This window comes from Notamacropus eugenii, chromosome 6 (assembly GCF_028372415.1).
Source record: "Notamacropus eugenii isolate mMacEug1 chromosome 6, mMacEug1.pri_v2, whole genome shotgun sequence".
Lineage (NCBI taxonomy): Eukaryota > Metazoa > Chordata > Mammalia > Diprotodontia > Macropodidae > Notamacropus > Notamacropus eugenii.
In genome coordinates, this window is record NC_092877.1 from 129,645,343 (window position 1) to 129,717,431 (window position 72,089).

A 72,089-nucleotide genomic window follows, 5' to 3' on the forward strand; every position below is an offset into this window, starting at 1 on the left:
AAGGAATCTCAGAGGTATATTGTACATACTCAAAAAATTGTCCAAGTAGCAAAACCTCACAATCACATTAAGAAAAGCTGAAATATTGAATACTTGTCACTATATCACCTAGGAAGGAGAAATGTGACCTCTGGCTAGGGAGAAAGGGAACCTTGTTGTGAACATGCTTATGAGACATGCTCATCAGGACCTTTAGAAATCAGATTGGCAATTTGTTTCTAGAGGCATTCATGTTTATGTTGTGGAAAAGATATGTGCATGCTCTAGATTAATAAAGTTTGGTTTCGTGTATTGATGAAAAAAAAAAGAAAAGCTGAAATATTCAACACTTCCTCTACAAATCATGATGCAAGAAAAATTACATGCTATAAGAGGCCATGGTAACACAGGCTAAAATCTAATTGGAATCCAAATAATTTAGTCCTAAAGAATGAGTTGTCAAACAGAAAATAATAGAAGCAATAATTGCATTAAAAAGAATAACATTAATGATATAACATGTCAAAATTTATGGGATGCAGTCAAACCGGTGCTTAAGAAAAAAATATACTTTTATATACTTACATAAATAAAAGAGAAAGAGATAAATGTGTTGGATATATAATCAAAAAAAATCCAAAAAGAACAAATTAAAAATCCCCAATTACATTCCAAATTAGGAATTCTGAATATCAAAGGAGAGAGAAAAGTTGAAAACAACAACAAAAAAAAACTAGTGAAGTGATAAATAAAACTAAGATCCAGTTTTGTAAGAAAATTGTTAAACCTTTGATTATTTTGATTTAAAAAAAGAAAATCAAATTACTAGTATCAAAAATGAAAAGGTTGCATTTAACAGCAATGAAGAGGAAATCAAAGTAGGATTAACAGCTATTTTGCCCAACTCTGTGCCCATAAATCTGATAATATAAGTGAATTGGTTAATATTTAGAAAAATACATATTGCCTATATTCAAAGAATATTTAACCCCATTATAGGGCGGGAAGAAATTGAACACATCATTACTGAATTCCCTAAGAAAAACTCTCCATGACCATATGAGTTTACAAATGAATTCTACGAAATATCTAAAGAATAATTAATTCCATTAATTTATAAGCTAGTTGTCAAAATAGTTGAAGAAAACAAATCACAATTACTATTTTGAAATATTAAGATTTAGTTTCTAGGAAACTTTGTGTCACTTTATTAACTTTGTGCTTCCAGTAGGTTACTTCCAATTCTTGGGTTTCAGTGTCCATATCTGTAATATTGGTGGGAGTGGAGGTATGTGTAGAGTTAGAAAATCAATCTATAATGTCAATTTTAGCTTTAGAGTTTATTAGCTTGCCTTACATTAACCCTATGATAGGAGTTTTGATAAGAGATATGTTAGCTATTTTTAGTACATAAACATTTAAGATTCAAAGATTTTTAATGGTTCACCTTTGGTCACATATTGGTGACATCTGAGTTCTGTAACATGTGTTCTGTCTCTAAATGCTTTGTCCTGACTATATCATGATATTTTTTTTTCCATTTGCACAACCAGTGATTTTTTATATCTTCTCTTTAAGAGACTGTGACAATTTTTTTCAGTTCCTAGTAAAGTGCTGGGTGTGTAAGTGTGTGTACACACACATATATATGTGTGCCCAATATATGTATGTATGTGTGCATGTGAGTATACATTTATGTAGGTTTGTGTTTGTATATATAATTCCTTAAGTGTTTTGGGAACTCTGGCAATTTCTCATGGTGTGGAAAAATTCATATTTCCTCTAAGACTCTTGAATTTTGTCCTAAAACTTAGCAAATTGACAGTTATTTTTATTTCCTTCAAGGAGTATAGGACCCATCATAACCTCTAAGTTTGTTTTCCAAGAAAAAAGTAATCTATGGTCTGCAAGGCTCATTTTGAGGGCAGTCATAGAATCATTATCATGTGTTCATCTTTCAATGCCGAAGAAGACTCTGCCATCAGAGAAATAATGACGACATGCATTTGACTTTATTTTTAGTGAGGGAGGGCTTCTCCTCCAGAGAAATCTGAATACAGAGACCAGATATTCATCAGGATGACCGGAGATGACCCAGGATGTACTGAGATACCTTGGATCCTTTAGACTAAGGTCTTTGCAGGTACTCACTTAGGGTAAGGTAGCACCCATTTATTGAATAAGACTGTTTAAGCAGTAACCAGGGCATGGCATGAGTCCAAGAAAAAGAAACACATCAGACTGGGAGGGAAATGGCAACAATTATTATTAATAATGACTCTAAAGCTTGGAGGGCCCAGAATGATTATCTATATTTTGACCAAAGGAATTTTCAAGGAACATAAGCCAACATGTGGATTGATTTGCATTCTACACAATTAAGTAGAGAACCTAAAAACAGAACAAAACGGGAGACTTTTGATATACTGGAAACGAAACTAAGTACAAATACTCTGAAGTACCTTTGGAATCATCCAAGGCAGATTTAATATATAAATAATATACTAAGTGGTTACCATGTTTCTTAATAAAGTTATATCTTATCTTCTAATTATTTAAGGATTATGATATGTGAAGGCTATTTAAGGTACTGAAGAAGTTTAATACAATTTAGGAAGCCTTGAATAAGTACCTGCTATATTCAAGGTGTTTGTCTAGAGACTATAGATAGAAAGTCAAAAGAGTAAATATTCTTTGCTTAAAAGGAACTTACACTATAATGGTAGGACACATCATGGCGATAGATGAATTATATACATGCTAATTTGAGCAGAAAGCAAAGAAAACTAACAACTCAAGGATAAACAATTCAATAATTTATTGAATAATTCATATAAGATATCAGAATTTGCACCATCTGGATTTTTTTTAACTAAGGAGAACTATAATTTACTTAATGGATTGCTCATTACCTAAATTAATTCATAGACTTCTTAAAGAGCATAAGAGGAATAATTTTTTAAAACCTAGATTGTCTACATTTCCTTAGGGCTGAATTGATACCTGTGTTATACAACCTGTGTTATTCAACCTCTGTTTTTCTTCAGTTTCAAACTATGCATACTTTGTTTATTCTGCTCATTTGTTTTTCATCATATCCTTTTTCATTCTTTAAGAAATTTAAAATAAAATTAGATAATCTTTGGTGAATATGACTGCATATTAAAGAGCATTTTCAATTGAAATCCTAAAGTGCTCTTTAAAAAAAAAAAAAACACAAATGAGAGTATAGCTGTACCCAAAATGAAGAATCAAGCAAATCTGTATTTTTGAATTCTATGACATATATTTTTAACACTGAGTCAGACTGAGAAAGGAATTCTGTAAGAAAAAGCACCACATCTCATGCTATGTAATAAGTAAGTTCTTCAAGCTGATCAATGGAGCACAATTTTGAGCACAAAACTATTCATTTCAGTAAATGCTGGAGAAATTTTTATAAGCCAATAGTTGCATTAGAAAAAAAAAAACTCATGAAAACTGTAAATATTACTAAAAGGCAATTTAACGTGTTTAAAAACACAGGCCTAATAAGTGTTTTTAATTTTAATGCATCTTTTCCGTTTCTAGGTAGATAATTAGTTCATCCAAAATATAAAAATGCTTCTTACAAGTGTCAAAAAGCTGAGAAACATTTTTTTTTTCTCCTTAAGGAAACAACTTTCTTTATCTGAGTTGGCAGCCATCTCAATCTCTCACCACTGAAAGAGACACAGACATTAGCAACATGTGGTAGAACAAGAGGTGAAAAAGAGAATAATAATAGTAACTTTCATTTGTAGATTAAATTGCAGTTTATGAAACATTTTCAGATCCAGTATCTCATTTGATCTTCATAGAAATCTAGGAAGTAGTCAGGGAATTATTTTTATGCCTATTTTGCAAATATATTTAACATTTTAGAGTGATCATGGGATTCTAAATTTGCACATTATTAGCTGATTAATGATGGTCAAAATTTAGAGGTAAAAGTAAGAGCATACCCAAAATTTCTCCTATCCTATTCAGATATAATTTTCTGGAAGTTCTATTAGATATATAAACAACTTTAATCTACTGATATAAACATGCATATCAGTAGATTTATATAGAAAGATAGTGTATGTGTATATATGTGCATGTGTGTGTGTATAAATTATAATGGCACAGGAAGATCTGCCATCATTGTCATCATAATCATCAGTATCACCAACATCAATGAAATCATCAATGAATATTTATTTAGCAACTTCCATGTGCCAGAGATGTTGGTAATCCCTAACAACATAAATATGAATACACTAAAAGTTTATCCTTCAATCAGGGGGGCAGAGGTTAATAATGAGATAGAATACCAAGGTGGATTTAATTTTGCACAATGATGAGTTTTCTCATTAATGAGTTCCTGGAGCATAGTGGATAAGTCATCATTAATATCACTACCACAATCTTCGTCATTATTGTCTTTTACATTTAGACAAGAAAAATAACAGAAAGTTAGAACCGGAAGGGGCATCAGAGGTCATCTTGTCTACAGCGTACCTGAACACAAATTTCTTCTATGATATCACTAAAGATAAAATTATATTACCTCAGAACCTAGTTGAGCTAGGTCTGAGCGAGAGAAGTCTGATGACTCAGAGATTGGAATGAAGATGTATGTATGTATGTATGTATGTATGTATGTATGTATGTATGTATGTGTGGATTACAAATGCATGTATATAAAAACATACTACCCTTTATCAAATGAATTGAATTTTACTTTACTCCAGTATGGGAAGGATATTTCAACAAGGATACAATACATGCTCAGGTAAATAACTCTCCCTCATGTGTACACAGAAACTCATCAAATATGAAGGGTTTATCGACTTGATAGCAATAGAATATACGTCAAGTCTAAGAGGTCCAATTCCTTATGGGCTGATCTTTTCCTGCCTTAATCAGGAATCTATACCAACATTTAGAGGCTTCTAATCTGTGATCATATTATATTCATGTATGATTTATGCATAGATAGGCACTTATATGCTTATGCATACATACATGTATATATTCGTGCATGCATGCATCCATGCATGAATATGAGCTTTTAATAATTGTATAAATTATTCTTTCTCGCATACAACAAAGCTGCTTGAGACTTTCTCAAGTACAAACAGTCAAATATATCCTTACAGGTACATGCACAATACTACCGAAATTCAAAGGCAAAATAAAGAGGATGAAGATGTGTAAGCAGCATTATTTTTGAGTCAAAGCATCTGAGTCTGAATCTTTACTTAACTCGATATTTTTGGGGACAATCACTTGTCCTATCTGAAACTTCATTCCCTCATGCATGGAAAGTTTGAGTTGTACTCTCTGATGATTTTCAAAGTTCATTTCAACATTAAATCACTGAATTTAATTTAAATATTAGAATGGAACAGATGGAAGTTAATGACTTGAAGAGAAACCAAGACATTACAAAACAAAACCAAAAGAATGAAAGCAATAGAAGACAATGTGAAATATCTTATTGGAAAAAGAACTGACCTGGAAAATAGATCCAGGAAAGGTAATTTAAAAATTTTGGAACTGCCTGGAAGCTATGATCAAAAAAAGGGCCTAAAAATCATCTTTCATTAAGTTATCCTGGACAACAGCCATGATATCCTAGAACCACAGAGTAAAATGAATATTGAAAGAATCCTCCAATTACATCCTGAAAAAGATCTGAAAAGAACAACTTCTAGAAACAATGTAGCCAAATTGCAGAGTTCCCATATCAAGGAGAAAATATTGAAAGTAACCAGAAAGAAACAATTTGAGTATTGTGGAAAAACAATCAGAATAATACATGATCTAGCAGCTTCTACACTAAGGCATTGAAAGACTAGGAGTACAATATTCCATATGTCAAAGAAACTAGGATAAAAACCTCGAATCACCTACCTAGCAAAACTGAGTATAATATTTAAAGGAAAGAAAGGTCATTTAATGAAATGGAGGACTTTCAAGCATTCTTGATGAAAAGACCAGAGCAGAATAGAAAATTTAACTTTCAAACATAAGAATCAAGAGAAACATGAAAAGGTAAGCAAGAAAGAGAAATCATAAGGGACTTACTAAAGTTGAACTGTTTGCATTTCTACAGAGAAAGGTAATATTTGTGAGGCTTGACACATTTGTCAGTATTTGAGGAGTTGTAGGGATGATACACACACATGTACATATATGTGTGTATGTATTTACATATATACATACATATATACATATATATGCATGTGTGTATACATTATAGATACATATATATGTATCTATAATGTATACACACAGAGGGCATTGGGTGAGTTGAATAGGAAGGGATAATATCTAAAAAATTAATGAGTGAAAGAAGAATATATAGGCAGGAGAAAAGGAAAAATGGAATGGGGCAAATCATCTCTCATAAAAGAGGCAATAAAAAGCTTTTCAATGAAGAAGAAAATGGGGGAGGTGAGAGGGATGAAGTGAAGTTTACTCTCACCACATTTGGCATAAGGAGGGAATAACATGCACACTCAGTTTGGCATGACAATCTATCTTACACTACAAGGAAGTAAGGGAGAAGTGCATAAGTGGGGTGGAGGAGGAAGGGAAGGAAAATAGGAGGAGACAGTAATTAGAATAAACATTTTAGAGGAGGAACAAGGTCTAAAGAGAGAATAGAATAAATCTGGGACAGAAGAGGATGGAGGGAAATATAGTTAGTCTTTTTCAACATGACTATTATGGAAGTCTTTAGCACACATATACAGTCTACATTGAGTTGCTTGTCTTCTCAGTCGGGACAAGTGGAGAGGAAGGGAAAGGAGTTGAAACTGAAAGTTTAAGGAAAGAATGCTGAGAATTTTTTTGAATGCAACTTGGAAATAAGTAATGGGGTGTAGAAATCTTTCTTGCCCTACAAGAAAAGAAAGAAGATAGGGGAAAACGGAAGGGAAGGGTGTGAGAGAAGAGAGGGCAGATTGATGGAAGGGGCAATCAGAATGCACAGTGTTTTGGGGTAGAAGAAGGGAGAGATGGGTAGAAAATCTGAAACTCAAAATCTTGTGGAAATGAGTATTGAAAATCAAAAATAAATAAATAAATTTTAAAAATTATGATTATGAATTTTTATTTTAACAATAACAAAAAAAAAAAAGGAATCCTAGGTAAGTCACTATTTGGCACATAAATGAGAAATGCTCATGCAAATCTCAGAATTGTACCATTGACTCATAGAACAACAAAATCAAAACATCTCAGAAAAGAAAGGTTGTTGTGAACGGTAAGGATAATCAGCACCTGTAGAAAAATCTTGTAAAATAGCACTAGAATTTTGTGCAAATTACTAAGAACACTGATACATGATAAAAAGGAAATGCTAAAGTTAACTGAGTGGAATTATGGTGAGTTAGGAAACACTTCCCATATAGGTCCAATTTAGTAGGGACTTAAAGGACACTAGTGAGGTCAGTAGTCAGAGCAGAGGATAGGCATAAATAGAAAGCCAGAGATAATTACCATGATTGGGAGATATTTGTGTAACACATAGAAATCCTCTATCCCTAGATGAAAGAGTTCATGTTGGGAAGTAAGTTGTAGAAAAGTATAAAGATGCTAGGTTATGAAGGGCTTTGAATGCAAAACAGAGCTATTATTTTGTCTTGAAAACTGTAGAAAGTTACTAATATTTACTGAGTAAGGGGGTGATATGAACAGACTTGTTTTGTAATAAAATCACTGTGGTGGGTGAATGAAAAAGGGATTGAAGTGTATAGAGATTTGAGCCAGTTGGATATAAAACAGAAAGCTATTGCATTGTTGAATGCATCAGGTGAAGGAAGGATTACACTAGATTGATGGAGCTGTCAGAGAAAAGAATGGTGGGATTTTGAGACAAGTTGCAAAGTTGCAATCAGCAGTCATTGGCAACCAATTGAATATGGGTGATGAAAGGTGGTGAGGAATCTAGGATGATGCCTAGGTTGTGAGACCAAGAGACTGAGAAGATGGTATGCATTGCATAGGTATAGACATGTCATAAAGTCCCTGGGCTTCAGATTCCTCATCGTAAATTGGAGTAATGATAATTGTACATCTACTTTGTTGGATTTTTGTAGACCTAAAGTAGCATACAGCACCTTCCAAACTTTTAATACAGATTAAAATTATTTAAACATAAAGCTGTTCCAAAATTTTCGGGACACTATATATATTTGTATATGTGAAGGTACGCTTTCATGAATGTATATTTGTAGGCATGGATGTATAACATGTAAGCAGCTTAATATTATGCATATATTTACACATGTACACACATATGTATATTGTATATATTTATATATTCACATGGTGCTATATAAATGTCAGATAATAAAATTATTGAAAGCATCACCACTGAGTTAGTCAGTATAAGTATCATTACTCTATTTTATAAATGAAAAAATGAGACTTAGAAATCCTAAATGAAATAAGTATATAAGGAGGTTAGATACAGATTATGAGACTACTTTAAGACTAGATGAATCTCAAAAGCCATCTAAACAGCTCCTTTCATTTTACAGATGAACAAACTGATGCCAAAGGTCATTAATTGACTTAAATGAGTTCAAGTTACTAAGTTAACAACAGAAATGTGATTTGAATCCCGCACTATTGATATCAGAGTCAGTGCTATTTATACTGCACCGCACTGAATCCAATTGTGTATATTTTGATGCATGTTTCATTATCCTGGGGTATGGTTAATGAATTATCTGGTATCTTGTGTAAAGTTATACCTAGGAGTCCTTTAAGACAGAGTAAGAAAAATTAGGAGATGCGTTATTAAAGAGGATGAGTGGATATTGTGGACTCATATAGAGTTAAGCATTACTATGGATAAAGGGTGCAGTGGGGAAGGGGATAAATACCTTGCCCCCATCCATATAAGGTAAGAAAGAATATGTTCCTAAAAGAAGGATCAATAGCTACAATAATATGACAGTGGTAGGAGAATATGACAAAAACTTATTGAGAAACATGAGAAATAAGGGATGGATATGATTGTCTGTAGAACAATTGAAGAATTGCAATTCTTAAGCACAATACTCTTGTGTAAAGTTATAGTCAACTAGGCCTATGTTGGACTGATGCTGCTCATCAACTCTAGTTCTTTTCACCTGACTGCTTTTCAAATTAATTTCCTTTGTAACCCATCTTCTCTGTCAATCAAATGGTACAGTATAAGAAGCAGCAGATTTCTGGGTAGACTTGAACAACATAAAGTTTTGAGAATGACACACAGCGAAATAAATTTGTTCTAGGAAGAGAGATTAGTGGCATCAATGTATCTTGTCTTTCATGAACTTAAGACCAATCATAAGGCTTCAGAGAAAGAAAAATTAATGACACTAAGCATTTCTTAATGAAAGTATAAACTTTTTTTCGCAAAAAAATATTTTTTAATATTTATTTACCTATTTATACTTCTTAACATTCATTTCCACAGAATTTGAGTTCCAAATTTTCTCCTCATCTCTCCCCTCCTCCCATCCTTTAACTCCTTGCATTCTTATTACCCCTTCCCTCAGTATACTCTCCCTTCTATCACATCCCTCCCTCCCCTTGTCCTCATTCTCTCTCTTTTGTTATAGGGCAAGATTGATTTTTATATCACATTAAGTGTATTTCTTATTTCCCAGTTGTATGCAAAAACAGCTCTCAACATTCTTTCTTAAAACTATGAGGTCCAACGTATCTTCCTTCCTCCATCCCCACTCATCCCCACTGAGAAGGCAAACAGCTCAATATAGGCTATATATGTGAGTTTTGAGAAAGACTTCCATAAGAGTCGTGTTGTGTAATTCTAACTATATTTCCCTCCATTCTATCCTGACCCCTCATTTATTCTATTCCCTCTTTTGACCTTGTCCCTCCCCAAAAGTGTTTACCTCTAACTACATCCTCCTCCCATTTGCTCTCCCTTCTATCACCTCCCCCCACCCCACTTGTCCCCTTCTCCTCTTCTTTGCTATAGTGTAAGATAGATTTTCATACCAAATTGAGTGAGCATGTTATTTCCTCCTTAAGTCAAATGGGAAAGGAGCAACTTCACTTTTTACCTCTCACCTTCTCCCTTTTCTCTTCCATTGAAAAATCTTTTTCTTGGGGGGCAGAGCCAAGAAGGCAGAGTAGAAAGACAAAAAAATACAGGCTCTCCCCACACTGCCCATAAAATATCTGTAGAGAGGGACTCTCAACAAATTTTGGAGCAACAAAAGTGGAGAATAACAGAGTGGAAGAGATTTCCAGCCCAGGGTGACCAGAAAGGCCCACGGGAAAGGTGCGTTGCACCAGACCCAGAGCTGAGCACGGAGCCAACCCAGCCTTGGCCACAAGGCGCACGGTCCATGAACAGTTCTCTGGGGCAGAATCTCCAGTCACAGCAGCAAGTCCTCAGACTCTTCAACCCACAGGCTCCAAAGGTCAGTGACAGAGTCTTTTCGAATGGCCAGGAAGGGAGAAGGGCCTTCTCATAGCTCCAGCCTCAGGCAGCAGGTCGCAGAAACCACATTGGGCAGGCAGGAGCAGATCTCAAGGCAGCCCCTACAGCACCCTGAGACCATTGCCGGATTGTAAAAATGCCTGGGGGTACTGAGGGAGCTGGTCTTTGTCTAGCACTGAATGGTGGCCCTGACCCCACAGCTTCAGTGAATCACACCCTCCCAATGCTAGCTTGATGGAACTGGAGGTCAGGTGCCTGTGGAGAGGAAACTCTGCTAAGATTTTGGGCAAAAAATCCTTCCCTGTGCCCAGATCAGTCCACACTTGATTGTGCCACCTTGGAAGAACTGATATCTTACAGGTCCCCAGACTACACCCTACTCTTGACAAAGGACCCAAAAGCCACGTAACTAGTTGGGAAAATGCCCAAAAAAGGGGGGGAAAGAAGATCATAGAAGGTTGCTTTTTTGGTGAACATATATCTCCTCCCATCCTTTTGGATGAGGAAGAACAATGCTTACCATCAGGGAAAGACGTAAAAGTCAAGACTTCTTGATTTTTAAACATCCAAAATAAATATTCAACGGTCTCAGACCATGGAAGAGCTGAAAAAAGGATTTTGAAAATCAAGTAAGAGAGGTGGAGGAAAAACTGGGAAGAGAAATGAGAGAGATGCAAGAAAAGCATGAAAAAGTGGGTCAACAACTTGTTAAAGCAGATCCAAAAAAATGCTGAAGAAAATAACACCTTGAAAAATAGGCTAACTCAATTGGCAAAAGAGGTTCAAAAAGCCAATGAGGAGAAGAATGCTTTACAAAGCAGAATTAGCCAAATGGAAAAGGAGGTTCAAAAGTTCACTGAAGAAAATAGTTCTTTCAAAATTAGAATGGAACAGATGGAGGCTAATGACTTTAGGAGAAACCAAGAAATCACAAAACAAAACCAAAAGAATGAAAAAATGGAAGATAATGTGAAATATCTCATGGGAAAAACAACTGACCTGGAAGATAGATCCAGGAGAGACAATTTGAAAATTATGGGACTACCTGAAAGCCATGATCAAAAAAAGAGCCTAGACATCATCTTTCATGAAATTATCAAGGAAAACTCCTCTGATATTCTAGAACCATGGGGCAAAATAAATATTGAAGGAATCCACTGATCACCTTCTGAAAGAGATCCAAAAAGAGAAACTCCTAGGGACATTGTGGCCAAATTCCAGAGTTCCCAGAACAAGGAGAAAATATTTCAAGCAGCTAGAAAGAAACAATTGAAGTACTGTGGAAATACAATCAGGATAACACAAGATCTAGCAATTTCTACATTAAGGGATCAAAGGGCATGGGACATGATATTCCAGAGTTCAAAGGAACTAAGACTAAAACCAAGAATCACCTACCAAGCAAAACTGATGATAGTACTTCAGGGGAAAAAATGGTCTTTCAATGAAATAGAGGACTTTCAAGCATTCTTCAGGAAAAGACCAGAGATGAAAAGAAAAGTTGACCTTCAAACACAAGAATCAAGAGAAGTATCAAAGGGTAAACAGCAAAGAAAAACATAAGGGATTTACTAAATAGTTCAACTATTTACATTTCTACATGGAAAGACAATTTTAGTAACTCTTGAAACTTTTTTCAGTATCTGGGTTGTTGGTGGAATTAAACACACACACACACACACACACACAGAGACAGAGAGCACAGCGTGAATTGAATAAGATGGGATCATATCTTAAAAAAATGAAATTAAGCGGTGAGAGAGAAATATATTGGGAGGAGAAAGGGAGAAATGGAATGATACAAATTATTTCTCAGAAAAGAGGCAAGTAAAAGACTTTTCAGTGGAGGGAAAAAGAGGTGAGGTGAGAGAAAAAAAACATGAAACTTACTCTCATCACATTCGACTAAAGAAAGGAATAAAATGCACACTCATTTTGGTATGAAAGCCTGTCTTACAATACAGAAAAGTGGGGGAGAAGGGGATAAGTAGGATGGGTAGGATGATGGAAGAGAGGGTAGTGGGAGGAGGGAGCAATTTGAAGTCAACACTCTTGGGGAGGGACAGGATCAAAAGAGAGAATAGAAGCAATGGGGGGCAAGATAGGATGGAGGAAATTATAGTTAGTCTTACACAACATGACTATCATGGAAGTCATTTGCAAAAATACACAGATATGGCCTATATTGAATTGCCTGCCCTCCCAAAGAGAATGGGTGGGGATTGAGGGGTGAAAAGAAGTTGGAACTCAAAGTTTTAGGAACAACTGTTGAGTATCGTTCTTGCATCTAGGAAATAGAAATACAGGTAATGGGGTATAGAAAGTTTTCTTGCCCTACAGGACAAAAGAGAAGATAGGGATAAGGGAAGGGAGGGATGTTAATAGAGAGGGAAGACTGGTGATAGGGACAATTAGAATTCTCGGCGTTTTGGAGTGGGAGGACGGCAGAAAAGGGGAGAAAACTTGCAACTCAACATTTTGTGGAAATGAGTGTTGAAAAGTGAAATAAATAAATTTAAAAAAAATTTTTTTCTTGCCTCTTTTACAAGAGATGATTTGCCCCATTCCATTTCTTCCTTACTCCTGTCAATACATTCCTCTCTCAAGCATACTTTTTTTTACATATCCCCCCTTCCTATTGAGTTCGTGCTGTGCTCTCTGTCTATACATATACATACACACAAATTCATATATATATATATATATATATATGCATGTGTGTGTATGTATGTCTGTGTATGTGTCTGTGTATGATCCCTTCAATTACCCAAATATTCAGAAAAGCCTCAATAGTTACAAATATTATCTTTCCATGTAGGAATGTAAATAGTTCCACTTTATAAAATCCCTTATGATTTCTATTTCCTGTTCACTTTTCCATGTTTCTCTTGATTCTTGTGTTTGAATGTCAAATTTTCTATTCAATTCTGGTCTTTTCATCAAAAATGCTTTAAAATCCTCTATTTTATTGAATGACCATTTTTTCCCTGAACTATTATACTCATTTTTGGACGGGTAGGTGATTCTTGATTTAAATCCTAGATCCTTTGACTTCTGGAATATCATATTTCAAGTCCTTTAATCTGTTAATGAAGAAGCTGCTAGATCTTGTGCTATCCTGATTGTATTTCCACAATATTAAAATTGTTTCTTTCTAGCTACTAGCAATATTTTCTCTTTGACCAGGGAACTCTGGAATTTGGCTACAATATTCCTATGACTTTCTGTTTCATATCTCTTTAAGGAGGTTATTGGTGGATTCTTCAGTATTTATTTTGCCCCCTGGTTCTAGGATATCAGGGCAGTTTTCCTTGACAATTTCATGAAAGATGATGTCTAGGCTCTTTTTTTTTGATCATGGCTTTCAGGTAATCCTATACTTTTAAAATTGTCTCTCCTGGATCTATTTTCCAGGTCAGTTGTTTTTTCCAATGAGATATTTCACATTATCATCTATTTTTTCGTTATTTGGTTTGTTTTTTAAGTTCCTGGTTTCTTATAAGGTCATTAGCTTTCATCTGCTCTTCTCTAATTTTTAAAGAACTATTTTCTTTTTTTTTTATTTAACTTTTAACATTTATTTTCACACAATTTGGGGTTACAAATTTTCTCCCCTTTTATCCCCTCCCCCCACCAGACCCAAGCTTTCTAATTGCCCCTGTGTCCTATCTGCTCTCTCCTCTCTCCTCCCTCCCTGCCCTTGTCTCCGTCTTCTCTTTTGTCTTGTAGGGCCAGATAGCTTTCTTGACCCCTTAACCTGTATTTCTTGTTATCCAGTGGTAAGAACATTACATTTGGTCCTAACACTTTGAGTTCCAACTTCTTTAGCTCCCTCCCTCTCCACCCCTTACCCTTGGAAGACAGGCAATTCAATATAGGCCATATCTGTTTAGTTTTGCAAATGATTTCCATACTAGTTGTGTTGTATAGGAATAACTATATTTCCCTCCATCCTATCCTGTCCCCCATTACTTCTATTTTCTTATGGTCCTTTCCCTCCCCATGAGTGTCGACCTCGTATTGTATTCTCCTCCCCATGCCCTCCCCTCCATCCTCCCCCCCACCCTGCTTGTACCCCTGTCTCCCAGTCTCTTGTATTATGAGATAGGTTTTCCTATCAAAATGAGTGTGCATTATATTCGTTCTTTTAGTGGATTGTGATGAGAGTAGACCTCATGTTTTTCTCTTGCCTCCCCTCTTTATCCAACCACTAATAAGTCTTTTGCTTGCCTCTTTTATGAGAGATAATTTGCCCCATATAATTTCTGCCTTTCTCCTCCCAATATTTCTCTCTCACTGCTTGATTTCATTTTTTTTAAGATATGATCCCATCCTCTTCAATTCACTCTGTGCACTCTGTCTCTATGTGTGCGTGCATGTGCTTGTGCATGTGTGTGTGTAATCCCACCCAGTACACAGATACTGAAATGTTTCAAGAGTTACAAATATTGTCTTTCCATGTAGGAATGTAAAGAGTTCAACTTTAGTAAGTCCCTTATGACTTCTTTTTGCTGTTCACCTTTTCATGGTTCTCTTCATTCTTGTGTTAGAAAGTCAAATTTTCTTTCCATCTCTGGTCTTTTCATCAGGAAAATTTGAAAGTCCTCTATTTCATTGAAAGACCATTTTTTCTCCTGAAGTATTATACTCAGTTTTGCTGGGTAGGTGATTCTTGGCTTCAGTCCTAGTTCCTTTGACTTCTGGAATATCCTATTCCATTCCCTTCTATCGCTCAATGTAGAGGGTGCCAGATCTTGTGCTATCCTGATTGTATTTCCACAATACTTGAATTGTTTCTTTCTAGCTGCTTGCAATATTTTCTCTTTCACCTGGGAATTCTGGAATTTGGCCACAATGCTCCTGGGAGTTTCTCTTTTTGGATCTCTTTCATGCGGTGTTCTGCGGATTCCTTGAATATTTGTTTTGCCTTCTGGTTCTAGAATCTCAGGGCAGTTTTCCTTGATAATTTCATGGAAGATGATGTCTAGGCTCTTCTTTTGATCATGGTTTTCAGGTACTCCCAGAATTTTTACATTGTCTCTCCTGATTCTATTTTGCAGGTCAGTTGTTTTTCCAATAAGATATTTCACATTATCTTCCATTTTTCGAATCTGTGCGGTATGTTATGAGATATCTGTCTTTCTCATAAAGTCCTTAGCGTCCATCTGTACCATTCCAGTTTTGAAAGATCTATTTTCTTCAGTGAGCTTTTGAATCTCCTTTTCCATTTGGTTAATTCTGCTTTTGAAAGCATTCTTCTCCTCATTGGTCCCTTGCACTTCCCTTGCCAACTGAGTTAGGCTAGTTCTCAGGGTGCCAATTTCTTCAAGATTTTTTTGGTTCTCCTTTAGCAGGGAGCTGATCTGTTTTTCATGCTTCTCCCTCATCCCTCTCATTTCCCTTCCCAGTCTTTCCTCCACCTCTCTAACTTGATTTTCAAAATTCCTCTTGAGCTCTTCCATGGCCCGAGCCCATTGGGTAGGCTGGGACACAGAATCCTCGATTTCTGTGTCTTTGCCTGATGGCAAGCATTGTTCCTCCCCATCAGAAAGGAAGGGAGGAAGTGTCTTTTCTCTGAGAAAATACCCTTCAATGGTTTTATTTCTTTTCCCTTTTCTGGGCATTCTCCCCCACCAGTGACCTGACCTCTGAATGTTCTCCTCACACCCACCTCTCCTCCTGGTCCTCCCAGCCAGCGTTTGGGGACTGAGATTCAAATGCTGCTTCCCACCTTAGGGTTTTTGGCGGGGGCAGGGCTGCTATTCAGTGCGAGAATTGAGTCCAGGTGGTCAGGGGCAGGGCCGCCTCTCTGGCTCAGTTCCGTCAGGGGGTTTATGCACAGACCATCCACAATGGATCCAGGCTCCCGCCCGTTTGGGGAGCCCCTGTCTGTAGCCACCTCTCAACTTCTATCTCCTGCAGGGGCCCGAGCCATGGGGGCACCCCACTCCCCTCTCGACCCGCCAAAGACACTCTCTCACCTATCCCCGTCAGTCACCTGTTGGTGGATGGGCTAGTGCCACCTCTGGAGATCCCGTCTCTGGAGCCTTCTCGGATCTGTACCTCTCGGAGCCGCGGCCGCCGCCGCTGCAGGTCCGGGCTTGGCTCCGCATCTGCAGCGCGACGGACCTTTTGCGAGAGGTTTGCAGGTCCCTCTGTGGGTGGGGGGACCCATGTGGCAGCTGGAGATCCCATCCCCATAGCCCTCTCGAATCTTTTCCTCACGGTGTCGTGGCCTCGGCAGGGCTGCCCTCTCTCCCCATCCTGGCGCCCAGTACACGGCGCGAAAGCCCCCCCGCGAGAGGTTTGCAGGACTCTCCGGAACAGAAATCTCCCTCTCTCCAATATTCCGTGGTCTCTGGGTGCAGAATTTGCCCTGGGTTAGTCCCCTCTAGCCGTTCTGTGGTTTGTGGGTTCGGAGCTATGTGTATGTGCATCTTTCTACTTCACCATCTTGGCTCTGCCCCCGAACTATTTTCTTCAGTGACCTTTTGAACCTCCTTTTCCATTTAGTTAATTCTGCTTTTTAATGCATTTTTTTCTCCTCATTTTCTTTTTAGAACTCTTTTGCCATTTACATTAGCCTATTTTTAAAGGTGTTATTTTCTTCAGCATTTTTTTTTGGTTCTCCTGTATCAAGCTGTTGACTCAGTTTTCAATCTCTTCCATGACCTGAAACCATTGCATATTTATTTTGGAGGTACTGGATGCAGAAGCCTTGACTTCCTCTGACAGTATGCATTTTTCTTCCTCATCAGAAATGATGGAAGAAAATGCCTTTTCATCAAGAAGGTAACCTTTTATAGTCTTATTTTTTTCCCTTTTTTGGGCATTTTCCCAGTCAGTTATTTGACTTTTGTATCCTTTTTTCAAGAGGAGAGTATATTCTGGGGACCTGAAATTTCACACCGCCTCCAAAGTGGCACAATCAAGCAACAGGAGTTTACTCCTCTCCTGGCCTGCACACTGGTCTGGGAGCATCCAAGAACATTTCTGCCTAGAATTTGTGGGTAGTAGAATTCCCTCTTCTTGCTCCTCCTTCTCACTCTAGGGCCCAGCTCATGGCTGAGATTCAGATCAGCTGATCAGTTCCTCCAAGGACTTTTTAGGCTGTGTGTTCCAACAACGGATGCTGCTACTTTAGTGGCTGCTGCTGGCAGGGACATATCTCTTTCCCTTTCCCAGATGAAACATCTTTCTCATTGGCTTTTGAAGCTTTCTTTGGTGCTTGTGGCTTGAGTGGTCTGAGAACTCTCTCTGCTGCGGAGGATTCCACCCCTGAGACCTGTTCTGCTCCTGTTCCTGCTGGTGCCAAGCAGCCAAGGGTGGGCTGGGCTCCATGGCCTGTACTCTTCTCTGTTCCACATATGATAGACCTTTCCTTTTGGCTTTCCAGGTTACCCTGGGCTGGAAATCTCTTTCACTCTGTCATTTTGTGGCTTCTGCTTCTCTAGGCTTTGTTTAGAGTCATTTTTAACAGGTATTTTATGGACTATGGGGGAAGAGCTAGAGTATGTGCATCTTTCTTTTCTGCCATCTTGGCTCCACTCAGACCAATAAATATTGTGATTATATCTTCTTTGTAAGAAAAGCTTCCTCATCTGCTTATATGTATATGCATATGTCTATATGTATATATTCATATATACATACATATATATGTACATGTACATATATGTGTATATACATACATACATAAATGGCATATATAAATATATGTACATACATATATATGATATAGAATGAAAAAATGTTTCCATAACTTCAGTCATATGCCATTTAATTATCACAGTGTCTGACAGTTTGGCACATCTCATGTTAACCTATTGATTTTTGAGATTATCTTGTTGCACTATCAGATGGTGTAATAGAACAAACTCACATTTCAGAATGTTGAGATCTTACTAATCTATTTTTTAGAAATCACGAGATATTATAGGAATTAATCATTGATACATTTGCCTTTTAAAAATTTATGAAATATTAAGACTCAAAGTTCAAAGTCACTAGTAATGGACAGGAGTTGTCTTTCATTAAGGCCTCTTCTTCTCTCATAAAACTTCTTCCCTGAGAAAGAAGAGGGTTTGGCATTGAAACAGTCGTATGAAAATGCCCAAAAAGTATATCTCCAGTGATTTGTTAGAATGACAAAAATGTTGATGAGGCCAAGAAAAGAATTTATAGCTGCAATATTGGTGATGCCACTGCTATATCACCATTTTGCAGGCAGATTCTAATCCTCCAGAGATGTGCTCCAATTTCATCCAAGGCTAATTCTCTAATTCGTTTTAAATCAAAGAACGTAATAGGCAGTCATAGATGTGTTTAATGACTAAATAATTATATATCACTCTTCCGCCCTAGTTCTGGGTCAATAGCACATTTCCTTAAGTGTGTGATACAACTGAACTTTCCCTTCTTCAAACATGGGTAGTAAAGAGGCACTTGCTTTTTCTGACCCAGATGGAACAGTTAAGAGTGCTTAGACAAGCCAGGGTGAAAGGGAAGAGTGAGTTACCTGGGGAGGAGAAGGATTGGTCGAGGTCGAGGCCTGTGACTTGTCACAGCCTTGGGCAGGACCAGACATGAGTAACTGTGGATGATGAATTTTTATTTAATGGAATTGTGCCATAGACTGAAAAAACATAAACAAGAGCACCACAGATACCATAATGTTGATGGTTGCTGTAGCAGTATTTCTACCGACATTTTATGCTATACTCAAGTATATGAAATAAAGTTATATTGAAATTTAGCAAATTTATTTGCAAGGTCAGCAATAGAGAGAGTTCATACAAAAATCCCTAGTTATAAATGTGGAATTTCAAAAGCTTGTCCAGAAAAGAACACTTTGTCTTCAAAATGTCAAGTACAGCACCAAATGTCGTAGGTTCCAAAATTTGTGTAGAAGACAATATTTTAATGAGAGGAGCAAAGAATAATGTTGGAAGAGGAATCAATTTTGCCTTGGTAAATGGAAAAGCAGGAGAAGCATTACACACTGAATATTTTGATATGTGGGGAGGAAATGTTGCACCATTTATTGAATTTCTTAAGTCTATTCAGCATGTAACCATAATTTTAATGGGAACATATGATGATGGAGCAACCAAACTCAATAATGAAGCAAGATTACTGATTGCTTCCTGGGGAAGTACAGCTATAGCTAACCTTAATTTTAGAGAAAACTGGGCCTTCTGTGGTGGAGAAGGTATCAATACAAAAAGCCTCTTTGAACAGCACTTAAAGAACAAGGACACCAACAAATATGAAGGATGACCAGAAGCTGTAGAAATGGAAGAATGCATCCACCAATAGCAAGATTGAACAATATGAAGAATGTTAGAGAAAATTACCTTCCTATTATTGATGGGAGTGCTATGACAGAGATATTGCCATGCAAATATTTTGAGAGCATAAGTCCATCTTTTCCGATATGAATTAGGATCCAATCTTTCAAATCAGGATTTTTTTATTGCTAACCTAAAGAGCTAACTTTGGGAACAGGTCCAACATAATGAACCTTTTCTTAGCTACTGTCTCTATAAAAGCACCGTATTCATATTGCATTATACAATCAAACAATAGGTTGTTTGCAGGAAACATATTTGAAACGAGGGGATACACACAGGGTAAAGGTAAAATGTTGGAGCAGAATATATAGTGCTTCAGCTGATGTAGAAAAAAAAATCAGAGGTAGCAATCCAAATCTCAGATAGAGCAAAAGTAAAAACAGATATAATCAAAGAGATAAGGAAAGAAACTATATCCTGCTAAAAGGCACCATGGATAAGGAAGTGATATATTTACTAAACATATATGTTCTGAGTGGTATAGAATCCAAATTCTTAGAGGAGAAGTTAAAGGAGTTACAGGAAGAAATAGACAGATAAACTATACCTCCCCCTCTCTGAGCTTGAAAAATCTAACCTCAAAATAAAGAAGAAAAAAGTTAAGGTGGTGAATAAAAATCTGGATAATGTAGATATGATAGCTCTCTGGAGAAAATTGAATGGGGATAGAAAGGAACATATCTTTTTCTCATTGGGACAGGGTGCATGTACAAAACTGGAAAATGTACGAGGGCACAAAATCTCACAATCCAGGGCAGAAAGGCAGAAATCCTCAATGCATCCTTCTCAGATCATAATGCAATAAAAATATATGTAAAAAAAAGGACGTGGAATGATAAACAAAACATAATTGGAAACCAAATAATCTAGTCCTAAAGAATGAGTGGATTAAACAAATCATACAAACAATTAACAACTTCATTCAACAGAATTACAATAATGATACAACTTACCAAATTCCTTGTAGGAGAGAAGGGGATAAGTGGGGTGGGGGGATGATAGAAAGGAAGGCAAATGGGAGGAGGAAGTAATTACAAGTATGTACTTTAGGGAGGAACAAGATCTAAAGAGAGAATAGAATGAATAGGGGGCGGGATAAGTTGAAGGGAAATATACTTAGTCCTTTACAACATGACTATTATGGAAGTCTTTAGCAAAACTACACATATATAGCCTACATTTAATTGCTTATCTTCTCAGTAGGGACAGGTGGGGTGAGAGGAAGGGAAAGAAGTTGGAACTCGAATGTTGAGAATTGTTTTTGCATTCAACTGGGAAATAAGCAATACAGGTAATGGGGTATAGAAATCTATCTTACCCTACAAGAAAAGAGAGAAAATGAGGATAAAGGAAGGAAGAGGTGTGACAGAAGGGAGGGCAGATTGGGGGAAGGGATAATCAGAATGCACAATGTTTTTGGGGGAGGGGAGAGATGGGTAGAAAATTTGAAACTCAAAATCTTGTGAAATGAATGTTGAAAACAAAAAATAAATTAAGTAAAACAAAGTATTATGATTATGGATTTTTCTTGTAGCAGTAACAAAAGAAATGGAATCCTAGGTGTGTCACTATTTGACATATAAATGAAAAATGCTCCTCCAAATCTCAAAATTGTACCTTTGACTCACAGAATAACAAAACCAAAAAGTCTCAGAAAGGAAATGTTATTGTGAATGGCAAGGATAATTAGTACCTGTAGAAGTATCTTGTGAAATAGTTCTAAGGGGAACTTTATTTCTTTTAATGCATTCATGAATAAAATAGAGAAAGAGGAGATCAATGAAATTGACATGCAGCTGAAAAAGCTAGAAAAAGAACAAATTGAAAATCTCCAAGTAAAAACGAAATTGGAACAACTGAAAAACAAAGGAGAGATTAACAAAATTGAAATGAAGAAAACTATTGAATCATTCAATAAAACTAAGAGTTAGTTTTAAGGAAAAAAAACAATAAAATTGATAAACCTTTATAAAATCTGATTAAAAAAAGAAAACCAAGTTACCCAGTATCAAAAATGAAAAGGGTGGACTAACCTCCAATGAGGAGGAAATTAAAACAATACTTAGAAATTACTTTGCCAGCCTGTATACCCATAAATTTGACAATCTTAATGAGATGGATGGTTATTTTAAAAATATAAATGGCCAAGATTAACAGAAGAGGAAGTTGAATACTTAAATAACCCCATCTCAGAAAAGAAATTGAAAATGTCATCAATGAACTCCTGAAGAAAAAATCTTCATGGCCAGATGGATTTACAAGTGAATTCTATCAAACATTTAAAGAACAGTTAATCCCAATACTCTGTAGACTATGTACAAAAATTGGGGAAGAGGGGGATTTACAAAATCCTTTATATGATACAAATATGGTTCTGACAAAAGGAAAACCCAAAAGAGAGAAAGAAAATTATAGACCACTTTCTCTAATGAATACATATGCAAAAATTTTAAATAGGATATTAGCAAAATGAATGCAGCAACTTATCACAAGAGCAATGCATTATGACCAGGTATAATTTATATGAGGAATGCAAGGATGCTACAATAATATGAAAAGTATCAGCGTTATTTATCATATCAACAACAAAACTAACAGAAACCATGATTGGGGCAGAGCTAACATGACAGAGTAGAAAGAGGCACCTAATCTACCTCTTTCCCCACAGCTCATAAAATACCTGTAAAAATTGACTAAACAAATTCTAGAGCAACACAATTCACAAAATGACAGAGTGAAAGAAATTTCCAAACCAAGGTAGCCTGGAAGGCCAATAGCAAAGGCCTATAGCATGAGGTGCAGAACGAAGTGCAGCCCACACAGCCCAGCCCAGCCTTGTGCATGAGTTGCCCATCAGAACAGGACTGGAGCAGGTGTCAGGGGCAGAATCCCTGGCAGCAACTATGGTTCCCAAATCCCTCAAACCACAAATTACAAGGAGAGTTTCAAAAGTCAGTGAGAAAGCTTTTTCACATGGGTGAGATGAGAGCAGGGTCCTCCCCTGTCCCCAGACCCAGGCAGTGGAGGCAACAGCAGCAGCATCCATATTTGGAGCCTTCCCTAAAGACCCTAGGTGAATTGAACCACTGATCTAAATCTCAGCTCTGAGTGATGGCCCTGGGGTGAAGAAGAGTGCTAATGTGTTGGAGGAGGTGGAGGCTCTGGAAAGGGAATCCAACTTCCAGATCCTGGGCAAAAAAGTTTTAGAAACTTCCAGACCAGAATGCAGGCTAGGAGAAGAGTAAACTTATCTCCCTTGATTGTGCCATCTTGGAGGAACTGAGAACTTACAGGTCACCAGAGTACACGCTCCTCTATCTTTGTTTTATTATTTTATTTGTTTTCAGTGTTCTACAATCACCTCTATGTAACTTACATTTTTTCCAACTCCCTTCCCTTCCTTTTCCTCTCCCCCCCCCTCCTTGAGATGGCATACAGTTTTATATAGGTTCTACACACACATTCCTATTAAATACATTTTCACCTTAGTCATATTGCATAGAAGAATTAAAATGAATGGGAGAAATCATACAACAAACCAAAACGTAATACAAAAGAAAATGATCTTTTATATTCTGCTATTGAATTCCATAGCTCTGTCTCTGGATGTGAAAGGCATTTAACCTCAAGACACCAATGAGAATTTTTTAAGTCCTTGCATTTCAAAGAAGTTCCAAGACTACCAGAAAAAATCCTCACACACTGAGGTAGTTGCTGTGTATACAGCTCTCCTGGTTCTACTCCTTTCACTCAGCATCAGTTCTTATAAGTCTTTCCAGGCCTCTCTGAAGTCTTCCTGTTCATCATTTCTTATATCAAACAGTATTCCATTGTATTCACATACCGCAGGGACCCTTTCCCATTTTTATGAGGATACAGTCCTAGAAGTGATACTGTTGGGTCAAAGGATATGCACATTTTTGTAGCTCTTTGGGAATAGTTCTAAATGGATCTTCAGGAGGGGAAGTGTGTGTGGGGCCCTTGGACGCGCAGGGGACGCAGCTCGAGGCTCGCTGGGCCTGCTCCCAGCTGCGTCCGTGACCCGCTCCCGCTCCTGCTCTGCCCACTCACTCGCTGGGCCAGCGGGGAGGCCTCGCGCTAGGGGAGAATGCCCGCCGAGCCCAGGTCACCATGCAATGGAAGTCGCTGGTTCTGGCTCCGCCTGCAAGGCGCCCTGTGGCTCACCTTCCGCCTGGGCCCCAGCCTGGGCTTCTACCAGCGCTTCCCACTCAGCTCGGGCTTCCAGCCCCTGAGGGGCCCAGAAGGCCGCGCCGAGGCCGCCTCCTGGCCGGGGGCGCAGAGGCTTGGGGGGCCGCGCCCGCGGCCGCCGGCTGCTCCGCAGGGGCTTCGCCCGAGCTTGACCCGGGGCCGCCGGGCGTGTGCCACGAGTCGTCCTGGGCTTCGCTGCTGGGCGGCCGGGCCGGGGAGAGTGGGGCGACTAGTACGAGCGGTGCTACAGCGGAGCCTTCCCCCAGCAGCTGCGGGCGCAGATGCGGGACCTGGCGCAGGGCATGTTCCTCTTTGGCTACGACAACTACTTGGCGCACGCCTTCCCGGAGGACGAGCTCAACCCCATCTACTGCCGGGGCCCGGGGCCGGACCATGGGGACCCTTCGAATGTGAACATCAACGATGTTCTGGGAAACTATTCATTAACCCTGGTTGATGCCTTGGATACACTGGTAATAATGGGAAATTCATCAGAGCTCCAGAAGGCAGTGAAATTAGTGATCAACACAGTTTCATTTGACAAAGATTCCACAGTCCAAGTCTTCGAGGCTACAATCAGGGTCCTTGGAAGCCTCCTTTCTACCCGTAGAATAATAACTGACTCCAAACAGCCCTTTGGTGACATGACAGTTAAGGATTATGATAATAAATTGTTGCATATGGCCCGGGATCTGGCGCTAAGATTGTTCCCTGCCTTTGAAAATACAAAAACTGGAATTCCCTATCCTCGGGTGAATCTCAAGAGTGGTGTCCCCCCTGACAGCAATAATGAGAAGTGTACAGCTAGCGCTGGCTCCTTGCTGGTGGAGTCTGGAATTCTTCGCTGGCTGCTGGGGCACTTGACTTTTGAGTGGGTGGCCAGGCGGGCATTGAAAGCCCTTTGGAATCTTCGCAGCCATGAAACCGGACTGCTAGGGAATGTTGTGAACATCCAGACAGGGCACTGGGTGGGAAAGCAGAGTGGCCTTGGTGCTGGGTTGGATTCCTTCTATGAGTACCTCTCGAAATCTTACATTCTCTTTGGAGAAGATGATGATCTAGAGATGTTTAATGCTGCCTATCGGAGTATTCAGAGCTATTTAAGAAGAGGCCGGGAAGCTTGTATTGAAGATGAAGGAGACCATCCACTCTATGTGAATGTGAATATGTTCAGTGGCCACCTGATGAATACCTGGATTGATTCTCTGCAGGCTTTTTTCCCTGGAGTGGAGGTATTAATAGGGGATGTGGAAGATGTCATTTGCCTTCACACCTTTTATTATGCCATCTGGAAGCGATATGTTGCCCTCCCAGAGCAATACAATTGGCAACTACAGGCCCCTGATGTCCTTTTTTACCCTCTGAGGCCAGAACTGGTGGAATCAACCTATCTCCTTTACCAGGCAACCAAGAATCCCTTTTACCTCCATGTAGGAATGGATATTCTTCAGAGTCTGGATAAGTATTAAAAAGTCAAATATGCTTATGCTACCTTACATCACGTCATGGACAAATCAAAAGAGAACCACATGGAAAGTTTCTTTCTGAGTGAGACCTGTAAATACTTGTATCTGTTGTTTGATGAAGAGAATCCAGTGCACCAATCTGGAAATAGATACATGTTTACTACTTAAGGACATAGCGTGTCTGTGGACAAACATCTTTGGAACTCTCCTTGGAAAAAATCCCTTTCAGAAGAGGGAGGGGAGCACCAGGAACAAAAACGTGTACCTAGACCCAAACCTTTGGATTTAAAAGTTATCAATTCAAGTCTAAATTGCAATCCTATTCCTGATGAGAGAAGGTATTCTCTCCCCCTCAAGAGTGTCTACATGAGACAGATTGATCAGATCGTCGGCCTGATTTGAGCTATCATCTTTCTTGGTGACGTTTCAACAAGCAAATACAGAGTTGTAAAAAAAGTGGAAGAAGGACTACAAAAGTCTGGCCATGAATAATGATGATGATGGCAGGTATGACCAGCAATGCTTTTCCTTTCTGTTCTTGCATTATTTTAATTATTCTCTCCAGGTCAAAACACAACCAAAATTGGTCCCCAATTAAGATTTGAAGTCAAGAATAGCTGATAGGTTGTCCCTTTACTGAATACAATCCATCACAGCAAAGCTGAAGTGACGACTCTGATTTTTCAGCAGACTGCTTGTGAAGGCCAGTAAAAAGGAGGGGCTGCTTCTCGTCATAGAGGCTGGCGCTGTCTCTTCACAGTGGAATTATGGTTAAGATCCCTCTGCAGAAGGGTTTACTGGGTTCACTTTTTTTGAAACAGCAATATTTTCTCTCGTGGGATAGTCAGACTGTCTCATAGGTCCCCAGTAATTCATTGTCCTAATTTTGGATTACATTTATTTTTAAAGAAAAGAAAATCCATCTTTTGCCATCAATATACCATGTAACCCTCACTAATCATTACTGCCATGTCTGATTTCTAACCAAAATAGCTTCTGAAGGATCACATCATGGAAATAAGAAATGACCTTGCTTTAAAAATGTAATGTAACATGAACTCTCCAGAAGAACTCCAGTAGTCCTGGAACTGTGGAGTAGAGCAGAAGTGCTCAATGCTTCTCCCAGGCTTTTCATGATTTCAATTGCTTCAATAGTTGTGATGCTTGTTGGCCATGCTTCTTGAACCTGATCATGTTTGGGTTAAATTCCACCCCCCCTTTTTTTTTTGGTTGTTCAGTTTCATATCTGTTTAATGGAGATGGGGAGAGAAAATGAGCAGGATGATACTCTTACATGGTTCGGCATTTTTCCTGCCCAAGTTTTCAGTTATTGCCTTATGGTGACTCAGTTATGGGTCACTGAAAATCTAAGCTGCTTTTCCTTTTTAGCAGGCTCAATTTGTGTTAGGATCTCATGGTGTCAGCATAGAACTAGGTAGGGCTGGAATAAAACAGTGAAAGAAAGGATAGATTGTTATTCTTAGGAATGACTTGTGGTGGTGGGGGTGGGAAAATGGACAGCATGGACCTTTCAAAATTTCATTGCAGGGAATTAAGTAACCAGGAAACTAGACTAATTTTTGGAGTGAAAATGTCCTCTTGTTGGAAAGAAACAAAAAACTCTGGTGGCAGTTTTTTTTCCTTCACGAATGGATTCAAACTTGTCATTAGTGAACTCAAACTAGAATTGAACTCTAATTGCTGATCTGAAAACAGACACAACGTGCTCCAGCCTTGTTTGATATTTCCTGCCTGGTCACTGCTGCCCACTTCAATTTTTTTTTTACCCTTTTTCCAAAACGAAGCAGATTGCTATGTAAACCCTCACATTTGTCAGCCAACTGAGGAATTTTTCATTCCTTTTTTTGGGGGGGTAGAGGTTAAGTTTTGTAAGTTTTAGAGGTTTAAGTTTTCTTAAATTAGATAAGATTCAACTCTTGGATATTTTTAATAATGTGATTCAGAAACCTGTCAGCTCATTTTAAAACTGATGGCTACTACATACAATATACTTTTTTAAAAAGGAGGAACATAAAAAAAAATAAAAATAAATTGTTCTTCAGAATATTTGGTTCAGCTTACAGCTTCACCAACAACGAATTAGTGTTCCAACTCTCCCACATCTTCTCCAACATTTACCATCTTCCTCTTTTGTGATGTTAGCCAATCTGATAGGTGTGATGTGGTATCTCAGAGTTGTTTTGGTTTGCATCTCTCCAATTAATAGTTATTTAGAGCATTTTTTCCATATGATAATAGATAGCTTTAATTTCTTCCTCTGGGGAAGTTGTTCAGCCATGGCCCTCACTCCCAAGAGCCAGCTAGGGGTGTTCTCTTGCTCATTCTCTCTTGCTCTCTCCCACCTCTCCCTCTCTCTCCCTCCCTCTCTCTCCCCTGCCTTGTCTCCTCCTCTCTTTCCCTTTCCCACCCACTGTCGATCAGGTACTTCAGGCAGTCGGCAGCCCTGTGCCCTCATCTTCTCAGTGCTCAGGTGCAGTCCACATTTTAGGATCCCTGCCAAGTTTCTGTCTGAAGAGCTGGGCCCCATTTTATCTGTCCAAGAAGGGCATCCTGAAGTTGGCTTTATATGTGAACAACCTGGTAAGAGATACAGTGAGGAAGCCAACCAGTCTCTTTTGAAGATATGTTGGCCAGAATAAGGTACAACTGTTCATCATCATGTCCAAGTTTTACTGTGATTACTGCGATACATACCTTACTCATGATTCTCCATCTGTGAGGAAAACACACTACAGTGGGAGGAAAGACAAGGAGAATGTGAGAGACTACTATCAGAAATGGATGGAAGAACAAGCTCAGTGTCTGACTGATAAAACAACCACTGCATTCCAGAAAGGAAAAATTCCTCCCAACTTTTTCTCTGTTCCTTCACTAAGAGGGCCTATGATCCCACCTCCTCACCTTAGCATGATGGGTCCCCCTTCTCCTGGAATGATGCCTGTCGGACTTCCTCCTGGCATGAGGATGTCCATGGGAGGCCATAGGCCTATGATGTCTGGCCCTCCAATGATGAGACCCGTTCGTCATCCCATGATGGTGCCCACTAGCCGACCAATGCCTAGACTAGACAGATAAAATGGAGAAAATTTAGGGAAACCCATTTCTCAGTTTTCTATTCTTTGTTCTATTTCACCAGAACATCATGGTGCTGAGTTTCAGACGTGAGTTCCCTGCGTCCCTTTCCCTTTTAAAATGTGGGTACTCTTTTTGGCACCATGGGGGGGGGGGGAGACAAGATGGCGGAGTGAAAGCAACGACTCACCTAAGCTCCTGGACAAATTCCTCTGGATACCTCTGAAAGGAGAATCTGACCAAACTTTGGAGGTGCGGAATCCAGTGGGTGACAGACTTTGACAGATTGGGAGGCCAGGTTAGACTGGAAGGTCCATGGGAAGGATCTGTTCCACTGGGGTGAGCTGCCAGCACACAACGCAGCGCAGTCAGCCCAGTGGGGCTTAAGGGACCTGAGAAGCCTGAGAGCGGTGGGCGGAGCCAGCAGAGCAGGAGACAAGCCAAACCTAGCGGGTGAGAGCAGCTGAGCGCCAGATACCAGCACAGCAGCTCCTGAGACCTTCAGCCTGAAGATTAAACTTCAGTAAGTCACCTACTTGAACTTCCGGGAGCCAGGATGGTGGAGTGATCAGTAAATGCTCTCTCCTCCCCCCCGATGACCATGAAAGAGCCATAAAATATTTCCCCAGAAAAATCCTGGATCAGCGGGAATAGCAGAAGGGGGCAAATAGTCTCATAACACCAGAGGCTGGGAAAATAGCAAAGGGGGATTCCTCCTACTGTGGCAGAGGCAATCTGGAAGGACAGAGGACCCAGGGCAGAGAAAATTCGCATGGAGAGCCAGGCAAGCCTCAGTGCTGGGAGAGGAGCCCAAGGAGGGGTGGGAACACGTATTAGCAACTAGGCGTGCCTCAGCCCTCCAGGGGAAAAGGAAAGACAATAGGGAAGCTGGGATCACCATCCCCTGAGCTAACATTTGCCTCAGTTCAGCTGAGGAGATCTCCTGTGACCAGACCACTCCTCCCACACAATTAAAAAGCTAACCCCACGGTTGATCTGGGAAACAAAAAACAAAAACGTGGTTTTAGCTTTTTCACAAATCAGCTCAACACAAAGTTCTGTACCTTCTGACTGAAAGAACCAGAAGCTACAACACTCAATCAACATCATGAACAGGAAAAAGCAGGTGAAAAGTGAAAAAACCGTAGAATATTTCTATGGGGAAAAGGACCACAACACAAACACCAAAGAGGTCAGACCTGAGACTGTACTTCCATCTGAAACTTCAGAAGGGACTATGAACTTCTCGCAAGCACAACCAGCTCTCCTGGAACAGCTGAAGAAGGAAATAGAAGAAAAACTGGCCAATGATTTTAAAATTATAAAAAAAGAATTCACTGATGAGAACATCATTTTGAAAAGGAAAATTGAAAAAATGGAAAAGAAAGTTCAAAAATTAGCTGGAGAAAATAATTTCCTAAAAGGAAGAGTTAATCAAATGGAAAAGGAAACCCAAAACCTAATTGGGAAAATTGATCAAATGGAAAAGGAAACACAAAACCTAACTAGGAAAACTGGTCGAATGGAAAAGGAAGTACAAAGATTAAATGGAGAAAGTAGCTCCTTAAAGGGAAAAATTGGTCAGATGGAAAAGGAGATGCAAAAGTTAACTGAAGAAAACAATACGATGAAGATTAGAATTGGGCAAGTAGAAACTAATGACTCAATGAGGCAACAAGAATCAGTCAAACAAAATCTAAAGAATGAAAAGACAGAAGAAAATGTAAGATATTTAACTGGAAAAACAACTGACCTGGAAATTAGATCCAGGAGAGAAAATTTAAGAATTATTGGCCTACCAGAAACCAATGATGAAGAAAAGAGTCTGTACAATATCTTCGAGGAAATCATCAAGGAAAACTGCCCAGAAGTACTAGACTCAGAGGGCAAAATAGTCATCGAAAGAATCCACCGTTCCCCTCCCGAAAGGGATTCAAACTCAAAATGCCAAGAAATATCGTTGCCAAATTCCAGAGCTATCAAGTGAAGGAGAAAATACTACAAGCAGCCAGAAAGAAACAATTCAAATTTCAAGGATATACAGTCAGGATCACACAGGACCTTGCAGCTTCTACATTAAAAGATCGAAAGAATTGGAACCCAATATTCTATAAGGCAAAGGAGTTGGGAATTCAACCAAGGATCAACTACCCAGCAAAGTTCAGCATAACATTTCAGGCAAGGAGAAAGTCATTCAACGAAATAAGGGATTTCCAGAGCTTCCTGACCAAAGCACCAGAACTCAACAGACAATTTGATCTTCAAATGCAGGTCTCGAGAGAATCATAAAAAGGTAAACAGGGGGGGAAAAAAAAAACAAAACTTGCTACTCAATTAGGGCAAACTGTTTACCTCCCTATAAGGGAAGATGATACCTGTTAATCTTGAGAACTGTGCAGCTATTATGATAAAAGGGATATACGTACAGGGAACGGGTATAAAGTAAATGATGTCATGTCAAAAATATGATTTAAGTATGAGAAGGGATTGTAATAGGAGGTGTGAAAAGGAGGAAGCAGAAAATGGCAAATTATATCACAGGAAGAAGTACAAAACTATAGTAGAGTGAAGGAGGGAAGGGAGATGAGCATTGTTTGAGAGGTACTCTAATATGATTTGTTTAAAGGAGGGAACAATAATCTTAAGTAGATAATCCTAAATAGCTCTATAGGTAGTAGGAGGAGAAGCGGGAAGAAAGGGGAGGGTGGCTAAAAGGGAGGGAAGAAGCAACAATAGTAAAGGGGAGTAAAAGGGAGGGGGGCTAAAAGAAGGAGGGGAAGGCTGCAGGAGGAGAGGGAGAAAAGTGAATACTATTGAGGAGGGGAAGGGAGACGGGAGAGCTAACAGCACAAATGGTGGGAAAGAGGATGGAGGGAAATACACAGATTGTAATCATAACTGTGAATGTGAATGGAATGAACTCTCCCATAAAATGGAGACGGATAGCAGAATGGATTAAAAGCCATAATCCAACAATATGCTGCTTACAAGAAACACATTTGAAACGGGGGGATACACATAGGATAAAGGTCAAACGATGGAGCAGAATATATTATACTTCAGCTCATGTAAGAAAGGCAGGAGTAGAAATCCTAATCTCAGACAAAGCAAAAGCAGAAATAGACCTAATCAAAAGAGATAAGGATGGAAACTATATCCTGCTAAAAGGCACCATAGACAATGAAGCAATATCATAACTAAACATGTATGATCCAAGTGGTATGGCATCCAAATTCTTAGAGGAGAGGTTGGGAGAGTTGAAGGAAGAAATTGACAGCAAAACTATACTAGTGGGGGACCTCAACCTCCCCCTCTCTGAACTCGATAAATCTAACCTCAGAATAAACAAGAAAGAGGCTAAGGAGGTAAATAAAACTCTGGATAAGGTAGATATGATAGAACTTTGGAGAAAATTAAATGGGAATAGAAAGGAATATACCTTTTTCTCAGCGGTACATGGAACATTTACAAAAATTGACCATGTACTAGGACATAAAAATCTCACAATCCAGTGCAGAAAGGTAGAGATAATCAATGCATCCTTCTCAGATCATAATGCATTAAAAATTACATGTAATAAAAGGCCATGGAAAGATAAGCAAAATTCAATTGGAAACCAAATAGTCTAATCCTAAAGAAGGGTTGTGTTAAAGAAGAAATCATAGAAACAATCAACAATTTCACTCAAGAGAATGACAATAGTGAGACAACATACCAAATCTTATGGGATACTGCAAAAGCAGTTATTAGGGGAAGTTTTATATCTCTGAATGCTTACATAATAAAATAGAGAAAGAAGAGATCAATGACTTTGGCTTGCAGTTGAATAAGCTAGAAAAAGAACAAATGGAAAATCCCCAAGTAAATACCAAAGTAGAAATACTGAAAACCAAAGGAGAGATTAATAAAATTGAAATTAAGATAACTATTGAATTAATAAATAAAACCAATAGTTGGTTTTATGAAAAAACTAATAAAATTGCTAAACCTTTGGTCAATCTGATTAAAGAAAAAGAAAGAAGAAAATCATATTACTAATATTAAAAATGAAAGGAGTGAACTCACCTCCAATGAGGAGGAAATTAAAACAATAATTAGAAACTACTTTGCCCAACTTTATGCCCACAAATTCGATAATCTAAACGAGATGGATGATTATTTAAAAAAAATACAAATTGCCCAGATTAACAGAAGAGGTAGTTGAATACTTAAACAACCCCATCTCAGAAAAAGAAATTGAACAAGCCATCAGTGGACTCCCTAGGAAAAAATCTCCAGGGCCAGATAGATTCACAAGTGAATTCTATCAAACATTTAAAGAACAGTTAATTCCAATACTATATAGATTATTTTTGAAAATTGAGGAAGAAGGAGTCCTTCCAGATTCTTTCTATGATACAAATATGGTTTTGATACCCAAACCAGGAAGAGACAAAACAGAGAAAGAAAATTATAGACCAATTTCCCTAATGAATATAGATGCAAAAATTTTAAATAAGATTTTAGCAAAATGAATACAGCATGTTATCACGAGATTAATACATTATGATCAGGTAGGATTCATACCAGAATTACAGGGCTGGTTCAATATTAGGAAAACTATTAGCATTATCGATCACATCAACAACAAAGCTAACAAAAACCACATGATTATCTCAATAGATGCAGAAAAAGCTTTTGACAAAATACAATACCCATTCCTACTAAAAACACTGGAGAACGTAGGAATAAAGGGAACTTTCCATAAAATAATAAGCAGTATCTATCTAAAACTTTCAGCTAGCATTATATGCAATGGTGATAAGCTAGATGCATTCGCAACAAGATCAGGGGTGAAACAAGGATGTCCATTATCACCATTATTATTCAATATGGTACTAGAAATGTTAGCTGTAACAATTAGACAAGATATAGATATTGAAGGAATAAGAACAGCTAAAGAAGAAACTAAGTTATCACTCTTTGCAGATGATATGATGATCTACTTAGAGAATCCCAGAGATTCAAGTAAAAAATTACTTGAAATGATAAACAACTTTGGCAAAGTTGCAGGTTACAAAATAAACCCACACAAATCTTCTGCATTCCTATATATTAGCAACAAAGTCCAACAGCAAGAGATAGAAAGAGAAATCCCATTTAATGCTAGGGTAGACAGTATAAAACACTTAGGAGTTTACCTGCCAAAACAAACCCAGGGATTATATGAACACAATTACAAGACACTTTTTGCACAAATAAAGTCAGATTTAAGTAAGTGGAAAAACATTAGTTTCTCATGGGTAGGTCGTGCTAATATAATAAAAATGACAATTCTACCTAAATTAATTTACTTATTTAGTGCTATACCAATTAAACTATCAGACAATTGTTTTCTAGAGCTTGATAAAATAATATCAAAATTCATTTGGAAAAACAAAAGGTCAATAATATCAAAGGGACTAATGAAAAGAAATGCTTGGGAAGGTGGCCTAGCGCTACTAGACCTCAAACTGTACTATACAGCAGCAATTATCAAAACCACTTGGTATTGGCTAAGAAACAGAGAGGTAGACAAGTGGAATAGGCTTGGCACTCAAGACGCAGTAGGCAAGGAATATGGCAAACTTCTGTTTCATAAACCCAAGGACCCCAGCTTCTGGGATAAGAACTCACTGTTTGACAAAAATTGCTGGGAAAACTGGATAACAGTGTGGCGGAAATTAGGCATAGACCCATACCTGACACCGTACACAAGAAAAAAGTCCAAATGGGTACATGATTTAGGTATAAAAATTCATACCATGAATAAACTGGAGAAGCAAGGAATAGTGTATTTATCAGATCTATGGAGAAGGGAAGAATTTTTTACTAAAGGATAGATAGAAAGCATTATGAAATGCAAAATGGATAACTTTGATTACATTAAACTGAGACGTTTTTGCACAACCAAACCCAATGCAACCAATATCTGGAGGGATGTAGTAAATTGGGAAAGAGTTTTTACAGCTAAGCTTGGGGATAAAGGCCTAATTTCTAGAATATATAGAGACCTGACTCAAATGTATAAGCATACAAGTCATTCCCCAAATGATAAATGGTCAAATTATATCAACAGGCAATTTTCAGAGGAAGAAATTAAAGATATCTATCATCATATGAAAAAATGCTCTAAATCACTTTTGATTAGAGAGATGCAAATCAAAACAACTCTGAGGTACCACATCATACCTATAAGATTGGCAAACATGACAGTACAAGAAAATGATAAATGCTGGAGAGGATGTGGGATAGTTGGAACACTAATTCATTGTTGGTGGAGCTGCGAGCACATCCAACCATTCTGGAGAGCAATTTGGAACTATGCCCAAAGGGCTACAAAAATGTGCATACCCTTTGACCCAGCAATATCGCTACTAGGACTGTATCCCCAAGAGATCATAAAAATGGGAAAGGGTCCCACATGTACAAAAATATTTGTAGCCGCACTCTTTGTAGTTGCCAAAAACTGGAAGTCAAGGGGATGTCCATCAATTGGGGAATGGCTGAATAAATTATGGTATATGAATGTAATGGAGTACTATTGTGCCATAAGAAATGATGGACAAGAAGACTTCAGAGAGGCCTGGAAGGACTTATATGACCTGATGCTGAGTGAAAGGAGCAGAACCAGGAGAACTTTGTGCACAGCAATGACCACAGTGTGCGAGAGTTTTTTCTGGTAGACTTGGAATTTCATAATAACGCAATAACTTCTTTAAAAAAAAAAATCCCATTGGTGGTTCTCTAAGGCAAAATGCCTTCCACACTCAGAGAAAGAAATATGGAAGTCATTCGCAAAATGTAGCAGATCATGTTTGTGTATGTGTATGTTTTTGTGTATCATGTTTTGATTTGTTATATGATTTCTTTCATTTATTTTAATCTGACTACATAGCATGACTATAGTGAAAATATACTCATTAGGAAAGTATACGTAGAACCTATACAGAATTGTATGCAGTGGTGGGGAGGGAGGGGGGTAGCGGGGGGTAGGTGTGGAGCAGATAAAATCCCAATCGTATGGCAGTGATTGTTAAACATTAAAAAATAATAAAAAATAAAAAAAATAAAAAAAGAAATAAACAAAATGTGGGCACTCTTTTACATCACTGTCACTTTCCCATGGTCTCCCACTCCCCCATTTTATCCCTCCCACCCCTGTGATAAATAAGGACAACAAAAAAAAAAGGTCAATATTTTTGGATGTATCTAAAATTTATTCCTCTTTCTGCACCTAAAATTTAACATCTCTCTGTCAAAGGAAAGGAAACATACTTTACCAATCTTCTGAAGCCACAGTTGTATAATGCATTGATAAGGGTTTTAAAGTCTATCAGCCTTGTGTTCCTTTATATTGTGGTTATTGTGTAAATTGTTTTCTTTTGTTTGCTTACTTTCCCTCTCCCATTAGTTACATACAAGCCTTTCCAAATTTCTCTGACTTCTTCATACACATTGCTTGTAGCACAGTGATAGTCCATTGTGTTCATATCCCGTATATTCATTTGATGTTTCTCAGCTGATGAGTAGTTTGCCTGTAGTTCCTTGCTACTACAAAAAGAGCTGCTATAAGTATTTTTGTGTATATGGGACCTTTCCCCTCTCACTTTGCCCTTCTTGGGTTATATGCCAATAGTGGTAGCACAGAGTCAGAGATATGTGTGTTTTAGTGACCTTTTAGAGTAATTCCAAATTATTTTTCAGAACTGTTTGACATGAAGAGTGCATTAATGTGCCTGTCTTTCCACAGTCTTTCAAAATTTGGCCATTTTCATCATGTCATCTTTCTCAATCTCATGAGTATAAAGTGAAGCTTCAGAATTGTTTTTAATTCACATTGTGTTTATGGAGTTAGAGCATTTTGTCAGGATTACTGCTAGCTTGAAGTTTTTCTTTTTGGAAACTGCCCCAGCGGTACTTTCTAAACATGTAAGAAGACTTCCTACTTCCTGTCAAAGAAGAAACAATTTTAAAAAGTAAGAGTGGAGCAGAAATGCAGCTTTTATTTTCATTGTGGCATATAAAAATAAAAAGTATGGACTGTTTAAACAGAAATTCTTCCTCTGGAAACTGCCTGTTTATATCCTTTGACCATTTATCACTTTGAGAATGACTTTTATTCTTGTACATTTGACTCAGTTCTCTATGTATCTTACAAATTAGCCCTTTATCACAGACACTAGTTGCAAAAATTCTTTCCCAGTTATCTGCTTCCCTCCTAATCTTGGTTGCATTGTGTTCCTTTCTGAAAAACACTTTTTGATTTAAAGTAATCAAAACTATCCATTTTCTACTACATAATATTTTCTATCTCTTCTTTAATCAAAAATTCTTCCTTCTCCATAAATTTGATAAATACTCTTCCCCCCCAAAAAAAAATGCTGAAGAAATTAACACCTTTAAAAATAGATTAACTCAAATGGCAAAAGAGGCCCAAAAAGCCAGTGAGGAAAAGAATACTTTATAGAGAAAAATTTGCCAAATGGAAAAGGAGATTCAAAAGCTCTTTGAAGAAAACAGTTCTTTAAAAATTAGAATGGAAAAGATGGAAGCAAATGCCTTTATGAGAAATCAAGAAATTACAAAACAAAACCAAAAGAATGAAAACATTGAAGACAATTTGAAATATCTCATTAAAAAAACAAAACAAAACAGAGTGGAGTAGAAAGATACACATGTGCTACCTCCAAAACCACAGCACATAAATTACCTGTAAAGAAGAACTCCCAACAAGTTCTGGAGCAGCAGAAGCCACAGAATAACAGACTGGAGGAGATTACTGTTACAGAGATACCTGAAAAAGTGACCCGAAAGGTCCCTGGCACACAGGACCCAGAGCAGAGCCCAGTCCTGCCTTGGCCAAGCAGCACTGAGGGGAGCGGAACCAAGCAGGCTTCAGGGACAGAGTCTCCAGCTGCTGCACAATTCCCTCCACCCACAAGCTGCAAAGGTCAGTGAGAGAGTCTTTTTGGCTGGCGAGAAGGGAGTGGGGTGTCCCCGTGATTTAGGTCCCCTCAGGAGACAGCAGTGGAGGTGGCAGTGGACAGTGACTCACAAAGCAGGCAGGAGCTTGGATCCATTGTTGAAGGTCTGTGCATAAACCCCTGGAAGGAGATGAGCCCTGTGAGGCAGCCCTGACCTCACCTGAGCAACTGATCTTAATCTCACACTGAATAGCAGCCCCACCCGCTTTGAAAGCCCTGAGGCTGGGAAGCAACATTTGAATCTGAGACCCCAAGTGCTGGCTGGGAGGATCTGGAGGTGAGGTGGGTGTGAAGAGGAAGCTCAGAAGTCAAGTCACTGGCTGGGAAAATGCCCAGAAAAGGGGGAAAAAATAAGATCATAGAAGGTTACTTTCTTGGTGAACAGATATCTCCTGCCTTCCTTTCAGGTGAGGAAGAACAATGCTCACCATCTGGGAAAGAGATAAACGTCAAGGCTTCTGTATCCCAAACAGACAAAATAAATATTCCATGGGCTCAGGCCATGGCAGAGCTCAAAAAGGATTTTGAAAATCAAGTTAGAGAGGTGGAGGAAAAACTGGGAAGAGAAATGAGAGAGATGCAAGAAAAGCATGAAAATCAGGTCAACATTTTGCTAAAGGAGATGCACAAAAATGCTGAAGAAAATAACACCTTGAAAAATAGGCTAACTCGATTGGCAAAAGAGGTCAAAAAAGCCAACGAGGAGAAGAATGTTTTAAAAAGCAGAATTAGCCAAATGGAAAAGGAGGTTCGAAAGCTCACTGAAAAAAATAAGAGTTCTTGCAAAATTAGAATGCATCACATGGAGGCTAATGACTTTAGGAGAAACCAAGAAATCACAAAACAAAACAAAAAAAAGAATGAAAAAATGGAAGATAATGTGAAATATCTCATGGGAAAAACAACTGACCTGGAAAATAGATCCAGGAGCGACAATTTAAAAATTATGGGACTACCTCAAAGACGTGATGAGAAAAAGAGCCTAGACATCATCTTTCATGAAATTATCAAGGAAAACTGCCCTGAAATTTTAGAACCAGAGGGCAAAATAAATATTCAAGGAATCCACAGAACACTGCCTGAAAGAGATCCAAAAAGAGAAACTCCTAGGAACATTGTGGCCAAATTCCAGAGTTCCCAGGTCAAGGAGAAAATATTGCAAGCAGCTAGAAAGAAACAATTCAAGTATTGTGGAAATACAATCAGGATAACACAAGTTCTGGCAGCTCCTACATTAAGGGATCGAAGGGCATGGAATAGGATATTCCAGAGTTCAAAGGAACTAGGACTAAAACCAAGAATCACCTACCCATCAAAACTGAGTATAGTACTTTATGAGAAAAAAATTGCCTTTCAATGAAATCGAGGACTTTCAAGCATTCTTGATTGAAAAAAAACAGAGTTGAAAAGAAAATTTGACTTTCAAATACAAGAATGAAGAGAAGCATGAAAAGGTAAACAGCAAAGAGAAGTCATAAGGAACTTACTAAAGTTGAGCTGTTTCCATTCCTATAGGGAAAGACAATATTTGTATCTCTTGAAACTTTTCAATATCTGGGTAGTAGGTGGGATCACACACACACACACACATACACACACACACAGAGCACACAGTGAATTGAATAGGATGGGATCATATCTTTAAAAAATGAAGTTAAGGGGTGAGAGAGAAATATATTGGGAGGAGAAAGGGAGAGATAGAATGGGGCAAATTGTCTCTCATAAAAGAGGCAATCATAAGACTGTTTAGTGGAGGGAAAAAGAGGGGAGGTGAGAGAAAAACATGAAGTTTACTCTCATCACATTCCACTAAAGGAAGGAATAAAATGCACACTCATTTTGGTATGAAAACCTATCTTACAATACAGGAAAGTGGGGGAGAAGGGGATAAGTAGGATGGCAGGGATGATGGAAGGGAGGGCAATGGGAGGAGGGAGCAATTTCAAGTCAACACTCTTGGGGAGGGACAGGATCAAAAGAGAGAATAGAAGCAATGTGGGGCAGGATAGGATGGAGGGAAATATAGTCAGTCTTACACAGCACGACTATTATGGAAGTCATTTGCAAAACTACACAGATATGGCCTATATTGAATTCCTTGCTTTCCAAAGGGAATGGGTGGGGAGGGAGGGATGAAGAGAAGTTGGAACTCAAAGATTTAGGAACAGCTGTTGAGTATTGTTCTTGCATACAACTAGGAAATAAATACAGGCAATGGGGTATAGAAAGTCATCTGGCCGTACAAGACAAAAGAGAAGATGGGGACAAGGGAAGGGAGGTATGATGGAAGAGAGGGCAGACTGGTGATCGGGGCAATTAGAATGCTTGGTGTTTTGGGATGGGGGAGGGGACAGATGGGCAGAAAATTTGGAACCCAAAATTTTGTGAAAATGAATGTTAAAAGTTAAATAAATTAATTAATTTAATAATAATAATAATAATAATAATAATAATAGTAATAAACAGCTGCCATGGAAAATAGATCCAGGAGAGAAAATTTAAAAATTTTGGAACTTTCTGAAAGCCATGATAAAAAAAGAGTTTAGGTATTATCTTTCATGGAATTATCAAGAAAAACTGCCCTGATATTATGAAACCAGAGGGTAAAATATATACTGAAAGAATTCACCAATGAACTCCTGAAAGTGATTTGAGAAGAAAAATTCCAAAGAATGATTTAGCCAAATTCCATAGTTCCCAGGTCAAGGAGAAAATATTGCAAGCATCTGGAAAGAAACAGTTCAAGTACTGTGGAAATACAATCAGGATAGCACAAGATATGGCACCTCCTACATTAAGGGATCAAAGTATGTGGATGATGATATTCCAGCAGTCAAAGGAAGTAGGATTAAAACTAAGAATCACCTGCCCAGCAAAAATGAGTATAATACTTCAAGAGAAAAATTGGTCATTCAATGAAAAAGAGGACATTCAGGCATTCTTGATGAAAAGACCAGAGCAGAATAGAAAATTTGACTTTCAAACAGAAGAATCAAGAGAAGCATAAAAAAAGTAAGCAGGAAAGAGAATTCATAAGGGAATTACTATAGTTGAAATTTTTGCATTCCTACATGGAAAGATAATATTTTGTAACTCTTGAAACTTTTTCAGTATTTGGGTACTTGGAAGGATTACACACACACACACTCACACACACACATATGCACGTGTGTGTGTGTGTGTTTTAGTGTGTATATACAGATGGCACAGAGTGAATTGAATAGGAAGGGGACATATCCAGAAAATAAAATTAAGGACTCGAGAAGAATATATTGAGAGGAGAAAGGGAGAAATGGAATGGGGCAAATTGTCTCTCATAAAAAAAGGCATGAAAAGACTATTTCAAAGGTGGGAAAACGGGGAAGTGAGAGGGAAAAAGTGAAGCTTACTCTCATCACATTTGGAGTAAGGATGGAATAACATACACACTCAATTTGGTATGAAAATCTATCTTACACTACAGGAAAGTAGGGGAGAAGGGGACAAGTGTGGTGGGGGGATGATAGAAATGAGGGCTAATGAAAGGAGGGAGGTAATTAAAAGTTGAGGCTTTTGTGGATGGATAAGATCACAAGAGAAAACGGAATAAATGGGAGGGAGTAGAATAGCATGGAAGGCTATACAGTTAGTCTTTCACAACGTGACTATTATGGAAGTTTATAGTTTATTGCTTGCCTTCTCAGTGGGGGTGGGTGGGGAGGGAGGAAGAGCAAACAGTTGGAACTCAAAGTTTTAGGAACGAATATTGAGAACTGTTGTTCCATGTATCTGGGAAATAAGAAATGCAAGTAATAGGGTATAGAAATTTAACTTGCCCTACAAGAAAAAAAGAGAAGATAGGGATAAGGAAAGGGAGTGGTGTGATTGAAGGGAAGGTAGATTTGGGGAAGGGATAATTAGAATATACGGTGTTTTCTGCTGGGGAGAGGGAAGAGATGGGGAGAAAAACTTGAAACTCAAAATCTTATGGAAATGAACGTTGAAAACTAAAAATAAATCAGTAAATTGGGGAAAAAAGAATTTTAAAAAAACAAAGATATGCAAAATGAAACAAAAATTCAGCATGAGACATACATTGTTTTGGACATCAACAATGAAGGAATTTGTTATGCTAGTCTGCAAAATATTTTTACAAGGGTTTTTTGGGGGTTTTTTTGTTTTGTTTTGCTTTGTTATTCTTTTAACAATTGGGGGAGAGGAGTGAGAGAAAATAGATATTTATTCATTGGAAAAATTACATTTTTAAAAGAAAATTTAGTAGTATTAAGACATGAAAGGAAAAAGAAACAAAATTAAAGTAATGCAATTATGTCCTTCAGAAACAGTCAGAACTGGAGAATTCCACCATCCAAAAGGAATCTCTATTCAATTTAAACTCTGTTTGATTGCTTCCATCGCTTATGGCATGAGTCTCCTTATTATACCTTATCTAATATATTTGATGAGTGAGATCATCCAACAAAGTTTTCTTTACTATTATATCCTTCAAGAAATCTTGTGTAATTTTGGTGTCTATATGGGAGACACCTCATTGAAAGAGAAGGAAACATTTCGCTGCATTGAATAAAATGCTTCTTTCATATAATCAGCAAGCAACAAGCATTGTAACATCCCATATTCTCACCATTTTTTAGTAAGTTGTCTGTTTGTAAAATGTGGAATATTATCTGTGAAAACCTGCCTATTACTCATTAACATCCTCATTGAAAGTGCCTTTGATTTGTACCTAAATTACTCCCCCTCACATTTATATGTCTGTATGGAAGCATACAGGTGATTAATTGTTGACTTTTCTCAATCACCTTTCAATACTGAAAGTTCTAGATTTTAAAAATATAAACAAGAAAATAAAATTAATGTAGCTATTTTAAAAGACAATTAGGTACAGTAGTTTGCATATAATTCTGGAGGTAATGGGGAGGCATTTGGAGGCTTTTGTATTGCTTCTTTTGATATGTGTGTGTGTGCGTGTGTGTGTGTGTGTGTGTGTGTGTGTGTGTGTGTTTTACTTTTTTTTCCAGCTGGAACCAACTGTTAATAAACTGATAAACTATTTGGCAACTGAACAAGTGGCTTTTGAAGTATAGGACTTGAGGGACCTCAGTCACAATATTAAAAAAAATACACAAATCAAGAGTAAGAAAACCATATGAAATACGAAATTCAGGAACTCCAGAAGGGATAAGAACTAATGAATTGAAGGAACTTGTGGCATGTGCAGCTTTTAATGTGTAGGCACCAACAATTTGAATTCACAAGATTTTTCTTCCTCTAGATGTTTTCCTTGATAATTGGTACTCTACCTTTGTCCCATTTTAAGTTTCTGCTGTCCTCATGAGCCTGCCACAACCCATAAGGAATATAACATATCTGGAAAAGATTCCATCTATCTTTATGCCTAGTTTGACTTATCTTTCTTTTCTCTTTATCCCTGAAAAATCCATCATATCTGCATTGTTTGCTGTTGGGTTGCTGTTACTTTCAACCCACTTATATACACCACATACCCTTACTGACACAATATTTCTGACAATCCCTACCCATAGTGTCTTTCATTTTAAACACCACACTCACAATCAGTTGAGCCCTGACAGAGAAGTATTGAAGTTATTTTACACTTTCCTAATTCCACTGAACTCATAGTCTTTATATGGATGCAACAATATGGAATAGTACTTTCAGAATAAGAGCAGAACTTTCATATAGTCCACTTCAAGACCATCAGTTCACATGTGGGGAAACTGAGGCTAAGAGAGCTTAAATAACTAGACTAGTGTCACACAGGTAGTGACAGAAGCAGGATTTGATCTTCTGTCTTCTGACTCCTTAAGCCAATGTATGTTCTACTGCATCATATTGCCTTTCTAAATCCCACAGCTTTTATTCAAAGCTCATCCTTGAACCCCATCTCTTTGCAGTATTTGACACTACCAGCTATCCTTTTCATCTTAGAAACTCTCTCCTCACTTGCCTTTCAATAATATATACTTGTAATGCACTAGTGATAGAGTTGTGAACCAGTCCAGCCATTTGGGAGAAGAATGTGAAACTATGCAAAAGAACTATAAATTGGCATAACGTTTGACTCAGCAATATTATTATGGGGTACATATTTCTAATAGATCAAAGAGAAATGAAACGGACACCTAAGTACAAAAATATTTATAACAACTCTTCCATAACAAACATATACCATATTCACCCTTTCTAAAATTGATGGCTATCTCTTTCCATCTCAGTTTCAAAGTCTTTGGTGTCACAAAAATAGCTGCTGTAATGCATTTAGCATGTCTATTTTTCAACATCCCAAACAGAATTCTTAGTGTAATAGCCAATAAAGAGTAAAGCGAGTTTTTCTTTTTTCAGCTCAGAATAGCCTAGGAGGACAAAAAGGGAAATCTGTAGACATTGGAATGGATGGTGACTTACTGCAAGGTTTGTTGGAAGTGGCATTTTTTGGTGGTGTTGATATGTTGCAGCAATTTAGAGAAGTGGGGCTGGGAGATGTAACTGTTCCAGTGCTCTGAAATGGTAAATGGAGTGAATACTTAATCAGATAGAAATCTCTGGGGGTACCTTTTCTATTATTTCATGCAGAATAAGATGGCATTTGTTAGCTATTACAGCCCATTACACTGTTATATATTTCAGTCATAGGGCAGATAGAAGTGCTCACAGTCATGATGGAGCAGGGCATCTAATGGAGTAAAGATCAGAATGCAGACCAGAAAAGCAGCGTCCAGATCTTTCCCCAGGTCACACAATTTTGGAGGCACCAAGAACCTACAGTCGTTCAAATTGAACTGCAAATGCAAAAAACATAATTCAGACCAGTCATTCCTTCTCCACCAGATATGAGCAGAGAACAACTCTAATATAACACACAAAGCAAAGAAGTAGGCTAGAAAAGTAAAAAAAACAAAAACAAAAACAAAAAACAATAACAGAATGAACTTTACCATGAAAATATCCTATGGGGAGAGGTAAGCTAAAGAAACAAATTGGCGGGGGGGTGGGGGAGGCAGAGCCAAAATGGCAGAGTGAAAACAGACACTTGCTTGAGTTCTCCCACAAAGCCCTCCAAATACCTGTAAAAATGACGCTAAACAAATTTTAGACCTACAGAACCCACAAAATGACAGACTGAAACAGATCTCCAGACCAGGATAATATGGAAAGTCGACAGGAAGGGTATATTGCACTGGGAGGGGAATGGAGCACAGTTCAATATGGGCTACACCTGCACTGACAGGGCTTGCCTCAAAGGACTGAATCATTGGCAGCCGTAGAAGTTACCAAACTTCTCAACACACAAACAAGAATGACAGGTCAGTGAGAAAACTTTGTGGGACTTGGATGAAAGAGGAGCACGTGGTCTGCCTGGGATCTGTCCCCAACCCTGGGATAATGGGGTGGTGGGAGTGCCAGCAGTAGCAGCAAGAACATTGGTGGTGGCTGTGGCTAGTTCTGCAGCTCTGGGACCAGAGACAATGGAGGATCAAAACCCTTGAAGCTTGGGACAGTACACACACCACCACCATCACTGACTAGAAGCAGAGTCTTACCTTAACAAAGGGTTAGAAAGTCAAGTGTTTGGCTGGGAAGATAAATAAACACCATTAAAAAAAAAACCGTCAGACTACAGAATATTGCTTTTGTGACAAAGATCAAAATATACAATCAGAAGACAACAAAGTAAAAGTTTCTACATGAAAAGCCCCCAAGAAAAATATGAATTGGCCACAAGTCATGGAAGAGCTGAAAATACAATGTAACAGAAGTAGAGCAAAAAATGGGAAAAGAAATGTGATACAAGAAAATCACAAAAAACAAAACAAAACAAAAAACCGAGTCAACAACTTGCCAAAGGAAACCCCACAAAATGATGAAGATTGCATTTTGAAAGAGATCATACAAGAAAATATCCTAGGTATATTGTAGCCTAATTCTAGAGGTCCCGGGTCAAGTAGAAACTATTGCAATCAATCAGAAAGAAACAATTCAAGTACTGTGCAAATATAATCAGGATAACCCAAGATCTAGCAGTTCCTATGATATTCCATAGATCACGGGAGCTAAGATTCAAACCAAGAATCACCTACCCAGCAAAACTGATTATAATCCCTCAGGGAAAAAGTAGATATCAATGAAATAGAGGATGTTAAAGCATTTTTGAAGAATAGACCAGAACTTAATTAAACAATGACTTTCAAATACCAGAATCAAGAGAAGCATGAAAATACAGAGGAAAGAGAAATCATTTTTGCTTTCCTGCACAGAAAGATATTGGAAGACAGATAGATAGATAGATTGATAGATATATATGTAGATAGATGTCACATGGTAAGTTGAATAAAAAGTAAAATTAAGGGGTAAAGAGAATATATTGGGAGAAGGAAAAGGGAAAGAGAGAATGGGGTAAATTATCTCATATAAAAGAGACAAGAAAAATGTTTCACAATGGAGGCAGAGGGAGGTGAGAGGGAATAACTGAACCTTACTCTCATCAGATTTGGCTTAAGGAGGGAATAATAAGCACATTCAATTGGTTATTTTGTCCTACAGGAAAGTGGGAGGAAGGGAATGGGGGTATGAAAGAAGGGAGCGTAGATTGCGGGATGGGATAATCAGAAGCAAGCACTTTTGAAAAGGGACAGAATCAAAGGAGGAAAAAATAATATTGGGAGGTTGGGATAAGATGGAGGGAAATATAGTTAATCTTTTACAATATGACTATTGTGGAAGTGTTTTATGTAACTACACTTGTATAACCTTTGTTGAATAGCTTGCCTTCTCAATAAGTGTGTTTGAGGAGGGAAGAAGAGAGATAATTTGGAGCTAAACTTTAAAAATAAAATGTTAAAATAGATTTCACATGCAACTGCACAATAAGATATACTAGCAGTGGGATAAAAAAAAATCTATCATACTCTACAAGAAAGCAAGGGGGAAAGGAATAAAAAAGGGCAGTGATAGAAAGGAAAGCTGAATGGGCAAAGAGATATGTGCCATTTCGGGGTGGGGGAGGGGAGTGATGGGGTGAAAGTTTGGATCTCAAAATCTTTTGGAAATGAATGCTGAAAACTATAAAAAAATTACTAATTCATTTTTTTGGTTAGGAGTCCTCATTTCTCTGTTCTTTATTATACTTCTCTCACTGTTCGTTTCACATTGTCAAAACCTTTGTTAGTTTCTTAGCTTAACACTTTCAGTGTCCCTTACATTGTTTTCCTACTCCTTGGTTTTCTTAGTACATTTCAGGTACTTTGAATTTTTTTTTTTAAAGAACCTTTCTATGCATTTAATTTATATAATTTCTCTTGAGATATGGTCAGGTGCACAGGCAAGGAGCCAGATGTAAAATTTCTGCAAAGCTTTGCAAATCTTTGGTGTTACATTAATTTTATTCACTTTTAGTGTTCTACAATCACTAATGTATAACTGAAATTTTTCCCCTTCCTCCCGCTTCCTCCCTGAGATAGCATACAATTTTATATATGATCTACACATGTGTTCTGATTAAATTCATTTTCACTATAGTCATGCTGTGCAGAAGAATTATAATGAATGTGAGAAATCATATAACAAACCATAACGTAATACACACACATACACGCACACAAACAAAATGATCTACTATATTCTGGGATTGAATTCCATGGTTCTTTCTCTGGATGTGGAAGGCATTTTGCCATAGAAGACCATTGGGAATTTTTTTTTTTAAGTCTTTTCATTGCTGCGATGTTCCAAGTATAACAGAAAAAACTCTTGCACACTGTAGTCATTGCTGTGCACAAAGTTCTCCTGGTTCGCTCAGCATCAGATCATATAAATTTTTCCAGGCCTCTTTGAAGTATTCCTGTTTATCATTTCTTATTGCTCAATAGAATTCCATTACATTCATATACCACAATTTATTCAATCATTCCCCAATTGATGGGCATCCCCTTGATTTCCAATTTTTGGCCACCATAGAGTGCTGCCATAAATATTTTTGTACATGTGGGACCTTCTCCCATTTTTATGATGTCTTGGGGATACAGTCCTAGAAGCGATATTGCTGGGTCAAAGGGTAGGCGCATTTATGTAGCCCTTTGGTCACAGTTCCAAACTGCTCTCCAGAATTTTTGGATCAGCTCAGAGCTCCACCAACAATGTATTAATGTTCCAACTCTCCCACATCCTCTCCAACATCCATCACCTTCCTTCTCTGTCATATTTATCAATATAATAGGTGTGATGTAGTACCTCAAATCTGTTTCAATTTGCATCTTTCTAATCAGGAGGGATTTAGAATTTTTTTCCTATGATTATAGCTATCTTTAATTTCTTCTTGTGAAAATTGCTTGATCATAACCATTGACCATTTATCATTTGGGGAATGACTTTTATTTTTGTACAGTTGACTGAGTTCACTATATATTCTAGAAATGAGGCTTTTATCCCTGATATTAGCTGTAAAAATTCTTTCCCAATTTTCTACATCTCTCCAAATTTTGGTTGCATTGGATTTTTTTGTGCAAAACATTTTCATTTTAATATAATCAAAATTATCCATTTTGCACCTCATAATGCTTTCTATCTCTTGTTTAGTCAAAAAATTCTTTCCTTCTCCATAAATCTGATAAATACACTATTGCCTGGTCCACCAATTTGTCTTTAGTATCAGTCTTTACAGCTCGATAGTGTACACATTTGGAATTTATTCTTGTGTATGGTGTCAGGCATGGGTCAATGCCTAGTCTACCATGCTGTTATCCAGTTTTCCCAGGAATTTTTATTGAACAGTGAGTTCTTATCCCAGAAGCTGGGGTCCTTGGGTTTATCAAACAGGAGATTGCTATATTCATTGCCTACTATGTGTTGAGTACCTAGCATATCCCACTTGTCTATCCTTCTCTTTCTTAGCAACTACCAAGTGGTCTTGATAATTACTGCTTTATAATGTAACTTGAGATCTGGTAGAGCTAGGCCAAATTCCCCAGCATTTCTTTTTATTAGTCCCTTTGATATTCTGGACCTTTTGTTCTTCAAGATGAATTTTGATACTATTTTTTACATTTCTAGAAAGGAATTATCTGATAGTTTAATTGGTATGTAACTAAATATGTAAATTAATTTAGGTAAAATTTTCATTTTTATTATATTGGCTTGGCCTACCCATGAGCAACTGATGTTTTCTCACTTACTTAGATCTCATTTTATTTGTGCAAAAAGTGTCTTGTAGCTGTGTTCATATAGTCCCTGAGTTTGTTTTGGCAGGTACACTCCCAGATATTTTGTAGGATCTACCCTAGCTTTAAAAGGGATTTCTCTTTCTATTTCTCACTGTTGGGCTTTGTTACTAATATAGAAGTACAGAAGATTTATGTGGGTTTATTTTGTAACCTGCAACTTTGACAAAGTTGTTTATTAATTCAAGTAGTTTTTTACTTGCATTTCTGAAATTTTCTAAGTATACCGTCATATCATCTGCAAAGAGTGATAACTTAGTTTTTTTCTTTGCCTATTCTAATTCCTTCAACTTCTTTATCTTGTTGAATTGTTATAGCTAATATTTCTAGTACCATATTGAATAATAGTGGTGATATTGGACATTCTTGTTTCACCCCTGATGTTATGACAAATGCACCTAACTTATCACCATTGCATATAATGCTTGCTGAAGGTTTTAGGTAGATATTGCTTATTGTTTTGTGGGAGGTTCCCTTTATTCCTATGTTCTCCGGTGTTTTTAATAGGAATGGGTATTGTATTTTGTCGAAAGTTTTTCTGCATCTATTGAGATAATCATGTGTTTTCTGTTAGTTTTGTTGTTAATATATCAATAATGCTAATAGTTTTCCTAATATTGAACCAGCCCTTCATTCCGGGTATGAATCCTGCCTGATCATTCTCATGATAAGTTGCTGTATTCTTTTTGCTAAACTCTTATTTAAAATTTTTCCATCTATATTCTTTAGAGAAATTTGTCTATAATTTTCTTTCTCTGTTTTGTCTCTTCTTGGTTTAGGTATCAAAACCATAAGTGTAATAAAAAAAGATTTTGGGAGGTCTCCTTCTTTTCCAATTGTCCCAAATAGTCTATATAACAGTGCAATTAACTGTCCTGTAAGAGTTTGATAGAATTCACTTGTAAAACCATCTGGCCCTGGAGACTTTTTCCAAGGGAGTTCATTGATGGCTTGTTCAATTTTTTTTCTGAGATGGGATTATTTAAGTATTCAACTTCCTCTTCTGTTAATCTGGGCAATTTGTATTTTTTAAAATATTCATCAATCTCATTAAGATTGTCAAAGTTATGAGCATAAAGTTGGTCAAAGTAATTTCTAATTATTGTTTTAATTTCTTCCTCATTGTAAGAGAGTTCATGCCTTTCATTTTTGATATTAGAAATTTGGTTTTCTTCTTTTTTTTTTAATCAAATTGACCAAAGGTTTATCAATTGTATTAGTTTTTTCATAAAATCAACTATAAGTTTTATTTATTAGTTTAATAGTTTCTTTAATTTCAATTATATTGGTCTCTCCTTTGGTTTTCAGTATTTCTAATGTATTTACTTGAAGATTTTCAATTTGCTTTTTTTGTAGCTTTTTCAGCTGCATGTGCAAGTCATTGATCCCCTCTTTCTCTTTTTTATTCATGTATACATTCAAAGATATGAAAGTCCCCTAAGAACTGCTTTAGCAGTATCCCGTGAGACTTGGTCGGTGGCCTCATTGTTTTCATTCTCTTGAATGAGGTTGTTGATTGTTTCTATGATTTCTTATTTTATCCACTCTTTTAGGATTAGATGATTTAGTTTCAAATTAATTTTTGGTTTATCTTTCCGTGTCCTTTTATTATTACATATAATTTTTTGTATTACGAGCTGAGAATGATGCATTGACTATATATGCCTTTCTGCACTGGATTGTGAGATTTTTATGCCCTAGAACAAGGTCAATTTTTGTATATACGCCATGTAACATTGAGAAAATGGTATAATCCTTGCTATCCCCATTCAATTTTCTTCAGAGATCTATCATATCTACCTTATCCAGAGTTTTATTAACCTCCTTAACCTCTTTCTTGTTTATTTTGAGCTTAGACTTATCAAGTTTAGGGAAGAGAAGGATGAGGTCCTGCACTGGTTTAATTTTGCTATTTTGTCCTGAAACTCCCCCAACCTCTCCTCTAAGAATCTGGATGCTATACCACTTGGAGCACATATGTTTAGTAATGATATTACTTCATTGTCTATGGTGCCTTTTAGCAGAACATAGTCTCCTTCTTTATCTCTTTTGATTAGATCTATTTTTGTTTTTGCTTTGTCTGAGATTAGGATTTTTACCTCTGTTTTTCTTACATCAGTTGAAGTACAATATATTTTGCTCTAATCTTTTGTCTTTTGCCTGTGTGTGTCCCCCCCGTTTCAAATGTGTTTTTTCTAAACAACATAGTTTTGGATTATGGCTTTTGATCCGTTCTGCTATCCATCTCCATTTTACGGGAGAGTTCCGTCCATTCACATTCAAAGTTGTGATTACAATCTGTGTCTTTCCTTCCATCCTCTTTCTCACCATTTGTGTTTTAGTTCTCCTGTTTCTCTTTCCCTCTAATTATAATAATATTATTTTGTACTTCTTCCTGTTATGTAATTCATCATTTTCTGCTTCCTCCTTTTTTCATCTCCTGTTACAATTCCTTCACATGCTTGAATCTCATTTTTATGATCACATCATTTACTTTATACTTTTTCCCTCTATCTATCTATATCCCTTTTATACTTCATAAGAGTTGTGCAATTCTTAAGATTAACACATATCATCTTCCATTATAGGGATGTAAGTTGTTTGCCCAAATTGAGTTACAATTTTTTTCTTTCCTCCTGTTTACCTTTTTATTCCTTTCTTGAGACCTGCATTTGAAGATTGAATTTTGTATTGAGTTCTGGCCATTTTGTCAGCAAGGTCTGGAAATTCCTTTTTTCACTGAATATCCATCTCCTTGCCTGAAATTTTATGTTGAACCTTGTTGGGTAATTGATCCTTGGTTGTAGTCCCCACTCCTTTACCTTATGGAATATCAAATTCCAATTCCTTCTATGTTTTAATGTAGAAGCTGCAAGGTCCTATGTGATCCTGACTGTAGCTCCCTGATATTTGAATGGTTTCTTTCTGGCTGCCCATAGTATTTTCTCCTTCACTTGTTATGTCTGGAATTTGGCAACAATATTTCTTGGTGTTTTTGTTTTGCAATACCTTTGGGGAGGTGAGTGATAGATTATTTCAATCACTATTTTTTCCCCTGAATCTAGCACTTCTGGACAGTTTTCCTTGATGATTTCTTGGAAGATATTTTCCAGACTCTTGTTTTCATCATGCCTTTTTAGTAGGCTAGTAATTTTTAAATTTTCTCGCCTGAATCTATTTTCCTGGTCAGTTGTTTTTCCAATTAGATATTTTACTTTCCTCTATCTTTTCATTCTTTAGATTTTGTTTGACTGATTCTTCATGTCTCATAGAATCATTAGCTTCTATTTGTCCAATTCTAATTTTCACCAAATTGTTTTCTTCAGTTAACTTTGCATCTGCTTTTCCATCCGTCCAAGTATTCCTTTTAAGGAATTATTTTCCACAGTAAGTTTTTGTACTTCCTTTTCCATCTGAGCAATTTTCCCAGTTAGGCTCTGTGTTTCCTTTTCCATTTGTTGAGTTTTCCTTTTTAAAAATCTGTTCTCTTCAGTGAATTCTTTTTTCATACTTTTATTACCATTGGACAGTTTTTCTTCTATTTCCTTCTTCAGTTGTTGCAGGAGAGATGTTTGTGCATGAGAACAGGTCGTAGTCCCTTCTGAAGTTTCAGATGGGAGTACAATATCACTACTGACCTCTTTGGTATTCGTGTTTTAGTCCTTGTCCCCATAGAAAGATTCTATGTTCTTTTCCTTCTGGCTTTGCTTCTTCTTGCTCATGATGGTGAGGTTCTATATGTTGTGGCCTCTGATTCTTTCATTTAGAAGTTGGAGAATGTTTTTGAAATGCAGGAGTGGGAAAGCTAAGGGCAGGTGCTTTTGTTTTCCCTTTTGTTTAGTCTTTCCCAACTTAGCCTTGGGGCTAGCTTGTTAAGTGTGGGGGAGGGGTGGTCTGGTTACAGGAGCTCTCCCCAGCTGAGCTAGAGAAAAGGAAAGATCAACTCACGCCTAGGTCTTAGTGCAAGTTTCCATCCCTCCCCCCCCGGAGGGCTGCTCTCCTTCTGGTTAGGCCCTGCCACAGTAAGAGGTATCCCCCTTAACTATTTTCCTAGCCTCAGTTTCTGCAAGACTGCCCCTTCAGCTGTTCCCACTGATCCAGGATTTTTCTAGGGAAATATTTTATGGTTTTTTTGAGGTCAATGAGGGGAGGGGGAGAGAGCATTTACTGATCACTCTGCCATTTTGGCTCCCAGAAGATCAAGTAAGTGACTTACAGACGTTTAATCTGAGGGCTGAAAGTCTTGTGAGCAGCTGCAGCTGATATCTGAGGCTCAGTGGCTGTCACTCATTCAGAGTTGCTGTTCTCCTGTCCTGGGCTGCCACTCAAACTTTCTGCCATATTGCTACTGCCTGAGGATGACCAGGGGGCTCCTGCCTGGCCACACCTATGTGAGAAGAGCTGTGCTATGTGCTGTGGGCTCACCCCCTCGGGAACAGACCCTTTTAGTTGATCTTCCAGTCTGTCTTGGTCTGTGAATTTGCCACAGTCTGTCTCCTATTGGATTCTGTACCTCCAAAACTTGGTCAGATTCTCATTTTAGGAGTATCTGAAGGAGTTTGTCTAAGAGCTTAGGTGAGTAGTTACTCTCATTACCCTATCTTGGCTCCACTCCCAAATTATTAATTCTTAAAAAAGAAACAAATTCAGAACACAGTAGATTGAAAGTTTCTACGAGCAAAGACTCAAAGAAGAAAATGAAGATTAGGCAAAAGTCTAATAACAATTTCTAGAATAGCTAAAGAATGATTTTGTCTTTTTTAAATCAAAGAGCAACTAAAGACACATTAGAAAAAAACCCAAGACTTGCAAAAAATATGAAAAAAAATAACAAGAATCGAATATCTTGGTTTTGAAAGAGGTTTAGCAGTTTTGACCTTTCACTCCATAATTTTGACTCTATCTTCACTTCTTATTGTTTAATGTGAAGCCTTCTTTAGGTATGGAAATTCATTCATTTACTCAGTACATGCTTTTCAATTTCATTTTCTCTTTTCAATATCACTTTCGTTCTCATCACTCTTTCATTCCTGCTATCATGAGATAAATTAGATTTCTACTTTATCTGATCATTTTTTATTCTCCCTGACCTTGATCTCTCCCTTAATGTCACTGTAGGTTCATCTCTTCAAAAGCATAGTTTTAGGCACATGACTGCCATCTCCTTCTGTGCTACTCTAAAATTTACATAAGCCTCCACTGTACACTAGATAAACTTTAAACTTCTAAGCTGCTACACTGAGCACTCCAAGAAATTATCAACCTTCTCACAATGCTAATTTTGCCTTCTTTCTTATTTGGATTAAGCCTCTGATTTTATGAGTACAGGGAGTTAGTGCTGAGGAGATTCTCCCTACCAATACAAATCTGAAGCTGTTCTGTAAATGTTAATCTTACAGAATTACTTGAAACACGAAGTATTAAGGAACTTGCCTTGGGTCATGAAAGTAGATTGTCAAAGGTGAAGCACATAGAAAGTACTTCTTATTTGCTGGGTCATATGGCTTTTCTCATTTTCTTTCACATAAAATGATATAAATTATGCTAGATAAGATACTGTCATTTGTCTACTTACGTTGGATTTTAAATAATGTGCTCTTATTTATTTAGATAAAACATTTCAGAAAGCGAATATGATTAATATGGGCACCAATTAACATTTTGAAATGTAGACTATTTTAATTTGAGTTATGTGGAAAACAAATAAAAATTGGATATCTTCAAAACTTAGTGATTCTATCTGACTTTCATGAAATTGGAAAATACATCATCAGTTAAAACCTTTGCTTCTTTTGAATTTTTCATTTTATATTTTTAGAAGACCAAAGTTATTTATTGCAATTACTCTATTTCTGAAAAAAAAACATGAATAATTAGAAAACATTCTTAAGTCTTAAAAATGTGAGTATTTACATAATGAGAATATTTTCCTTATCAGTTACCTTAATATGGAATATATAGATGTAAAGAGACTAGATTGGTCTAGCCAATCTCCTCCAAACTGCAAAAAGAAAACAAGGGGAAATAAAGAAAACTACCTTTCTCCCTTCTGTTCAACTAGAAAAGAAAGCCTTTCTACACTTTAACAGAGTAGATTTCTAGGCTTTCTAGACAATAGGAGCGAGGGGCAACGTCTCAGAAGATCTGGACCAGTTTATTAGTGGGAAATAGAAGACCTTATACTATATTTCATTATTTCTTTAGGTGTCTTTAAGGGTAATACCATACGTTCCAAGAACTTAGGGGCAGTAGATGTGTTTCACCAACTCCTTTTCAAGTTTAGCATGAAGTACTTCTTCCTGATTAACAAAAGAAATCCTCTACTTCAATATACTCACAAGATTTATCAAGTTAATATCTTTAGGTATGCTGTCTTGCTCAGTGGGAAGAAACTAATCATAAACCCTCTTTCCTTTTAAGCTTCTAGAGGAAAACTCAACATCAATAATTCTTAAGAAATTGAAAAGAGCCTAGAAATAAGCATGCCCTAATACCACGAGGGATTAGGCATGTGTCCTGGTCCTCTGTTTTTCCCCAGTATCCATAAAAGTACTTCTGTTCCTGTCTAGCTTCTTGAATTTTATGTCCTTTTTACTAGTTTCCTCACCTCCTGATCACTCTTTATCTATTCAGAAACTGCATTAACACTAGATAAAGGCAGCTTAGATGGAATCCAGGAGCACCAGTGATCTTTTAGTTCACCATGAAAGTTTGAACACTCCTGACTGTTAATGTGAATGTCAAAGTCCATGATTACTCTGAAGGGGACAGATATGTAAATTTTGAACCCTAGGGAAGGAAAACAGTGGTGAGAATAATGGCTATTTGTAATTTGTAATTTCAAAGTAATTTGAAATATCAGAGGGACCACTGGAGTAGGAGTCAGGAGCAATATTCCTGACTGTGCTTTAAAATAGTTATATTTCCCTGGGCAAGGTATTTACCCTATCTGGGCCAGATTATTCATTCATAAAATAGGTAAGATGACCACTAGCATCACCTTGAGCTCCAGAATTCTGTAATTTTCTTCTCCTAGAACCAGCATTTATAGATCTCATTTTTATGGTACATAGCAGAAATAATACTTTATGGTTTAGCCTACAAAAAAAAGTTCATTGAATTTATAATAGAAAGAAAACTAATGAAAATGTACATTATTTTGGCTAAGAAAATATTAGTTATTTTCCATGGACCTATCCTTGATTATGAAGGCAGGTGAGTATCAGAACCACACTCCCAAAGAAGCTAAATTTCCAGGCCTATAGAAATTTCTCATTAGCTTTCCTACTCCCCATTATCTAACCACTTAATGACTCTGTCCTGATTTCCACTTATTCCAGATATACATAATTTATTAGTCATTTTCTCCAAGGTGCTATATATGGTTGAAGGTAGTAAGGGTGGGATTATTCATCTCTCCTATGCTTAATCTCCAAAAACTATGATTTGGAGATCCTTTCTTTGTTTTGCACTTGAAGAAACTAATGTCAAGGGTGGCTACATGACAATAATGTGATGTAATGGAAATATCCCCAGGTTTAGAATTGATGTACTTGAGTTTAAATCTCAGCACTTCTAATTATGACCTGCATGAATTCAGAAAGGAATGTTTCCCCATTCTCCTCCTCTTCCTCCTCCCCACCCCGTCTCTGTCTCTGTCTCTCCCTTTTTTCAGATGTATGCATGTGTGTGTGTGTGTGTGTTTGTGTGTGTGTGTGTGTGTGTGTGTGTGTGTGTGTAAAGAGGTTTTGGGGATTACATAATATCTATAGTCTCTTTCAACTCATTGTCCTGTAATGGTCAATTCCTTGTGTTCTTCAGAGTACAATGTCCTGTACCCTATTTGCAAAATCGCACAGAAACCTTTCTTTCTCCTTTACAGTAATCTCAAAAGGAGTGGTTCTTATCATCAGAGTAAAACTAGACTGTTTACAGGTAATATCCTTGCCACTAGAAAATGGAATTCTAATTGTATTGTGCTTATGGCTGTTTTCATAGTTGAACTCTAATTTCCTAAGAAGAAATGAAGAATAATGACCAAAACCTCTCTGAGAATCTCTAATGCTGGGCTAGGATTCAACTGAGAATTTCATGGTGTTAGCATTCCTTCTGGGTTAGAACTAAAGCCTCAAGGCACTGTCCTTTGTAGAGGCGACTCAGTCGCCCTCTGTTCAGACCCCAAGCTCTTTCTTATATTTTTATTATTGAACAGAAAATGTGCAACATACTCAGATAACATATATAGTATTATTTCTATGGGAAAATGACTACAAGCTGTAAACAACTTGCTCTGAGCACACTGTGGGAATGCATTTGCATGTACATAAATTTCTGACACTTTTTGCATATGTTTAAAAAATTTTACTATTCAATACATTATATTGGATTTACTAGGCATTTCACGGAATTATTCATGTAATATTACAAATACTGATTCTCTCAGCACTTCTCCAAAAGTAGGATGGGTTGTTTTGTGAAGTGATGGATTTTCTCTTATTTAAAGTCTTTATGTAAAGGATAATTTCCACTTTCAATGGTATAGTAGAGGGGATGTTCCTGTTTTGAGGGATCATTACATAAGATCCTTTCTTTCCATTCTGAAATCTATGAATTGGTAATTCATTTGTCACCTAGTCTTGAATAAGCCACTTTTCTTCTTTAAGTGGGTTTCAGTTACTGCAGATGTAAAATGTGTTTGGGGAGTATGATAAACAAAACATATCTAAAGTTCTAAGTTCTATAACTTTTACTAAAATAAACTTTATTAAAAAGAGAACCAAAAACCTCCGATTATAAAATATTGTGAAGTCATTCCATGAGTTGATATAAATTAAATATTTCTTAAATTTTACTTTCATAAGTCAGAAAATTAGCTTAGCAGCACTTACAGTTGTGGGGAATACTACAAGAAAATTTCAGTTAAATCAATAGCAGTGATTGGAAAAATCACTCACTCTTCACACTGGAAAAAAACAAATATATGAAATGTGTTGTAGTGAAAAGAACACTATTCATAAGGAGAGGTTCTGCATTTTTAATGATTGTTCTGCTAGTTAGTCAAATCATTTCATCTCTAAATCTTATTTTCCTCAATAAAAATGAAATTGTTGGACTATATGATTTCTAATATTTCTTCCAACTCAAATCCTAGTATTACTTATAACATGGCATGCTGATTGAGTAGCAACTAAATGATCATCATGTCAGTTGTGAACAGATTTTATGGCCAATGGTCAATGAATTTGCATGAAAATTAAAGAGAAAAGGGGAAAGTCAGGTCACATTGCAGTGGGAAATTTGCTCAGAATTTTCAAAGGTCCTAAACTGCTCATTTTTGCTAAATTCAGTTCTTTAGCTCCAATTTACTCCCAATGAAACTATTTGGCTACAAAATGTGAAACAACAGAATCTTGAAAGAGGGGAAATTACAAATAACCCAAAGGGTAAGAACATAACGGGGATAAGCAGAGTGAAGCATAATCCCAATGATGATGTATATGAGAAAAGGCATAAAACACATCACTGTCACTATCTTTGAAATAGATTTGCCAGTCTTATAATAAGGATCAGAAGCATCCAGTGAACAGCAACTGAAATATTTAAAGACACTCACCAGAACAGTAATTCTTCTGAAAGAATGAGAAAATAAATGGACAAGAATTCCACATCATAAAGACTAGAGGGTTTGTGATCTTCATTAACGACAAGGGTACCTACAGCTACTGTATGAAATCTGTGATTCCCCTAAGTAACAAAGTAAAAGAGAAAATACTTCAAAAATCTGTTATTTTCTCAGCATGGTGATTCTTTGTACCAACCCGAGTTACAATCCTTTTGAACATATGTCATAGGCTTCAAGAATTGCTGTCACACACACAAACACACACACATACACACACACACACACACACACACACACATACTGTCATCATGGGGCCAACCTGGTAATGAGCATTTTCTGATTCATCTGGGTTCATCCTCAAATAACAAACTTTTACTGCACCTTCCCAAATGAAAAACAGAAGTTCGATACAAGCCATACCTAGGACTTTGTCCCAAGACATTATCATTTGAAAGTTTGTCCATTTCTCCTCATATTATTGTCACCTAATAGATTACAGAGTCTAAGTGATTTTGCTTGACACACTTCTGCAACTTGGTTGCAACATGGCTCTGCCATGTGTTTCTCAACTTGGTTTTATACAAAATGTTTCATGTGATTGATTCTCTGTATTCTCAGCAATAAATTGATTAGATGCCAAAGGCTGATTTTTATGTTTCCTCAGAGCTATAACATATTTCTATGTTATTTATAAATTAATATCCTTGAAACACACTTTCTATAACCTGCCTTCTTTCTTCTCAACACTATCTTAAAGGGAAATGTTTTAGATTTTATTTTGTTTTGTTTTTACTGTCTTTTCTGCCTCTCTCTCTGTTACTTTCTCACTTGATCATGTGCTTATTTTTAAAGAAGTGAGGGCATGTGAAAGTTTATACTAAAAGGAGACCTCTTTCTCAACCTTTTACTAAGAAGATTCAAAATTTAACTTATTTGGTTAAATTCAGCAGTGTTTTGCCAGGTTGGTTTCATTTTTTATTTGTATCATGAGTTCACAAGCCACATTCAGTGAAGAACTGCATAGGATTTCTCAAGTGAGTATAAAAAAATAAAAAGTAATACGCAAGAAAGAGAAATTTAAATCTTAAATTACTTTTATTTGCAAGGTTTTTGTGGTCTTAATGCAGTATCACTACCTTCAAATATTCGTATTTCTTTAATCACTAATTTATAGAAACTACTCATAAAATTTATAACTTGTTTTGAATGGAAAATTGACTCCAGTGCATTCTAAATTCCCTAAAGAAGTTTTCTAAAATTTATGTAGCTCATAAAGTTTCCAAAGTATACTTTGAATATAAATAGAGAAAGGAAAAAATGTCATCTGGGAGCAAAATAAATACAAAAATATTTTGCTAATGCTATAGAATTAACTTTTAAAACAACATGATCATAGTGACATTAAATTGTCTTAGTGTGGTTTAAAACAAACCTAAGTTATATGCAAAGATTTAAGGGGTCCTTGCTACCAAAGTGATCTCCTATGTATCCTGAATTATCGTTAAACACTTGGTCGTCTCTCACTGACATCTTTCATGGTGTTAATCACTGTAGGCACTGAAAAACAAAAGCAGTTGTAATATTCACTTTATCTTTTATCCTGCAGCACTTAGAAAAAGGAAGCCAGAACTGAACTCCTTTAATGCCACAGTGGTTTATTTCTTTTAATTTAACCAAATATATACTATTTTATTGAACAGCCAATTATTTTTTCCATTTCCAAAAGAACATCATTAAAATAAATAACAGATAATAAGGACACCAAGTTTCACAACTGCATCGTAATTCAGTAAAAATGAAAGAAAACCAGATTATAATTCTAAACATTTTGAATGTAGTTAACCAGACTGAGTATAGCTTTCCTCACTCAAACTTGGCATAAGAGATTTTTTCAAGAGTCATTCCATATTTTAAATTCATCTAAAAGGTTTTAGCTTTATTTTTTCAATAATACACCAAAATAACTAATGTGAGATTTCATCATGGCAATTTCACTAAAACTTTATTGCCTTTGTTAGTAATATCACAGCTATTATAAGAAATCACAACTGAATTTACAGAGATATTCAATAAAGATAATCTTGGTCCCAAGTATTTTTTTCCTTTCTTGTATGTAGGCAATTCTAATGTTGTACATTTTAGCACTAAAGACCATTGCAATGTGTACCGTTTTCTTTTTTGACCTTTGACAAAGAAGAAAACTGAACCTGTAGAACAATTTAAAAACCAATTCTCATAGTAGGGAGTTTATTATAATATTGGGGAATGAAGTATGTATGAATTAAAGCAATCCAAGTTTTGATGCACACATATTCACACACAGTTACACAAAGACTTAACACATGGCCACATGTCAGCTCTTTTCAGCAGGATTTTATTCAAAAGTTGAAAAAAAAGACTTCTTAGTTTTTAAATACGAACAAAAAAATATATATGTATATTATGTGTATATACATATATATGTGTGTAGGTATGTCTATACATACATATATACACATATATGCATATATAGTATATTATTTATGTACTATATCTATCTCTCTATCTTTACTATTCTCCTTTGTAATCATCAATTGTTTGGGGACAACACAAAAATGACAATGAATTTATCTAAGTTTTATATTATCCCATACAACAATAAAATAGCAATAATTGCATAAATTATTGCAATGTTAAGAAGCATGCTTTAGTAGGCAGTGTGAAGGCCTTAGATTTAAGAAAACCTGGGTTCAAGTCCCCTCTTTGACACATATAAGCTATGTGATCTTTGATAAAACATTTCCTTCTTAGTGTCTCAGGTGACTTTCAAAATTTAGAGTTTATTTGATAGCTACTAAGCAACAAAGGGACTTTCCACTCAAGAAATTTTCTATAATAGGTCCCTGAACCTCATGTTCTGTCATCTGCCTCTGTACTTTCTTACAGACTTCCTCTGGCATGTGGAATATTCTTTGCCCTCATCTTACTTCTTAGAATCCCTAGGATTTCTTTTCAATGCCCATTTCAAATTTAACCCCCAACAAGAGACATGTTAATTTCCTTGCCCACAAGACACTAGCACCTTCAGATACCCTCAATCAATCTGTATTAACTTTTTATAAATTTAATTTTATATAAGTATGTACTCTTCCCCATCTATTAATACAAGTTTCTGAAAGATAGGGTATATCATGCTTTTGTCTTTATATCCCTAACACATACCAATATTTTAATACACATTTGATGGCTAATAAATGGTTGTTAAATGAATAATTGAAATCACACATCCAGACCAAAGATAATAATTTCACAATATTAACACATTGCTTTATATAATGATATTTAATTTAACTGTATGGTTTACTTGTAAAATGAAAAGTTTGAAAACTGTGAGAGACATATAGAACTGAAATATTATTTTGAATTTTTTTACTCTTAAAGATTCTGAATTTGAAGGGCGTTTTCAAGACTAAATAAACATCAAATGGAGCACCATCTAATGAAACTGAACCCAAGGTTCCATTTGAACCAAATTTTTCTATCTGCACTAAGTTATTTTAATATATGTTAAAATCTTCGAAAAGCTATACTTGGAACGAAGAGCTCTTGGTTTTTTGCTCTTAAAAATATCATTTGGATGATCATTCTGAAATTTGTTTTCCAGTGTATCAATAAAATTACTGATGTTACAAACAAAAATCTAAAAAAAATTGTAGTATTTAACAGATGCAAAAATGCCCTAAAACCCAGTAAAATGTTCATTTACTAAAGCAAAAAGTGTACAAAGTGAACAAGTATCCTATAAAATGGGGATACACAATGCTTATCCAGTAAAAGCAAGAATAAAAAATGATGCCTCCATGTATCATTTATTATTTGTTATAATTTCAGAAAATGATAGCAGTAAAACATGAGAAATAAATTAAAGATGCCAAAAAAAACAAAAAAAAGGCAAAATGTTTCCTATTTCCTAATGCCACAATAGTCAATTTAAGAAATCCTGGGGGACTGACAATCTATGAACGAAGACAATGTCTTCAGCAAAGCTCCATGCCTCTAAACCTTAAAATTCATTTAAAAAATCTCAAAAATACAAAGGGAAATCTCATTAACAATAACTATAACATATATCAAATATTCAGAAATTATTATTACAGTAGAATACCTTCAATTCTTGCAAATGATCAGATATAAAATGCTTCTTAACAAAATGACAAACAACTTAAATCGCTAGAGGAGCACTTAGAACTTGAGTCTGAGCCAGGCCAATATAATAGACAATACTTACAAAGTTAATCTACAGAGTTAACGACGTACTAATCACTATCGAAGAAATATTTATAGACTTCGATTTCTTCTTTCAAAAATCAAATTTTACCTAAAGGAAAAATTGAGGATACAGAGAACGCCAAAAAAGAAACTGGGAATGAAGCAGTGAAAACATTTCAAACCAAAAACCATATTACAAAACAATAACCTTCACAATTATTTGGACCTGCTTAAAATATAGTGTACACAAAAAATGAAGCAGACTAAGCAAAGGAGAAACATAATTTATGAAGCTCAGTGACCTAGGATGTAATGAACTGAAAACATAAACTACTTAGAAACAAATAATATGTTTCATTAGGAAGGTTGAGAAAACTGGAAAGCAGGAATATTTTACTCCAAATTTCATAATAGATTAAAAGTGAAGAAATGTCTTTCCTCTCTCTGTATCCTCTGCTCTGCTGGCAGCTCTTCAGCTTTGCCCTTTACCCCCGGAGAATCGACACCTGTGTCAAGTTCATTTCTACCCCTGCCCTTGTGAGAAGCAGGTCTCAGCTGCTGAATAGACCATTATTTACAGTGGTGCTAAAATGGCCAGAGGTTCAGACAGATGAGAACCTCAGCATTTTGGCAACACCAGTTCCTTTGACCTCACTTATCCCCATATGTGGATTCTAGTCTAGCACCATCTCAAGGGACATTGACATAGCACCTAAGTTCATTGGTGCTGGAGCTGCCAAAATGTGGTAATCAGCTCTGGAGCTGGGATAGGGACTGTGTTTGGAAGTCTTATCATTGTTTGTGCCAAGAACCCCATCCCGGAAGCAGCAGCTCCTTTCTTATACCATCCTGGGCTTTACCCCTTCTGAGGCACTGGGGCTCTTTTGCCTGACCATGACCTTCTTCATCCTCTTCACTATGTGATGGAGCCATTTAGATCACCCAACAATTTTTAACGTTCCTCCTTATCCTTCTGGTCCTTCCATGAGTCTTCCAATCTGTGCATATCTCTCTCTCCATCTTACCAGTCAACCATGGGGAAAACTATGGGCTTAGGTTTTTAACAGAGGAAAGATACTCTATTACTGAGTTGTTAAGAATAAAAAATGACTTGAGTATTTATTGATTATATCAAAAAAGAAGTATAGTATATCTATATATTCATGTACACATTCTACTTCTTAGAGCTAGCTGTATCTATTTCAGAGTTATATGTGAATGGTAAGTAAATAAAATAAAGTTTAGATAAAAATAAAATAAAAAAGTTATTTTTCTAAAAGAATTTATGAGTTATTTCTACTTTAAATTGATTAATAATTTAATTACTTTAATAGTTAATGATTTAAATTATAAAAAAATTATAAAATTTTTATAAAATAAAAACTTTAGATAAAATTTAGATAAAAATAAAAAAATACGATTATATTACATTTAGATGCTTCTCCTAAAAATAATGCATGTGAGAAAAGAAGATAAGCTATCAACTTGGTAAAAGAAAAACACTTTTTCACCAAATATCTCTGATGATATTTTGGTATACAAACTATATAGACAAAAAACAGAAATATATGAGAACAAAGTCTGTTCCCAATAGACAATCTGCCAAATAATATACTCAAAAATTTGGTTAAAAAGAATTGCAAACATCTAGCAAATGTAAAAGAAAGCTCTACATATATAACAATAAAATTTTAAACAATAAAATGTGCAAATGAAAATAACTCAGAGATTTTGCAAAAATTGGCAAGAAATGACAAAGTGAGGAAGACACATATACCCACTTTTTTAAGGTTAGAGAGATTTGTTAGTGAAGAATATTGCATATAATATCAGTTTTTATGAGTTTATAATTTTTGCTGATATTTTTTCTTTTTAATATTTCTAATTTTCCTTTTAAAATATATATGAAAAGCAATATTTTACTGGGAAAGCATGGGGAAAGGATTTGGGGGGGGAGTATAGATGACATAAAATGAAAAAATTAATGCTTGTCTATTAAAATAACCAAAAATATGAGAAAGTCTGAAATGGGCCTAGCAGTAGGGTTAAGCAGAAGGCCTCAGCCCATGGTAATCGTATATATGTGTATTATTTTTTCAATTGATTATGGTGTCATAAATATAAATTTACTCTAGAATTTGTTCAGGATTGTCTTCTTGATTGTATGAGAAAGGAGTATCGAGTCAAGAAGTATGTTTAAGCTCTCTTGTGTATTCAATATTATGTTACTAATTTTTAAGTGGAGTATGCTTGAGGAAAGAATGTATGCTAACTACATACAGAGTCCCTGCCAAGCATGCAGGTGATAGTAACTTTTCTATTTTCAGTATTGTTTCATTAAGCTTACTTGTGCTTATGCCATCTGATAACTATGCAAAGATTCAACTCAAGATTTCATCAAACAAATAGAGGCAAAGGTGGTGTAGAGGCTGTTTAGACAGTTTCTGAGTGAAGAAGAATTGAGTTCAGCCTCAAATCTCGGCAACTTACTGTGTAGCACAACAAATGATCTAATTTTCAGGTCACTGGTTATGGCTATGAGTATGAGGTGAAAAAACAAAAACAGGTGTGGGTTCATATGCATGCAGGAGGTAATGAAAGGGAGCAATTGATAGTTCTTCCAAGTTACACTGAGACTCATTCTCATTACTTTAATCTATCATACATTCAAGACATATTAGCAAGGTGCCTTGAGGATTGACTGTTTCAGTCAGTAAGATGCCTATCTCTGAGAGATAATAAAATGGTGGCATCCAGGTTTCAAAGAGTAATATAAAGGGTATGTTATTGTTATAGGACTGTGCTAGTGTCAGCTCAAAATAACTTGGAAAAGCCTGTTGTTAAAATTTTCGGTGTTATCCTTTATACCTTGAAGTCTCCAAATATTACAAATCAGGGATTGATTACTTTTTATTGTACAGGCTTAAGACTGTGATGGAGAAACTGTCGATAAGAAAATTAATTTTAAACTGTGTCAACACATTTACTTATGGAGAGATGTTTGTTAAACACTTACTACCATCCCTTGTTATATAGTATATTATCATGTAGAAAATAATTACAAACGGAAGGCTTTATTACAAGCACATCACATCTTTATGGAATTGCATATCCATTGACTTTTGTTTCCATAAATAAGTTTATCAATGTGTATGACCTGGTCAGAATATCCATACTGTTTATTCAAACATCTTCAAATAATATAATGTGGTAAAATCCCTACATTGCCATGCTAGATTTCACATTATGAACCATAGAAATGTGATAAGTCTGAACAGAAAAAAATGGGCAAGTAGCAAGTGAGTTAATTTTTATGGAAACTGAAATCTGGAGGTCAAGATAATTATCACTTTGCTCCATTCAAATTATTTTACATGCTTACAGTTCATCTAGAATTATAGAAGTTATATACATGCATTTAGAAAAAGGATATTTGATTGAAATATTAAGTGAAATGCAAAGACAAAATTTTCAGATTTTAATATTTTTTCTCTTGTTAATTGATTCGTTTTCATTTTAAAATATCTGTATTTGTGTTTGAGTGACCGCATAACATAGTGAGTAGAGGGTTACTTCCAATTTAGTAAGACAAAAAAATGATGTTCCACCTCTGATAAATAGCAGCTATATGAATCTGAGGAAATCACCTAACCTATTAATGCTGAAGCCAACTTTCTAAGATTGTAAGTCGAAGAGAAGGTGCTCACCTGCAGTGAGTTTCTTCTCCAAGACCTTCCCAGTTCCAGTGAAATCACAAGTTTGTTCCTAATCCCTGTCTCTATTTGTATATATTCTATTTCTCTGAACTGACGCGCTCCAAATTAATTTTGCATTTGATCTACCAAAAATGAATTTCACTTCAGAGAAAATAAATATGAATACGTATTTTAAAACACATAAATTTAGATCGGTTATTTGCTTTACAGATAGGTTTATGAATCCTAAAATTAAAATGCTAAACTGCTAAAATCACTGAGTATTTTAAAAATGTAATAGACTCAATATGATATGGTTTAAAGAAGTTTTATACTGAAGTCGGGAAACATTGATTTGATTCCTACTTTTGTCATTTAGTAACTGTTTGGCTGTGACACATTACATGACTTTTCTAGCTCTCAGCTTCCTCCTGTATAGAAAGATTATATTAGTCTCGATACCTCTACGATGTCTTCAGAAGAAGCAACCTATATAGTGCCTCAAGGTTTTCAAGGTGTTTAATATATGTTATCACATTAATTCCACTTGTCTTTTGAGATCATTTATAATTATTTGATTTCTACTCAAATCTTCAGGAATACATTAGTTACAGAAAGTAATATTTCTAATAATGTTATCTAATATTGCTGTGAAAATATCAAGAAAATAAAAGAAAAAGAAATGTCCCTTCTCTTCCTTTCAAATTAATCGAAGCAATCAGCACAAAAAAGCTAATATTTATAAATAAAACTTAAAAATATAAGTAAAATTGGTCAAAATTGAATTAATGTTTAACGCCATTTTCTCTGGAAAAATTTACACATGGATGGTTTGGGAAAGCAAGTTTGAAATGCAATATGACTTTCTGCAACATTAACGAAAGTTGAAAAATCATTTTTCCCTATTATATTATATTGGATATGCCATATGGAGGGAACCTTTTTTAAACACAGGATCCTAGCCAGCTTGTGGGGATTGGCAACAGCTCTGCACATCAAGGACTTGAGAGAGTGGGCGGAATGTCATATCAGGTTATGTTTCATGAAGTTTAAACAAAACTATTTAATTTTAATTGGATTTTCATTATATTAATGGGCTGAGTTATACAGGGATTATTTTTGTGGTACTTTATTTGTCTTTCTAAAGTGGTAAAATAACAAGGGAAAAATCATCTTTCAAAAGGAACCACTGAATTGAGGACCCATCAAATCAGTTTATGCTTTTATGTCTAGGTAACACAAAACTATAGATTTGTGTTAGGACAAACTATTAGGATACCTTGCTATAAAAATGAAGACCCTTTGTGCAAGGTATATGTTTTATAATATGTCTGAACTTAAACCTTGTTTTCTATAGTCAATTATCTTTGTGTACAAATATTGCTTCATATTTGTGTGGTGACAAAAACGGTGATTTTCTGTAAATTTACTTTTAAAGCCAAGAAATGTTTCCTCAGAGACCACTTTGGTATAAGAGTTCACTGGAGGATGCTTCTGTAAAGTTGTTATAGGTGTTGATTTCCTGACTTCACTATTTCCATTTCTTGTCCACAATCTGCTCCCAAACTAAATTCTCCTGAATGCTGCTGCTGCCAAAAAATTTATTAGATTCCAGTGAGGTGAAAGACATTGTGTTAAGTTCTGAAAAGTATCAGATACAGGGATCTGTAGGAAAAAGTGGGAAAAAATGACATGTATGCTTTGTAGATATAAGTGTATATATATATATATATATACATATATATATATATGTATATATGTCTGCAGATATATATGTGCATATATATGCATATATGCATGTGTATGAAATGACCAGGAATACACAGACACATATTGCACACACACATATATATGGTATAATTAACTTAATATTATATGTAAAATTATTTATAAAATTAATGTTAAAGGTGTGTGTGTTGTGTGTGTGTGTGTGTGTGTGTGTGTGTGTGTGTGTGTGTGTGTGTGTGTGTGTGTACTGGGGTAGTTAGGTGTCACTGTAAGAGTGCCTGGCCTGGAATGAGGAAGACATATTCCTGAGTTCAAATTCAATCTCAGACACTTACTAGCTGTGTGTCTCTAGGCAGGTCATTTAACCCTATGTACCTCAGTTTCCTCATTTGCAAAATGAGCTAGAGAAAGAAATAGCAAATCACTTCCATACCTTTACCAAGAAAACTCCAAATGGAGTCAAGAAGAATCAGCAACTGAAATGATTAAACAGCAATAACATATAAGCTATCATAAGAAGCCATGAGTTCTCTAGCAAGTTGGAAAGGACATTGAAAATCAAATATTCCAACCTATAATTTTTGAAATTAAGGAAATTAAGACCCCAGGAAATTCAATGACTTAGACAGAAAACTGTAACTAGAATTACTTTTATAGCTATACAAAAGAGAAGAGGTACAAGGCTGAGGAGTTGGGTGTTCTCAACTGAAATGAGGCCAGTATAGAGAAGAGTCATGCTACAAGAAACTGAGAGATATCTATGCTATTGAAAAACTTAATATTTATGAGAAAGAAAGCAGAATGGGAAATGGTGCCAGGAGGGAGGGGGCAGAAGAAAGGGCTAAAAAAGTGTTATTAACTATTTAGAACAAATCACTCTTTCCTGTTCTAGTTAAATTACTAGATTACCTAACTTCAGGCACTGAGTATGAAGAACTAAGTCCTCTGATTTAATTTAGCACCTTTTATATCACACAAAAATAGCACCTTTTATATTACGTAATGATAGTAATTACTGAAAGAAATATCAAAATTTGAGGGGAGACACTGGTTCATCCACAGATCATTGATCAGGTTTTAGACTGAGTTTTAGCAGGATCTTCAAGTTGACCTCTACAGTACCATGATTATAAGGAAAGATGGGTCATTCATGAAGCTAGTTTACATATTATGAGAATAAGATCTTCCCTCATCCTCTTTGAAAAATATCTGAGAGCATTCCCTTAAAATTTTTGAATGAAGGACCATTTTCCCCCCGAAAGAGGAGAAACAGAGGATTATAGATGAATGTAATTATTGATTAGTCCCTCATAGGAAAACAAATGCTTCATTCCCTCATTTACTCATTCAACAAGAATTACATGCCAGATACTATTTTATGTACCAGTAATAAAAAATAGTACATACATATATCTATATGTGTGTACATGTATATATGTGTACTTGCATGCATGTGTGTGAGTGCCTGTGTGTAATAACAGCAAGATAGTTCAGTGGAAAGAGTAATAGGCCTGAGTCAGTAAGACCTGGGATCAAATCCAGCCTCAGACACTCATCAGCTATATGACCCTGAGCAAGGCATTTATTTGCCTTACTACACTAGAGAAGGAAATGTCAAACAATTCTAGTATTTTTGCCTAGAAAATCCCATGGATAATATTGGGATGTTATGGTCCATGAGAGTCATAAAAAGTTGGACAAAACTGACCCACACAGACACAGACACACATATATCAATAATACCTATTAACATACATACATATAAACATACATATAAATGTGAATATTTGTATATATACATGTATGTATATGAATATGCATATATATCAGAGAGAGAGAGAAAGAGAGAGGGAGGAAGAGAAGCTCTTGGAAGAGCTTATATTCTATTGATAATGGAGGGATGCAAGCATAGAAAATACTATTAAATATATGCAAAGTATTTCCTTGATTTCTTATGTATTGTGATCGCTTTATATGGAAGTTTCTTCTAAATCCTCCTAAGAGAGAGAAGGCGAGAAGAACAGGGGTTAGATTAATCTACAGACTGGATAATAATTGATCCTTGAATAACTGTGATTTAATTGCAGAGGCAACTTCTTCTCTCTGCATGGGTAGAGAAAATAACTCTATTTTAGGCAGAGCTTGCCTTGAAGCTGATTATATTTTCTTATTAGGATCTTTACATTTCTTTGTTTCATTTTACCACTTATAAATAGTTTCTATTATATTTTTTGTCCCCTTTTTGCCCCATTAATGAGCTCCTATTTTGTGTAGACTATCCAGTTATTTATAATGTGGAAAATAAAGAAATACTTTAGTTTCATTCACAGGTTTCATATATAGTGAACACATGTTCACAGCCTTATAGTTATTAAAATGATTAGTCTTTCAGTTGAACCCTGTATGTGTATATTAATGGCAGTAGAATGATTCCATTTAACATTCTGACAATGATTTTTCATCCACCTGCTCCACCCGCAGTACGTTGAAGAAAGACCATTCCAAAAGTGCAAGCATTTATAGATATGCTTAATTGATTTGGCTGAAAGTTACAGTAGAATGGATTTTGAAATGCTTTTACACTCAAGAATATAAACCCAGTGTTTGTCCTTATAATTTTAGAGATATCTTTTACCTTTTTTGCAGGTTGATTTATTTAATGAGCATTTAGGTAGCTGAAGGAGAGTTGATTTCCCTCTTATGCCATCACTTGTCTCAAAACTATCACTCATTAAGAGAATTCTTTCTCCTTTATATTACAAGTCTCAGAGGTGGTATGCAATGATTTTTTCCTCTGTTACTTCCGGATCACTGTCATTCAAAAACTTTTCTCATTGAAAGTCAAAGACATTTCCTCATCACTGACTTCTTTGTCCATAAGCAGAAACCTCTACCACATTTCTGAATAATTTTAAAACTTATGTCCTACTTCTTTCTTCTCTATTTCATCTCTTGCCACCAACTTTATTGATTACCATAACTTTAATGATGGTCCTTCCAATGATCTGGCCCACCTGGCTCAATTTTCAAACCTCAGATTTCCTCATCCTTAAATCATTTCTTTAATTTGATGTAATGAGTCATTCCCTCCTTTCTTCTTGTGCCACTTTCCTATGTTCTAAAAGAAATAATTTACAAATATAATGACTATGTCTCAGCATCACTCTTTTCCCCAGATTCTTAAGTGTTAGCATGTGACATGGATACCTCTGACAAGACTAATGAAGACTATGAACAACTTTTAAGAAAATGATATTTAAAAATTACAAATCAGGGAATAAGATGCAATTTTTCTTATTTAAGATTACAGACTTCTTACTCTCTCTCCCCAAACAAATTGGAGGGCAAAGTGAAAGTTTTCTGTGATTCAGATTAAGGACTAATACCTTGAAACTTTTATTTATTTATTTTGTACATTCCTGGCTAAACTTTCCAAGGTTCCTTAAAGGAAAAGTCCTTTTGGTCTTTTTCATCCATGCACACAATGCAATCTGTAATACTAATTGATATTTAATACAAGCTAAATGCAAGTAAGCTTGCTTACATGTATCAATGAGCTTTTATCTGATCACTAGATAGTACAGATATACATTTCAACTCCATCCTGATCCAAATTTTCATCAATTATTAAAAATCTGTCTCTTCATACAAGAAATATTCTAGACTGCAAGGAAGCCATGCAGCACTATCGAAGTACAATGTCTAACTTTGAAGATGTGGTATAATTCTTGTACAAGATTCTGAATTCTTTTGGATTTGGTGGAACCTGCACTAAATGGGATGAATTATATATGGATTACGAAAAGACAATTTCGCAATTCCAGTAAGACAATTAAATCATGACTTTCTAAATATAACATGTAAAAATAACAATTCCCAAAAAATAGCAACCTAAAATTCTATCAATCTAACTTTCTTAATTCACATTCCATTATCTGAAATCAGTGACAATTCGATTAATAGCATAGCAGAGTAAATAA

The 72,089-nt window shown here is 36.4% G+C and overlaps 1 protein-coding gene and 2 pseudogenes across 1 annotated transcript; all 3 read left to right on the plus strand.

Annotated features, from left to right (window-relative positions):
• The first annotated feature begins 19,128 nt into the window (after positions 1 to 19,128).
• On the plus strand, positions 19,129 to 19,783 carry LOC140512132 (protein FAM3C-like; annotated as a pseudogene).
• Positions 19,784 to 23,940: 4,157 nt separating this feature from the next.
• On the plus strand, positions 23,941 to 25,983 carry LOC140510603 (ER degradation-enhancing alpha-mannosidase-like protein 1 pseudogene; annotated as a pseudogene).
• Positions 25,984 to 28,141: 2,158 nt separating this feature from the next.
• Positions 28,142 to 28,580, plus strand: LOC140510604 (U1 small nuclear ribonucleoprotein C-like). The gene has a single exon (XM_072619317.1). The coding sequence runs from the start codon at positions 28,164 to 28,166 to the stop codon at positions 28,578 to 28,580; it is 417 nt and encodes a 138-aa protein (XP_072475418.1). The 5' UTR covers positions 28,142 to 28,163.
• The last annotated feature ends 43,509 nt before the right edge of the window (positions 28,581 to 72,089 follow it).

What these genes read in the sequence shown, in the direction of transcription:
- LOC140510604 (XM_072619317.1), top strand. Translation starts at nt 28,164, where the DNA reads ATGTCCAAGTTTTACTGTGATTACTGCGATACATACCTTACTCATGAT.